The sequence below is a fragment of the Setaria italica genome, chromosome IX (assembly GCF_000263155.2).
Source record: "Setaria italica strain Yugu1 chromosome IX, Setaria_italica_v2.0, whole genome shotgun sequence".
In the NCBI taxonomy this organism is placed as follows: domain Eukaryota; kingdom Viridiplantae; phylum Streptophyta; class Magnoliopsida; order Poales; family Poaceae; genus Setaria; species Setaria italica.
This window is the reverse complement of record NC_028458.1, coordinates 55643310-55711747: the sequence shown is the minus strand read 5'-3', so window position 1 is coordinate 55711747 and position 68438 is coordinate 55643310. Positions and strand designations below refer to the sequence as shown.

The window sequence follows — 68438 nt, the reverse complement described above, 5'->3', positions numbered from 1 at the left end:
GACGAACAGAAATGGCGCGAAAAGTTGACGCATTATTGAAGCGTATCTGGATCGGCATTTCGCAGCCATTCTGAAACAAGTGCAGGTTCACGTCTCCACAGGGGGAGTGGGAAGGAGAATGTGGTGATGTTCAAAGGAACCGAGTCACCGAGACAGCGATTTATCCGCAGGAACCGCTTTCACTTTACGGATCAAAGACGATTGTTGGGCTGCGATTGCGTCGTCTCCCGGCTTTAGTTTGCTGGACGATCATGTGTTCTTGGTGTTGTGTGGCTTTCAAGTTAACTTCAGCAAAAAATTTGCTGGACAAAATGAGATTCTTTCAATCCCCGGCCGTGTTGCGAGTAGGTGTCACTTTCTTTCCAGGTAGAATGAGAATCGTTTGATATGCTGTATATTGTGTGGCAGAAAATATGCAAAGGGAGGAGCAGTTCTGGCTTCCTGAACAAAAGGGAGAATGGAACACTTTCACCCCGGAGATGTACTTTTGCGTGTACGAATTGCTCCTCTCCGTATGCAGACACTAAACTGTTAACGTCACATTAATTTTAGTTGGATGTCTTTTTTGAATTTCTGCTGAAATCGTAGGGCTGAAGAGTACCGGAGGAAGTATCACGACTTGGCTAAATCATTTTCACCATGTGAATTTCATGGCTTACTAGTGGCTACCACATCTTCAGTTTATCTCTGAGAAAAAAACCAGTATGACTCTGAACATTTTATGCAGTTCTACGCATCCATCTTGAGTTCTTGACCAGGTACAACCTACCTCAGACAGATTGTTGTGCAGATAAAATACTTTTAGTAAGGACATGTCATCTCAATTATCCTGATCCATTTAAAGCTGGTCCTTTAATAACATTCTCAAGGTGGATCTGTCCCTGCAAACGAGCCATCAACTAGCCAATGGAGTATTCCGGTATTCTCTCACCCACTACAGGGTTAAATTCTACATCTGTTGGCAATGCATGACTTGAAGAGATAAAGGTTATGCCATTGACCGGGAAAAACTGAGCCCCACCCCTGTGTTGTCCTCCAGGCAACTCGGGGGGCGACGCCCCTCCCGCCCCCCCCCCCCCCCCAAACAAGCCCCGACGGCCGCTGCCGCCGTTTGCTAGGTGGCGGCTTGCGGCTGCGCCACGCCCCCCTCCCTTTCTTTCCTCCTCTCTCCACTCCGCAACCCTAGAGCCCAGTCAACTCTGGTCGCGATTTCCTTGTCGGTCGAGGTCGACGCTGGCCACCGGAGGCTAGATCCGCCTCCCATGGCCGGATCTATACTCTCCACCGCCGGATCTACACGTTGGGCCTGCTGTTGCTGCATCGTCTCTGCCGGAGCGCTGCGCCGTGGCCACACCGCTGGTTGCTGGGGCCATTGCCGCGCTGTGGTGATGCCGCCCCCTCCAACGGGAGCATCTAGGCCTTGGTTGGGGACTTGCCCTCTCCGTCGATGAGGGCGGCTGGAGGACTAGCCCGCCCGGTGCTTCCCCGGGTGCCTGCCTCCGCTTCTGGGAGGGCTCCTTCTGGTGGCTGGCTCTGCGTCCACATGGCTTGCTATGTGGCGGCGGCTTGACTGCAGTTGTCGGCGTGTGGTGCTGCTGCCCATGCCTCTGTTTGTGAGATTGCCATCCCTATCTGTCTTGGGACACCGGGTATCAGCTTGGTGGTGGTGGTGGTGGTTGTCAACTCTTCTATGGGAGATTCTTCTTCTGTGCTTGCCTCGCATCACATTGACCATCGTCATCTTGGTTGCTTGCATTGGGTTGTTGTCGTCTGGCTTTGCCGCCCCCGTCGCATTGGATGATGCTTTCTCCGAGTGGATGCTTTGCCGCTCGGTTTATGCTCTTTGGGTGGATGTTTTGCCACTGTTGTTATATTCGTGCAGATGCTTTGCCGCCGTATGCTTAGACGGATGCTTTGCCATCATGGTTGTGCTACTTGGGTGGATGCTTTGCCACCGTTGATGCTTTGCCACCATGTGCTTAGGTGGATGCTTTGCCGTTTGGTCGTGTTGTTTGGGTGGATGCTTTGCGACCTTTGGGCACCTTTAGGCAACTTTGTCGACGATGTTTCTTTCTTTTGGTTGTAGATCTATTGTTTAGGTTGTTTTTGGTTTTCCTAGGTTGCAGGGTCCCTTCGCCCCCACCCCCACCCCCCTCTTGCTGCTTGCTGCTCTAGTTCATGTTGTGCTGGGTTGCTTGCCACCTTCTTGGTGGTACTTTGTATCTCTGCTCTACGAGGGTTCTCTCGTAGTTGCGGCACTGTAACTCTCTTCCTCTTAATGAGAAACGTGCTAAGTCACGAAAAAAAGGTTATGCCATTGCAAAGTTGAGGTTATGCGGACAAATTAATCCTTCAGACGATACCATCAACTTTACTTGAGCGTTAAAGCGGAAAGCTTGACAGGGAAGTGTGTTGGAGTAGAACTACTGAGTAAGTCAGTATAGCCTTCCCCGGATAAGGTTGCGCGGGCGAGGTTTTCCTTGCCAGGTAAAAAATGAAGGAAAGGAACAAGAGCAGGGACGAAGATATGTTACGATCTTTAGTTAGTTTTTTTTTTTTTTTGGGGGGGGGGGGGAATATGCATAGCACAGAATAGGTGTTTCACAATCACGCAAAAGTTATATTGCTCTGAATATGTTCAGAATGCCAGCACTTGGAAAAAATGTCATACAGTGCTAGCCCATACAAAATACATCAGATAGAAGCTAGCTCTTTTCTTCACTGACTGAAAGTATTTCCAAACATTCTTGATGTTTTTTCAGCTGAAATATGTGCATGCCAATAAGGATTTCAGTTCAGATACGCTGAGCAGCATATCATCAGTGAAGCAACACCCAGTGCCCCCATATTCCGATACGTCTTGGGAATAAATCTCTTTTGGGATGCATTATTGCAGTTGCCTGCAGATCGTGCCACCGAAAGTGGTTTCTAGCGCAGATGACGCATGTTCTCCTATAGGTTCAGTGGCTCACCAGATTACTCAGAGGTCAGCCCCTGTAGGCCGAATAGATCATATCATGCCGTTGCAAAACAGGATCTGGAGACTGGACTCCGGACACAAACAAGCATACCTCGATCGCCTGCAATTGCGTTTGTGGGCTGCATAATTGAACGAGAAATGATGGTTAATCGCTTAGTGGCTACTCCTGTAGCCCCATGCTTCGCGTCAGCACAAGGCAACGGTTCCCTGTTCATCTGGGCCTGAGCACCCTGCACCCTCTGGCGGAGAGATTTGCACCTCTTTTGTCCACCAACAGAATCCCATCACTGTTCATGAGGACGGCCATCATTCTCCATCCACGTCTCTGTGCTGCGAATTGGAGCACCTACCGTGGACTGAAAATGATACGACGACATGTGTGAGAGAGCAGCTGACAGGTCATTTTCGAGGTATAAGCATTGCAATGGAATTTCTCCTTCTGAAATCAAAGTATGTTTTTTCTTCCGAAAGACGAGATCAAAGTATGCTAAACTCGCAATTGTGTCACAGTAATGATGCATCGATCTTGTCCTTGAGATGGACAGTAGTAGGCAAGAGTTACTTTCCACTGCTGACCCTATGGAAAGAGAAAACTCATATAGACTGTTGTCTGATGATGATGCAAAGCAGTAAAATGCAATGCCTTTTTCTCTTCAAATTCAGAATCCCTTCCATTTTTGTCCGGAGTGGTGGGGGGAAGCAGTGGCAGTGAGTTTCCTTGCATTCTAGAAGCAGAAACATATTCTCCTGCATCCACTCCAAGAGCTGTCACGAAAAAGGGCTGGGGCCTCGATCTTCCTCCGCGCCTGGTTCAGGTAGGTTCAGCCGGCTGCTACTGACCTCTCTCCACTTCGGGCTTACCCCATCCACAAGACCACAATCCCACATCTCATCAAAGCCACATGGACGGAGGCGAGGACGACGACGGGCAGCCAGGCAGGCACGTATGTGCAGAATTGCCGACGCCTGGAAAAAAAGTAGAGGCGCGGATGAACATCGTACGCCGAACGCTCCCGGCAAACGACTCTCATCCTGAAAGCTCATGGCAACTGTGACGAGTGTGTTATTGACTTATGCTGTCAGAAGTTAGCATCTCAGATGATATCCACGAAAGGAATCAGATTCAGATATGAGGCTCGGAGAATCTCTCTCGTCATTCCAATGGCGGGTCCGGCAGTGACTGATCATCGATCCCACTAGGGCCTGCATTATTGCCCAAAAGGTGTTCCTCTTCGCCTCAGTTTGTTTTGATTGTTCTCAGTGAAACTGGAGCATGCAGAGTTCGAGGAGGGCTATGCACTGTGCCGTGGTCCTGCTGCACGAAAATGGCCGGATCGGAGGTAATGGCATAATGCGGTTGACTTGGGAAGAAAAGGATGGGTTAGTTAGTGATCGTCGAGTGGCTAATGCCCCATAGTGATGGGAAGCGACATGCTGCCCCTGTTGCTGAAGAATCTTTGCTGGGGTGCAGGTCGAGGACGTATTTGCATGATACATAGGGACGGCGACTTGTTTGTAGTAGAAGAAAAGGTCTCATGTGGATTGTGCTCGACCCAACGCCAAAATTAAGAATGTACACAAGTACTCGCGAAACGATACTAATATACAGATAGCCTGCAGGCGGCACAGGGTACTCTTCTCGTACTTCCGACTGCTTCTCTTCGATCTTGGCCAATATTTTTAAAAATAATTTTATTTAAAAATTATTTAGAAATTAAACTCCTAACAAATAATCGAAATTGTTTACCTACTACTCTATCATTTTTTCAATACTTCAACATAATACTCATATAGATGTGCACTTATCTTTTGTCCAGTTGTGATTGATTTTTATTAGTAATTACTTTATACATTTTTTTCATCCACATTCATCTATGCATTGTGTTTAGCAAAAAAAATCAATATTTTTCATCACTTCCTAACGTACATACATAAATGGTGTACATGGTGACACTCATCATGCGTATGTACGTTAAATTAGTACTTCTATATGAACAATGATATAAATAGATAATTTAGAATCATATATTAGTTTACTTTTTGATATTTCCGTGTGATGCACATGAAGATAATTAGATTAAGATTTTAGATGTTTACTTTAGGTTATTTTTAATAACAACATACATGGATATAATTTTAGAATGACATTTTAAGTTATGCTTTACAATGATATGCATGAGTAAATTGGATGAATATTATGGGGTTACTTTAGATTATTTTTTTATAATAGCAAAGCTTGGTAATTTAGATATAGGTTTAGATTTTATTTTAGAATATTTTCATAATGATAGTGGTGGGAAATGTTTTATAAAATATAATAGACCAATGACTATGATTATTAGAGTTTAAAAGATTGATATTTGATGTTTAGATGTTTCTAATTTTTGTGAGAATTTTTAGAATTGATCTCTTTTTAGCGTGTCTCGTGAGAACTAATGCAGAGTCTCCAATGGAAAAAAATAAGATCACATTGCTACAAAACTATTATCTTGAGCTACCTCTCATTTGTTAAATATTCGAACACAATACTTATATAGATATATACTCATTATCTTCATCTGATTATGATAGATTTTAGTTAGTAATTACTCTATAACGTTTTCATCCACATTTATAATCTGTAACTTTTCACTTTGCATTGTAGGTATACACTTGAATTTGTTTAATGGCTCTAATTTTAACAAAGAAATCTATATTTTCATCACTTTCTCTATATCTTTATAAATGGTTATACACATCATGCGTATAAATCTTAATTATTATATCATATATTAATGTAAGAAATAGACAATTTAGAATCATATATTTGTGTATATTTTAATTAAGGTGATTTGGATTCAAATATAGGGTTAACTCATGTCATTTTTAATAATAGCCTATGCGGGTAATATAGCTTTAAATTATTTTTTAAGTATTAGTGGTGGATAATTTAGTTGCAAATTTAGATGTTATTTAAATATTTTTTTAATGACATAAGTGGGTAATTTTGATGAAGATTAGGGGTTACTTTAGTTTATTTTATATAATGGCATAGGTGGGTAATTTATATATAGATTAGGGGGTTACTTTAGGCTATTTGCATAATGGTATAGGTGGGTAATTTTTTTAGAAAACATAATAGATCCAATGGCTACGATTATTTGAGTCTACTAATCGATGGCTAGATGTTTTGCTTTATTGTGAGAATTTTTTTGATTTCTCTCTTTTTCTAGAGTGTCCACCTAGTAGCCTAGGTGGCTTCACCTGGAGGCTTTAAAAAGAAACCTCCAATTATCTCTTTTTCTAGAGTGTCCACCTAATAGCCTAGGTGACTTCACTTGGAGGCTTTAAAAAAAAGCTCCAATTAATAATAGTAATTAGTAATAGAAAGATACCGCCGTCAGCGGATGATCTAGTAAGATACCGCCATCAGCGGATCATCTGCTTTCTGCAGCGCCATCGCTTCGAGCTTAACTTGGAATCTGGTGTCGTGGGAATGGGTGGGATCCAAGATGATTGGAATCTTAGATCAAGTTCACGGCATGCAAGATGCCGCCACCGCCGCCTAGACCTGATGATCGCCTAAGGACTAAGGTTCGCGCCACCAAAGCCGAAGCTCCCAGATGTACATAGGATCTAAACAAGGAAGATCACATGCATGTACACAGGATCTAAACAAGGAAGATCACTTGCCATTTGTTAGTTATTAGAAGCATCCCAAAAGTGTCCGGATTAAAATATGGCTTCCAAATTAAGTTCCGAATTAGTATTCTGCTAAAGGAGTGGTGGTGCCGTACGCAGAAAGGAAGCGACCCACATAGAATGGCAGAGGCAAATCAGTACAGTAGCCCCTATTGCAGGCCTTCTGGGCCGGCCGATTACTTTACGGCCACCTAAGTTTCGGCTTCCTGGCCCAATCCCCTCGTGTTGGCCCAGTAGCCTGTTTCAGATCCTTCTCTGCAAAGTCTCAACGGCGTCTGCAGGCCCCCGATTGAGTTATTCGGCCCAAACGTGGTAAGTGCGCGAGCGAAATGTCGCGCGCGGACTAGCAGCCTTCTAGCCCATTTCCACCATCGGGCTTCTCTCTCGCCGGCCGTCACCAACCACCACCAGCAGCAGCTGCTGCTGCGTCGTCGGCCGCAAATCGGCAGGGCGATTCATCGCAGACCACGTGCCGACGTGCGCGCAGCCTCGCTCGACACACGCACGGTGCAGTGCGCTCGTCATTCTCGGAACGTGCGATGGCGCCCGGCAGAACACGCCAGCAAGAGACGAGACGACGACGGCAAGCAAATAATCCCCCGTGCAGGTGCGAAACAAACTCACAGTTGAGTGGTGACCGAGGCCCGTTTCTTTGGACTTCGGCTCTTCTTCGCAACCAACCGCCCAATGGCCAAAGGTACGCCGTATGGCCAGGGAGATTCCAGATGACTCTAGCTAGGATTGCTCTACCGCCCATCACTGCTTCATACTGTATCCACACATCGCATGGGCAAGACACGAGGCAAGATTTTAAACATGCTGGCTGTGCTATTTCAGGAAAGGACCTTCGCTTCACGTGGTAGCCAAGCTCATGTTGCATTATTCAAGGGAAGAGCAAACAAAGATCGACAGAGACATGGACACAGCGCTGTCTCTCAGACCCGATCTCGATAAAATCCTTTCAGATTGTCAGCATGTAACTGTACAGCTCCGACAGCATTCTTCAGCACGAAATTAACTAACCAATCCTTTCCGGAATCTGCATGCTACTACGTTTCTCTTGTCAATCCTTGCCGTTTATGTCAAGAACTAGGCACTGATCTCTGATCCGCATCTCAGGCTGCAAATCCAGTGGCGGTGCCACCGCACCCGCTGCTCCCAGCCACACAACCAAAGCAAATTGGCAAATTGCTATTCTTCACCGTCTCAAAATTAGGAATCGGGAAGCGTTCCTTCCGCCCCGGATCCACCACCAAGGGAGGGAGGAGAAGCCTCCGTCACTGCAGTTGCAGGCGACGCTTTCCCAGGCTCGCCACCACCTGCGCTCCCCCGTCGTAAACGTCGCCATCGCCTCCACCCCCTCGCGTCGCCTTCTATCTTCTTCTCTCCTTTTCTTCCTTGGAACAAAAAAATCGCCTTCTATATTTGGGGGAGAAGAGAGCCTTTGCCGCTCTCTCACTCGCGCTGTCTCGTATCTCCTCGGTTGCTCATTCCCTGCTCGTTTGTCGCCATTGTCGCACCTCGTGCGCTGCTCTGTGAAGGTAACCCCTGCGCCCTTCTCTGTTTAACTCTATTCGCGGTGACTGATCTGCTGCCTGTGTGCTGCACGGACAAGCTTGGGTTCTGGGTAGCCTTGGCCATGGCACTAGTTGGATAGGAAGGCCTAGACGATAGCCATATAGGAATGTGGGGAATTTTTTTGGCTCGACGAATCTGGGCAAACCCTTTTTCAATGGATTCCGATTCCTGAATCTTAGCGCACCTTATTTATTATTAGAGAAACGGAAAGGAGCGTGCAGGAAGAAGCATGTATATGTAGGATCTCATATGGTGGAACCACTCATTTTGTGGATTCTTGATTGATCTTTTGGACGAAAATTGATGTGTAGATTGTAGTTGTAGCTTTCTGCTATGTGATTCATTCTTCAGACTTGCGAATCTTACTTCTTTTGTAATGTACGCATACATCAATACATTCAGCCTCCTAATTTTTATCTCTTTCCCCCTGTTTAAAGACATGGCGAGCTCGGGGCCAACGTCTGGAAAGAAATCTCTAAATAAGGTGACTTTGCTGTTCAAATTACCATATTACACACAATGGGGGCAGAGCCTTCTGATTGCTGGCTCGGAACCGGCACTGGGATCGTGGAATGTCAAGCAAGGACTGTCTCTGAGTCCAGTTCATCAGGATAATGAGCTATTCTGGTGTGGAAGAGTGTCTGTTGCTGCTGGCTTCACCTCTGAGTACAAATACTATCTAGTGGATGACAACAAGAATGTCTTGAGATGGGAGGCTGGGGAGAAAAGGAAACTAGTCCTGCCAGAGGGCGTTCAGGATGGAGATGTAATTGAAATCCGTGACTGGTGGCAGGTACTAATCATTTTTACCACTAGTGTATATTTCTGTACTCTACAGTTAGTAGTAGAAATAGCATCAATGCTTGCCTTGACATTTTTAGCCGAATAGGTTGCATCTATCATTGGTGTCTTTGCTATATTAGCAGGCTGATTATGGTAATGATATTTGTCAGGTTCAAGTCATACAAGTTTCTTGTTATTCTTCGTATAGATTTGATGCAAAAAAGCTTTTTTGTTCTGTGCTGTGTTTATAAATAGATTCTGTTTGGATTCAGGATGCTTCTGATGCTCTTTTCCTTAGAAGCGCATTCAAGAATGTCATTTTCAATGATACTGAAGGTGTTAAAAAAGAATTGCAGTCGGTGTCCCTCAACAAAAGTTTGGATTCTGAAGGTATCATTTATATTAAAATCAATTGAGTGTGCAGGATTAGATTGTTCAATCTACAAATATCTAAGGTTTCGTGATAAATACATTGCTGAAAACGAATTGATACAGCGTCATGCCTTCAAATGTTAAATACATCAAAAGAAGCAAGCTGATAGTTTTTTAGAAAATTCTTCATACTTCTCTAGATGTCTAGAGCTCTCTCAGATGATGTCTTTTGCTTGTTCCCAATTATGTTTTTATCCTTGGGGACTGGGGCTTCTGAAACAAAATACATCTTCTTCTGGAAAGTGAAAACATACAAGGGCTATGCATTTACAGTGCATCTCTGGTGAAAATGGGCAAATGATTAAAAACGGTGAAAATTCATCGAACAGCATACATTAGAGTTAAAAAAAATAAAACTCGGCAAATCCATAGTTCATGTCTTGGTATACTTCGTCGCGAAAGTTGATGGTCAAACTCTTTCTAGTTTAATTTATACGAAATGACCAAAATTCAGGTGGATATGCACTAGATGACACAGTTTGTCCTCTAGTGCATATTCAACCGAAAATGTAAAAGCCTAAAAGGGAAATACCAAAAGAAACAAAAGGATGCATCTCTATTTTAAGAGCACCACATGAAGTTATCTTATACAACATTTTTCCTGAGCAGATATCGTTGTCCAGTTCGTAATTAGCTGTCCTCGACTTGTATCTGGCTCTACTGTAAGTACACTTCAAAGATGTCTTACTTTTATTTGCTATGTTAATTGTCTTAATCAATATCATAGTTAATTAATTTTTATCTGCTTGCTGGTGTCCCTAATGGCTGCTGATAATAAATTTTAGGTCGTCGTCACTGGAAGTAATCCTCAATTAGGAAGATGGCAAGCTCAAGATGGTCTCAAGCTGAGCTATGTTGGAGATTCCATATGGAAAGCAAACTGTGTTTTGAGGAAGTCTGAGTTCCCTGTAAAATATCCTTTTGCAAATGATTTTCCCTTTAATTTTTCATTGGATGTACCATACCGTATGAGTATTGTTTTGCCAGTATTACTCAATGCATCATCTTTTTAGATGTTGGCTAATATCTCGTCCATAATTTTTTTAAAAAATTTATTGTCCTTAACATCTTTTCCACATACAAATATTGTCAAATCAGTCAAGCAGGAAACCCTTCATTGGAGCTAGGTCCAAACAGGGAGGTTGATATTGATTTATCATCGCCCAAGCAATCCAGATATGTCGTGTTATCAGATGGTGCCCTCAGGGTAATGTATCCAATTGTGTTATCTGCAAAAGATGCACGGCCTTATTGCTTGAGAACTTTCTAGTAATTTCTTCGCCATTTTAGCTAGAAATCATTGGCCATGCTATGATGCATGGTAGGCAATTAATAGCATTCAGTATACATGAACACACATGCTTGACAAAACCATGGAACCCCATACTTCAGCTAGAAATCTGAGAATCAGTACGCATTATACAGAACCAACAATGCGTACTGATATTTCATCTGCATTCACCAGGATGCACCATGGAGGGGTGCAGGTGTTGCCGTACCTGTGTTTTCAATCAGATCAGATGAGGACCTTGGTGTTGGAGAATTTCTAGATCTTAAACTCCTTGTTGACTGGGCAGTCAATTCAGGCTTCCATCTTGTCCAGCTCCTTCCGATCAATGATACTTCAGTCCATGGGATGTGGTGGGATTCGTATCCATACAGGTGCAGCTAATATTCACTACCAAGATTCCTGTTCATAATGGTGTTTTTTCTTGGAGTATGTAAGGACCATATCGAAACAGTAGCAATGTGCTCATGTGTTTGTTTACAGCTCGCTCTCTGTGTTTGCGTTGCACCCCTTGTACCTAAGAGTACAAGCACTTTCAGATTCAATTCCAGCGGATGTTAAGGTATATCTTTGTCATGCTTCCATATTTATTCATTGTATGTATTGGCTGCGTTGTGTTTACATTTCGCTAAATGTTTGAATGAGTTGTCCCTCACTTCATTCAGTAATCGATCTGAAACTTATTAGGAAGAAATTCAGCAGGCAAAGAAGCATTTGGACAAAAAGGTTAGGGCATTTGCATATTGGCGTTGATTCTTGAAGCTGTCTAAGTAAATCTCTAATATTTAGTTATTTTCCTAACTTGGAAATAACCTGGAATAGGACGTTGACTATGAGGCAACGCTGTCTACAAAAATGTCGATTGCTAAGAAAATATTCAATTTAGAAAAGGACAAAGTGCTAAACTCCAGTTCTTTCAAGCAGTTCTTATCTGAAAACGAGGTACATTCACTGCCATTTTGTTTATCCTGTGTAATCATGGTACTTGATTGCCTTCCAAACTGTGTGTTATAAGCTTCCATACTGTGATCTAATAGGAATGGTTGAAACCATATGCGGCATTTTGCTTTTTGCGGGACTTTTTTGAGACATCTGATCACAGCCAATGGGGTCGGTTTTCTGAGTTTTCCAAGGAGAAGGTATTGAAACTATTATTCTGCATGGGTTCTTGGATTGTTTCAGGCACGATAGCTTGCTAAGAACCGATCATTGCATAGATATTCTGTCATGTGTAACATGAGCACTAAGATGGTTTCCTTCTGTAATGTGTTTCAGCTTGAGAAGCTTATTTCTGAAGGTACTCTGCACCACGACGTTATACGTTTTCATTACTATGTTCAGTACCATCTATATATGCAAGTAAGTAGTGTCTGTTGTTGCTGTCATTCTGAACTGCTGATTGAATTACTCTCATCGATATATTTTGACACTATTTTTATTTGCCTTTTTAGTTATCAGAGGCAGCTGCATATGCAAGAAAGAAAAAGGTTATCCTGAAAGGTGATTTACCTATCGGCGTTGATAGGAATAGTGTGGATACTTGGGTATACCCGACTTTGTTCCGCATGAATACTGCTACCGGAGCACCTCCTGATTATTTTGACAAGAATGGACAAAATTGGGGTTTCCCTACATATAACTGGGAGGAGATGTCAAAGGATAATTATGGGTGGTGGCGAGCTCGTCTGACACAGGTTGTTTAACATACCGATTGCTGTATGTCTGACTGGTCATATTTTTCTTTTATTATTCATATCCTATTAGCATGTTGCAGATGGCAAAGTACTTCACAGCATACAGGATAGACCACATATTGGGTTTCTTTAGGATATGGGAGCTTCCAGATCATGCTGCAACAGGTTTAGTTGGGAAATTTAGACCTTCGATTCCTCTTAGTCAGGTTAGTTTCTGTATCTGCTGAGAAAAACTAAAATGGGACAGAGAATGCGTACGGAATAGTTTGCCTAACTTGTTCTTGACTTCCAGGAGGAGCTTCTAAGTGAAGGCCTATGGGATTTTGATCGAATGAGCCGACCATACATTCGACAGGAATTTCTGGAGGTTGCTGTGTTTAAAATGATCGTGTTTCTGAATTCTTTCGAATGAAATTTTAGGGCACAATTATGAAATCTATTCTCCCCTTTTTTCAGGAGAAGTTTGGATCCTTTTGGACAGTCATTGCAGCCAACTTTCTAACTGAGTATCAGAAGCAGTGTTATGAGGTAGTACTTAAGAGTGCGCTGGAAATCTCAATTTAAATGTCTATTTTGTATTCTCAGTTGTGTGTGCTTTTAACGCAATTTTGTTTCTAAAATATTACTAACTTTGATCTCCTGTGCTTTCTATTCTTTGCTTCACTTGTATAGTTTAAAGAAGATTGCAACACAGAGAAAAAGATTATTGCGAAGATTAAAACAAGTCCTGAAAAGTCACTATGGTTAGAGAAAGAAGACAGTATCCGCCGTGGTCTTTTTGATTTTATACAGGTAATCTGGGTCTTCTGTTATGATTTACTTGCTTTGTTGTTGACACACTTTATTCTCCATGTTACGACTTCTCCTAATATATCCAGCTCCTTTTCAATTTGGATTAAGAACTGTTTGTTCTGCAGAATATTGTCCTTATCAGAGATCCAGAGGACCCCACAAAATTTTATCCCCGTTTCAACCTGGAAGATACTTCAAGTTTTAGGGACCTAGATGAACACAGGTAATATTAATTGTTCTCAACAATAGTTTTTCCATTCTCCATATTCAACAGTAAGTTATGGGGGTTTGATAGACTTGTGATTTAGTCTATAAATTTGCTTTAGTCTACTAAATGTTTATAAAATATAGTGTAACAGTGCAAGTAAATTTCACTATTTTACGTTGTTATCTAGGCAGAAAATGAAATTAGTACATTAGTATCTTTACAGTAGGCAGCTTGTTCTCAAGAAAACAAAATTAGCTCACACCACCCTAGGCTTTGCTATTTGTTCTTGATTTATGCAATGTGTTGTAACCAAATCTGTGTCTGTGGACTATTTCATCCTCTCATCGAACAATGTTTTACAGCAAAAATGTCCTCAGAAGACTGTACTATGACTATTATTTTGCTCGCCAAGAAAATCTCTGGCGTCAAAATGCACTGAAGACTCTGCCTGTCCTGTTGAATTCTTCGGATATGTTGGCGTGTGGAGAAGACCTTGGTCTTATCCCTGCTTGTGTTCACCCTGTATGACCCCTCTTTTGGACATGTTAAGTTGTTGTTAAGTAATTTACTGATTTTACTGACTGCTAATAAATAACAATAAAAACTTCTCTATAGGTTATGCAAGAACTTGGGTTGATTGGATTGCGTATCCAAAGAATGCCCAGTGAACCAAACTTGGAATTTGGTATTCCTTCTCAGTACAGCTATATGACGGTGTGTTTCTGTCCTTTACAGTATTACACTCAGATACAGCTGGAAAAGTATATTCTAACTGAAAATGATATAGAGATTCAGAGAGGATACATAGATTTGATAATTAATTTTTTGCTGCGATGTTTCAGGTTTGTGCTCCCTCATGTCATGATTGCTCTACTTTACGTGCTTGGTGGGAAGAAGATGAAGAAAGAAGAAGTCGTTTCTACAAAACTGTAGTTGGCAGCGATGAAGAACCCCCATCTCGCTGCACCCCAGAAGTAGTGCATTTTATTGTTCAGCAGCATTTTGATGCTCCATCAATGTGGGCAATCTTTCCACTTCAGGTACAGAACTTGAACTGACATCACAGTTCAAAGTCTCAACTGAAATAAGCTGACGAGTATACTTCGGGTTTGGCATTTATCAGGACCTTCTCGCACTGAAAGACAAGTACACCACAAGACCAGCACCAGAGGAAACAATCAATGACCCAACTAACCCAAAGCACTACTGGAGATTCCGTAAGTCAGTTTTTATCATTTTCCTCCTCTTCATCAGATAAGGCATTTCAAATTTTCAATTTTCAAAAATAAGGCTATGCTTGAAATGACGTCTTCTTTTGAGGAAAAGCCTTCCATTCAATTTATTGACATGATGACGATAGACATGTTTTGGTAGTTGCGATGTTAGATGAGTTGCATGATGTATCTGCTGCTTGAAACATAAACAGTTCAGCATATGTGTTTATGCTACTACCTAACCGATTGTCTCAATCAAGAGAGGCAACACAGCAGGTGAATTCAATATTTGGTGGCATGATACGATGCTAGCCTATCAACTTTGAATGACCGATAATACAATACCTTGGAGAGCAAACTTTTAGGATACCATCATTTTCTAAACTAAAGCGACATCTCTCAAGTTCCACATGCGATTCACACTCCCGTTGTAAACTTAATCTGGAAAGACATTTCTTTTCCTTGGTTCTAACTTCTCCCACAACATTTTCAGGTGTCCATGTGACGTTGGAGTCTCTGTTGGATGACAAAGACATCCAAGCAACCATCAAGGACCTTGTCACAAGTAGCGGGAGGTCCTTCCCTGGAAAGGTGGGAGGTGCCGACGAAAGCGGAGAGAAGCTATCTAAGGTGCAGTTGAACGGTAAAGCTTAGGAAAGGATCGCAAGAACAGCTGAATGCGACCACGATTACAAGTAAATAGAATAAGTGACACATTGCATTACCATGTTGGTTGGTTGGGCTTATGTTGTTTCAGCTAGAAATTTCTTACTCTCAAGTTCTTTCAACACTGGAGATAAGAAGTGTCACCCATCAAGTCAGCAAGTGAAATAGTTAATCTCTTGTCAGTTTCCATTCATATCATTGTTCTTATGATTTCTTATTGGTTCATTTCTGATTCAGCCTGATTATTCAAGCCTTGAAATTGCCTCTTTTGCAGTTTGTGTTGTCCTAATCAACCGATATTGGTGTGTCTGGTGCATTGCACACGAATAAATGCCGGTTCCTTTTTCTTTTTCTTTTTTTTCTAGAATAGATTATGTTCTAGATTTGTGTTCTGCTAGAACTCTAGGGGAGATAGTTACATTTCTTTTGGTATGGAGTATAAGAATAGGTCATGGCTCTGGATGGTTCTCCTCCAGCTGCTTTCCATCTTGGCCTCCGCTTTTGGAGCTTGTTTGACCAAATGCTGATTCACAAAAACATAAGCAGTTGCGTTGCTATATTGATGTGGTCCAAAGTTTTGGTTACACCAAACGCCAATTCATAAACACATTATCATGGTATAGAATGAATGTTATGTTATGTTATAGAACCTTTTCTTTTATTCACTCATTCATTCAGCACACCGTCATGTTATGGAATGAATGCTGGTGCAGTAGTTCTCAGGGTTGAAGGTTGAATTAACAGCTTGTAAGTATCCTACCTCACCAGCTACTAGCGTAATCTCTTCACAAGATCGTGCTTCTTTGCATTGGTCAACATACACCAACCCAAAAAATCGCTAAAAATATTTGTGAAATGCCTGTACAAAGAAAACCAAGAGGAAAAAAGAAGCATATGCTTGTTTGTGTGTGCTGGTACGGCGATTTTGGCTTCGCCATCCCCGTGTTGTGATCGTGATGAGGGACTGCCTGGGCCGTCAGAGGGAACGTCGTGCCGCCGGCCACCTCCATCCCACCAGACGCCGCCCCCCCTCCCCGCTTTGTTTCTATCCTCGTCGGCCGCCGCGGGTGCGGCCGGCAGGGGCACGACTCCGCGGCGCTCTCGGTGTCGCCTTCCACATCGGCGTGGGACCTCGGTGCCGCTGGGTAGCTCACGAGACATGGCAGAGCTAGAAGGCGCAGAGGCATGGCTACGGCAAAATCTGGTTGCAGAGGCGATACCAAAATACAAAGACGAAGGAACGCAACGCAATTGCCCGTTTGCTGTTTCTGGTTGCCTTCCTTACGTTAAACTTTACGTTAATTAGTTTTTAATTGCAACATCAGCATGACAGGGCATTTGGTCTAGTGGTATGATTCTCGCTTTGGGTGCGAGAGGTCCCGAGTTCGATTCTCGGAATGCCCCTTTTTTGGTCTTTTTTAGACCCTTTCGTAGCCAATAGGCGGAATGCTCTTGGTCCCCGTTTAGAATGCCCAAGATTTCGGCCCAATTATGACCTCCCGGGAAACAAACCCACCTTCGTCCAACTCAAAGGCCCAAACCGTATCACGCCGCTGCTCTGTCTTTGTCTCTCGCTTGAGAACCATCCCCAAAACCCTCGCCTCGCCCATCCAGTGACTTCTCCGGCGTACCGCAGCGGCCATTTACGGTGATCCTCTCCTTCCTTCCTCTACTTCCTCCCTACGGTATTTCACCGGTTCCTCCTCACTAATCCTGTTAGTTCTATGCCTTGGCGGAGGTTAGGCTGGCATCTGGACGACCTACATCACCCGCGATTCCACCTCGCTCCGCTCGTCTCTTATTCTGTCGGTGAGAGATCCTAACTTCCTGGATGTGCTGTGGATTAGCCCCCTAATTTCTTTGCGTGGATGCGTTCTTTTTTCCGATTTAGAAATCGGTGGAAAAAGGAGGTTTGATCGATTCAGGTTTAGGGTTTAGATCGATTCTGGTGTCGGGTTTAGAAATAAGTGATTTAAGGTCTGATTGCTGTATACCTTGAAGTTTCGCTTTCTTGTATTCGAATTCCATAGTTTTGTTTCCCCGGTGAGAAGCCATTGAGCTGTGAGGGTTGAGCTAATCCATGTCCGGAATAACATCATATGAGCCCAAATTAACTCTCATGTCAATTCTAAAGGTATATCCATGTGCCCACCACTCCATTTTTGGCACATAATGAGCTTGCACTTTAGCTACATGTTCCTAACCAAGTCAATTTGTGGTGCAATGTATGAATGTTTGTAGGTTGTTATCTGTCCTTTCTTTTTTTCTATGTACCTGTCTCTGCACCATCTATCCTAGCTCCAACCTGAAAATTAGTACTTGGTACATGATTTTAAGGAAACTTCTGCTGCCATATTCATTCTGAGTTCATATTCAAGTTTAAAAAGCTAGCCAACAGTGTGCCTTTAAGTGGTCTAATTAACTCTTAACGATGGAATTGCTGGCTTCCAGGATAGCATAAAACGTCAATCAGAGGAGGATCAGGTGAAGGAATATATCAGAGCTAAACAAATATATAATATGGAGAAAGAGTATGAGGAGAGGATTGCTATATTTGAGACATCTCCCATGGATGATTCAGATTTAGGAATATGGCATCAGTATCTTGATTTTGCTGAGAAGGAAGGAGATCATGAAAAGGTATATGCTGCCACTTTCTTCCCCTTTCCTTTGCTGTACCAGATTTTGATTGTGCATGATATTATTTCAGGTTGTGGGATTGTATGAGCGATGTTTGACCCCGTGCGCTGCCCATGCTGATATTTGGATGCACTATGTTGAGTTTTTGGAGGATGCGAACATGATCACAGATGCAAGTGCGGCACTTTCTCGTGCTCTGAAATCGGTGAAGGTATTAGTTGATAGGATCATCCTCCTTTTTACTGTTTGTTTCTTTTTGGCATTACATCATCCAGTCATGTTTGATTGATGGTTATCTGACATATTAGCTTACTACTTATCTTTCTTGTTACATTTAATAGAGGGAAGCATTATTGGAGATATGCCGTTTTAGCGCAATGTATAAAGAGTGTATTGGTGACATTCCTGGAGCACGTCAACAATATCATGAGATTTACTCAGAAATTAGATCCAACCTCACATGAGGCTATAGAAGCACATGCAAATTTTGAACGCAGATTGGTATGTTGAGAAAGAGGGGAGGGGGGTAGGGTGATGATGAAAGGCCTGTTCAGTTTATGAAGATGCTATAGCTGCTGAAAGAAAATTGGGCAAAGTCTCAGATTTGCCTGCTTTACTTTTTCAGTATGCATTCTTTGCATATGTGGTAGGTCTTTATCTTGATTTTGTGTTGTTCGAATTCCAATATCTTTGCATTGCATTACTGTATAAGTTTTAACATTTCGTTTTTCTTTTAAAATGTAGGTTCTCAATAATCCCATCAAATCTAGACAGATTTTAAGTGAACTTCACAGCCATAATTTGACTCATCCTGTTATAAAGGTTAGTGAATATGCAAAGTGCTTTGTAGCTTGAAAATGTATCTTTCCATCTTGTTAAATTTTAATGCCTTGTTCAACTAAAATCAATTTCTATTATCTCCTGTATCCTATTTTGTAGGGCGTCATTGACCTGGTATCATGTTTTCCTGAGAGCAAAGACACGCTGTTCCGAGAGTTTCTAGATCCTTTGGTGCAGAAATATTGTATATTCCACGAGAGTTTGCAATCAAACCTTATTACATTCTGTATCGTGGTATCCGCTTATACCACCCAATACAGTTTGGAATGCGACTATGGGGGTGTTTGGTTAATTCCTGTCACATCGAATGTTTAGATACTAATTAGGAGTATTAAATATAGACTAATTACAAAACCAATTGCATAGATGGAGACTAATTTGCGAGACGAATCTATTAAGCCTAATTAGTTCGTGATTTGACAATGTGATGCTACAGTAAACATGTGCTAATCATAAATTAATTAGGTTTAATAAATTCATCTCGCGAATTAGTCTTCACCAGTGTAATTAGTTTTATAATTAACTCATGTTTAGTCCTTCTAATTAGTCTCCGAAGATTCGATATGACATGGACTAGACTTTAGCTTAAGGGGGTGTTTGGGAAACCCCTGTTAAAGTTTAACACCTGTCACATCGGATGTTTGGATGCTAATTAGGAGTACTAAACATAAGCTAATTACAAAACTAATTGCACAGATGGAGTATAATTCGCGAGACGAATCTATTAAGCCTAATTAGTCCATGATTTGACAATGTGGTGCTACAGTAACCATTTGCTAATGATGGATTAATTAGGCTTAATAGATTCGTCTCGCGAATTAGCACAAGGTTCTGCAATTAGTTTTATAATTAGCTCATATTTAGTCCTCCTAATTAGCATCCGAACATCCGATGTGACACTGTTAAAGTTTAGCACCTCATATCCAAACAGCCCCTAAGGATCCATGTTTGTACTGCTCTGAACCGGCCATGTTGTTCTGTTGTCACATCAATGAGATTAATTGCAAACTAGTCACAAGCATTTGCTTGAAGCTCCCGGCAAGGAATCCTGGATCATCATCAGAACTGAAGCCACCCGTCCTGCCGTCCATGGCATGCCAGCGATATCACTTACAGCCTGCTCGCTGAGCTTGCGCAACCTACGGTGACTCGCAATACTTGCAGTCTCTACCAATAGCAAGGTTGGTTTTTTGTTTTATTTCTTTCACCGAACGCACCTCCCTACAAAAAAAATTATCTCCCCGTTGAGTGTACATGTCTTCCTCAATTATTCTGTGACTTCCAAAGATCTTTCCCCTCAATAGTTAAATCAATCCATATATACCACTAAACATATACTCCAGCACATTACATTAGATCCTGATATTCTCTCACTAGTTCATTTGCTTCCATTTCCTCTCCCGCAGTTCATGTATTGTTACGCATTACATCCTCAACAATGTTTCTTTATTTGTTTTCACTTCCTCCTGCACATTTCATCACGATGTGTAACATTTACCTCTTTTGTTATCAAACTACTAATTCCACAAACAAATTTCATGTTTCAACTATTATAATCTTAGAACTATTTATATTCCCCCTAATAAATTTTATAACTGACCTAGCTATTTTACTTCCCGTTCCCAATACAAATTAGATAAGTACCAAACCCATGTTCATCTACCTTTTATTTTCTATCTGATACTATCTAAATAGGATTAAACAACTCTTTCTCATAACATATACTATAAATAATAGATTTAAGGGCAACACAGCATAGCGTGCCTATCCACCTAGTGATTTTTATGTTCATACACCAACAACATATTTAACACAATTTTTAAGAGAATAAATAAAAATTAAAATCTTAAAGTTAACTTGGTAAACATCAGATGGAAAACATATTCCATACCTCTATAGATTATGTTGGAGTATATTTAGAAGTAATCTCAGAGACTGTTTGGTTGTACGCTACAACTAGCCACAGCACAGTACTGGCGACGCCACATTAATTGAAGTAGTTGTTTGGTTTGTTACAAACCTTTGGCTCGCCACAAGAAATCAGTGCTGTAACAACACTTCTCTAGCCGCAGAGTGTGGGAGATTGTGGCGCCAAATTTTTTCTGCCATAGAGTGTGGTGCCGCCGCAACTTCGGCTTGGCATGTTGTGGCCGTAGACTCATCAACTCAATTACATCAATCTCATCAACTGGGCAATTAGTATTGTTAGAATATGTTCTCCTGTAAGGGCTGAGTATCCCCAGTTTTTCACCTTTAGTATCTGACTGTATAACATAAGATCATCAACTGGTCTTCTTTTCATTAGTGACATTGGCAAAGAACTTCTTGTATTTAAAAAGATTCATGTGATACATCTCAGCTTTCATCAACAAAGATGAATCTCCATATTCACCCACGTACTGCAGACAATTAACAAATTTATCAGTACCTTCCTGATCAAACTAGATAATAAGATGATAATAATAATAATAAAAGTAATCCTCTGCGAAATAAATGTACTAGCATTGCCAAGACAAAAAGGGGTCTAGTCAGAGGTCTTAGTCCACAGAATTTCAAATAAATGTTCTACTCTGTATTTAGGAATGGCGTGATGACCTCCCGACATGGTTTCTTGGTCTTATTCTCGGTGCGGAGATTCGCTCTCCCTGTTCTTGCTAATGGTTGTCAGTTTTATGCATGTAATCCTCTCTCTATTGATGCTGCCCTCATGTATACTATCTCCATATCAAAATGTTTGGCATTTATTAGTTTAAAGATAAATATTTGATATGGAGGTATGTTGACGCTCGTTATTGATACACTTTTAGTACTATTTAAGTAGTGTTTTCATACATTTAAGTTTCACAAGATATGACAAGTTCACTTTAGGATCAAAGATGGAAGCAAAAAAGACTTTGGAAAGATATCAAAATCCATCCTTATCCCGAGGCTATCAACGTGCGATTCCCGCATGCAAGTAAAAGTAAGTTTCCATATCATCAAAGAAGATTTGGCGACGAAGGAGGGCGCGAGAGGCCACAAGGAAGGGCCAAGCCGATTGGCCTGGACCCCCTAGGCCGATCGACCAGAGGCTTTCCTTACTCCTCTCGCCTTCCAATTTTTGCCACGCACTCCCCGAACTATAAGTACCCCAAAAATTCACCGAGCCCCGGCATCCATCCACAAGAACTCGATGAAATGGAGGACATCCACCAGAGGGAGCTGAGGACAGTTGGAAGTCTTCGAAGTTATCTAGGAGATGGCTTAGGCCGACCCTAGCCACCATGACCTCCCTGCGCGGTTGTGTCATGGTGGAGTTCAAGAGCTAGTTATGATCATCAATGGTGTGTACTTGGTGGTGATGATCTAAATGCATCTATTATATGAGCAATGTTCTTCATGTCATCCACTCTATTAGCGACTCGTTGTCTCCTTTTATGCATTCTTCTTATCATGAATATGCTTGTTCCTTAGTCTAATTCGAGGTTAGACTTCATAGCATGCTTTATGTAATCATGGTGATTAGATCTAGTATGTTGATCCTTCATGATATTTAGACTGTCCACTTGTGTTCGTGCCCTTAAACAGCCTGCGCTGATAGAGAGGATCGTGACAGGATCTAGCTTGTGTAAGGTTGGGGTTTTCGGGAGGTTGACCGGAGGTAGTAGTTTTGAGATTGCTTTGATGAGATGCATGTTGTGCTTGCTTGTTCTAGAAGACGATAGGCTCTTACTACCCTTGGTGGTGTTTTATCATATACATATCTGTGGATGTGATCTACATGTTCTCATGATTTACTTTTACACCAAGGTTACCCTCTTCATATGCAATCTATGCTTCACGTTAGGATTAGATCCGTTAGATTAGATGGAAAACCCTAGTTAGTTCGCTGCCGATCCACGGATTACTAAACCTTGGATGGAAGAATCTGAGGGAAAATCTACGATGATCCATGCACTTGTGGTTCACGAACTGGCATGCTAATTGCTATCACCAAGCTTTTCTGGTGCCGTTACCGGGGATCGGCAACTCGAACCCTGGGGCGATCTATCTAATTTTTTGGACTAACTCTAATTATTTTTATTGCATATACCCTATTTTTCTTATTTGCGTCCTTGAAAGCAGGTAAATACTTAATGCTAGTGTGGCGGAACCGCCCAAATTAACTTGGCTAAAGCACACTTAAGTCACTTAACACGCGATCATGTACTTTAAACAAGTCAACTTGGTCGTCCATCGGATTTCATTCGATAAACCACTTACCTCAAGATCGAGAAAGCAAGACTCGCACGAAGGCGAGTGGTTACAGAGATTACAACAGTCCATCTCAATTAAACAAGTGCATTAAATTATTACAACCTTAAGTTCGAAATTCAAGCAAAGTTTGCAGAGTTCTCAAATAACCGAAATAACTGAGCAGAAGTTAAACTTCGTTGCAGGATATCATGACGAAGTCGATCATGACATCAATGATCCCGATCCTCGCCGTCCGAGGAGGGATCCCACTCAATTGTCCAACCAGAAGGAAGTTGGGGAGGCCAAGTGCCACTTGCAGCAAGCTCAGAGGCATCAACATCACCTGAAAAGATGTGCCACAACAAGGCTAAGCGACTACGCTCAACAAGACTTAACCGACCAGTGGTACTACTCCACCAACACCTAGACATGCAAGCTTTTTGGCTAGAGGGGTTTGTTTTTGCCAAAAGCGACTAGTGTAAGTCCTTACTTTCAATATTTTAGCCACAAGTTCTATGTTCAATTACCAATCTAAGTTAGCAGCTATACTAAGCAAGCATAGTTTTTTAAGCAATTAGCATAGGTAACCATATTACATCATCATCATCTTTCATTCTTACTCAGTGTAGCATAGCAATCAAGCAGTTCCAAACTGTGAGAGGCAGACAAATCGATTCGAATTTCTTAACCATGCATGGCGAACCTAATCCCACGACATCCGCGCACTGCGAAGGGTCGCTTCATTTGTCAGCCGTCCCTATCAATTCCCAGACCTGTGTCGGGCCCACTTCCCTTGGTACAAGGCTCCATAGACCCAGCCTCTGCCGTTCCATGACCGCACTTGTCATCACATGCGGCCGCAAGGGAACTCCGTTCCAGAGACAATGGAATGATCCGCTCACGTTCCAGTTCAATCAGGTGCTAGGCTTCCCCATCCCATACTAGGTATGAGATTAGTACTTTTAACACTTGATCACGAACACTATCACATCTCGACCTTAGTCTAGTTTCATGTAGACAGACGGGGCAATCCACCGACCACCAAAATAATTCACAGAGCCCAGCCCCATCCATCGTCCTTATAGTTATAACAAAATGAACGCAAACAACTCCTATAACTCGCGAGTGATAGTCAATCACTCAACTTTTACCGAGTCCTATTAAGCATTGCAACTACTCGGCCTATCATACTAGTGTTCAGATCAAAGGGCACTAATTCATGCATCTACGGTTTCAATCAATTCTAAAAATGTAAATGCACAATCAAGCAACCAAATATATTGCAAGTAGTTAAAGATAGGAATTTATGCTTCGGGGTTTGCCTTCACACGGGGAGTTAGCGAACCGGTCCTCAGCTTGCTCCGGTACGGGCTCGACTCCAACTGGCTGCTACGGCTCCTTCTTCTGGCGTCGGGTGAAGCTCATATGTCCTGTCAGTGAGGTTCAGCTCTACACGAAATGCAAATGCATCAAGTTTAATTTCCAAGCTTTCTCATAGGATGTAAAACATGAATTAGCACTGAAGTAGAAGTTACATTATGACCACATTCATCTAAACAAGGTTCTACACCTTCTTTATCTGCATAACGTAAGGTGGGTTATGGTACAAAACCTGGAGTTGATTTGATGGTGATTGTGTACATATATACAACTTAACTTTATTAAACTTTAGATCAGAAAGTTACCCTATTTTTGAATGTTCTTTTCTACCTCTTCCAAAAATTACCTTCATCATTATTCAAGGTTTCTTTCTTTCACTTAGCTAGGTTCATCTTCCAAATTTTATTTCCATCTTCAAACAGCAAGCTATGAAGCCACAAATTTGATAGAAACTTAACTTTGTCATAGATAAGCTACTGCATAAATTTGAGATCCATTGGAGGTGCATGAAAAGAATTAGAATTACTTTATTACCCTAAGGTAGCATATACTTAAACATTTTTAAAACAGAAACCATAATGAAACTGGCATGAAATTTTAATGGTGAGTTATAGGGGTGATACAGAGCCTTTGGTGAATTTGTCATAATTTTTAGTGAAGGGCATCTTTTTTCATACATTTACCCTATTTATTATTCCCTAAAAAGGAAAGTGATTTTTCTTTCTATTTTTTATCAGGTTCCATATTTTTCCTACAAACTACACTACACCACTAACTTATTGCAATTGGTTTCACATTTTTATCATCTCTGGTTTAATTATTGTGCAAAAAGATAAAAGAAACCTTAGATTTCCATGATAAAACTAAAATAGAGATTTAAACATCTGCGCTAGGCTCCACATCATTTTTATAAGCTTCCATTCTCTAAAACAAACACTTGAGAGTTAGATTTACTAATTTAGGATTTTTCTGCAATTTATGATGATGTAAATGGCTTAAATAAGGATTAAAATATATAACATTAATCCTAGCAGAGACATGTGTCAAAAGTATTTTTATTAGTTTATACTGAGTCTAGCGAAATATGTTTGACATTTTTCTGAATTTTCTATGAGTTCTGGTGAATTTCCAAAGTTAAACATATTTTCTGTCGATTATAAAACAAAAAATGAGGTAAACTTGCGATCTAGCCCTCGCATCTATACTTTATTTGCGTAGGGGTCCCTAGTTTTTGCACTAAAGCCCCTTATTCGATTCTTTCGATCACAATCGGGTCCCCAGGCGGTGCACGGCGGTAGGCGGGCAAAATCCTGGCGAAGCGCCGGCAGGCTTGGGGCGGAATGAGGCCGGGGAGGAGCAGTGGCTCACCTATGACCGATTTGATGCAGTTGCGGGCGTCTGGGAGGTCCGGCGGGAGCGGAACACGACGGTGGACGGCGAGCAATGGGGATGGCGTCGAGCGACAGTGTTCGGCGGCGGCGGCACTCTTAGCGGGCAACGAACGGGCTCTAGAGCTGCGCGAGTGGGAGGCGAAGCTGGTGGTGGTGTCGACGAGGTGCGGGGCAGTGCGGAAGGGGAAGCTCCACGAAGAGGGTGTGCGGCGGAGCTGAGGGTGAGAGCAGGGAAGCGCGGCGAGGTTCGAGGGCGAGCGGGGAAGGGGGCACAGGCGGTGTTGGGCCTCCCTTTATAGGGTCGGGGCGGAGCGGCGAGCGAGGCGGAGGCAGCAGCGCTAGCGGACGGGACCAAAGGGAGTCGGGGCATTGCGGCAACCATTAATGGCGGCGGCGCCATTGGTGGACAGAGGAGGTAGAGTGGCGCGGCAGGCGAGAACACTGCAGGCGAGGCGGTAGGTGCGGGTGAAGCAAAGTGAGCGTGCGCGGCAAAAACCGGCTTTGGACGCGTCACTGGCAAGGCGGGGAGGAGTTGTCACGGTCGGAGCGGCGGTTAGCGGAGGCGGCGGTGCTGAGCAGGGCATCCGCTCGGCAGGGCAGCGGGCAGGGCGTGCAGGGCGAGCGCGAAGCGCAACTGGGTGTTGGGCGCTCCGCGGCTGGAGACCAGGTGAGACGGCTTCGCCGGTGAAGCCGCGCCACGCGGCGTGCGCGCTTTGGCACGCTCTGGGCCGAGGGATTTGCAGGATCTCTTGCCGGGCCGATATCCAAGCGCAGTTACTCCAGATTTTTGAACTGCGCGACCTTAACCCCCTTTACAAAAGTTGTAGTCCTCGTACCCAAGTTCAACTTTTGTAATTGAACCAAGTTCAAATTCGCAGCAGATTTGAAGATACAAAGCTTCAAAGTTTGGAGGAACGCCGGATTTCCAGACTTAGAGAACATTAAGTTGTTTGGCTGTTTTCAAGGTGTTTGGCTGACTTGAGCCCAAATTTTGAAAAGCTTCTTATGCGAATTTAGTAGAGTCCAATTGATAAAATTGTTGTATAAACTTAGTTCTCAAACTCTTATAAAAGGTTTTTCTGATATTCTGTTCAACTTTTGAGAGATAAGCTGACGCCAAGATGCCTTGGGCTGAGTTGACCAATTTGGCTGATTTTGACCTGGGTTTTGAAAGCTTTCTGTGCAGATTTCGACCTTGCTCCCTTATTCAAGGTTGTTAAGGTCTCGAAGCTCTAAAACTTTAGTATAGAGTTCAACTTGAGTTTATATTAGAAATTTCGAAATAAAGAGCCCCAAAGTTGGGACTTCAACTGTTTTTCTTAAATTGACATAGATTCAAATTTCGAGTTTTTGAAGGTCTTCTGCTCAGATTCAGACAAAACACTAAAAATAAAAATTGTTGGGAAAGTTGAGTTCTACAACTCTTAGTTGGACAGATTTTTAAGTTCTTAAGAAAAAATTTTAGTTACATTTTAAACAGCGGTTTAGCTTGTGAGGGGCACAAGTATCTTTTTACTTGGTTTCACAATTGCCACTTGTTCCCTTAGGCTCTAATAACTTTACTTAAGATTAATCATGGTTTAATTTTCTAGATTGTTACAGCCAGATGATCGAACATGAACTTCATCAAGTCTCGACTCACTCCGATAAGATGATAACAATATCAAGCTCAACTATTTAGCAGTAGGTGCTAACTTTGTTAGTGGCCCAACATCTGCTATCGAGTCCACACCGATGAAGATAATACAAATGATGATAAACAAGGTATGCCGCTATGTCAATGAATTTTTTAAAAGTAATGTTTCTTGGAGGTCTGTTTGTTCATGTAATAGGTGTTGGGTCATGCCCAAAGAGTTGCAATTGGATCATCAATATCTTAGGTTGAATGTTGTTGTTGTGATCAATTTTCTGCCTATGATCAGAGATGTACAATAAAGGAAAATTGAATATGCAGAAGTTCTATCAAGTCTTCTTTCCAACGTATCAAGAATTACTAATTTTGGAGATCCGTACAAAGAGTTATGATGAAATCTTTCAACACTTCGCGTTCTGAAATCAGCTCGGGACAGAACGTAGTGCCGGAGTAAAATGGGCATAACTCTTTCATCCAGAATCCGCTTTAGGTGAATGACCACTTGTTGGAAAGAAAATTTGATGCAGTTTGCAATGGAGCAGAAGTTTGGTTCATAATATGTACTCGACGCAGAGGAATTCAATGGAGAAGAGGCAGCAGCGAAGAACGACAAAGAAGGTGAAGATGATGTTAAGCAACCATGTAAGGCAAAGAGGGATGATTGGAGGGCCTCTCTGCACAAAAGGCGATAACTTGAAGTTGATCAAGACTGGAGACAACAAGATTAGTAGCACCATGACACTACCAATCTTCTTCAGTGGGATGGTCAAGAGCTTTTAATTGCGTTGCAATAATAGAGGAAAACTGCTCAGATCATCAACACAAAGCGCACGAGCCTCTTTTGATCCCGGCACCTTGGGTAAAGCAAGAATTATGGAGAAGATGCATCATTGCCATTATGGTACTAGCTGGTGCAGCAATGGTGATAACCTTGAAGCCAAAGTGTGTGTGACATAATGCCCCAAAGACCTTAAGATCAAGATCATCAATATTTCCGGATCAATTCACGAGAAGCTACTGTTGTCATCAAGATTTTGCATGACCTCAGAAGAAAACACATATAATATTTTTGATACTTAGAAGTCCCATGAAGTTTACGTTCCAACGAATCAAGAATTAAGGCGATTGTGGCCGAATCATCAAACGTCGCGCGTCCTGAAATCAATTCTGGACAGCACGCAGTGCTAAAGTAAAATGGGCATAACTCTCTCATTTTAACTCCGTTTTAGATGAATGACCAGTCGTTGGAAAGGTAATTTCATAAACTTTTCAATAGATCTATAGTTTGGTATATATTTTGTTCTAAATGCAAAGAAAAATCCACGAAGAAGAGGCAGCAGCTAGGCGATGAGAGCAAGATAGAGAAGATGAGGATGAAAACAATGAATAGGAGCTTGGCAATGCTTTCATCAAGCGTACATGATCAAATTCAGAGGCTTAGAATAAAATAAAAACCTCCAAGCAGGCTACATTGAATACAAAGAGACGTTAGAAGCAAACCACAAAAGATGACACCAAGCTGCATGGATACTTTGGATTCTCGCGCAAAGAATCATGGCTTCGCATGAACATTATCGAGGTGAGAAGTTTAGCTATATGACTATAACTAAAGTGCTTTTCGGGAGGCAACCCGTCTTTTTATTTATTTTTCTTTATTAAGATCACAGTCTATCTTGAGCTCTTAAATCGAAACCATCAAGTAACATTGTACCATTGCTCTAATGATTTCCGCAACATGTATGCTTTAAATAGGGAGCGTTGGAAAACTTATAGACCCTTTTTATATGCTTTTAGTGTTTCAAATCTTTTTCTTTGTGTCTTTTTAGAGAGAAATATGAAGTATTGTACCATCCTTTGATTTTAAACTTATGGTTAGTTAATTTAGGCTAACTTTTATTTTATTTTAGACCACCTCCATTTCATGTGAGGTCATTTTGTTGTTCCAGCTCATGTTGCATTGCATTTTTATGAAGCTTTCCTACCAGCCCCACCAAAAACCAAAGCGACAGAAATGAATCGTGTAAGCTTGGGCATCTTTGTTACTCAGGTTTCCTTGCCCATCTTCCTTGTCAAGGTTGGCCAAAATGTGATGTATACTGTTTTCTTGAGTAGCTATTGCCTGGCACATCCTGTCCCGTGTTTTCTGCAGTTGGATCGTACAGTACATTTCATAAGCCCCCATTACATTAGTGTAAACTCCTGCTTCGTTCACAGCTAAACAATATTGTATATTCCACGAGGGTTTGCGATCAAACCTTATTACATTCTGTATCGTGGTATCCGCTTATACCACCCAATACCTCGCAAAACATCACAAGTGAGCTACAAAAATATACAGTTTGGAATGCGACTATGTACTGCTCTGAACCGGCCATGTTGCTCTGTTGGCACATCGATGATACTAATGCGAGATGGTCACAAAACATTTGCTTGAAGCTCCCGACGAGGAATCCTGGGTCATCGGAAGAACTGAAGCCACCCATCCAACATCCATGGCATACGCCAGCAGAGACAAGGACTCAGTACAGGCCACGTCGCACCTGGAGCGCGAACAGAGGGAACAAGACTCTGTCAGGATTACATGGCACGATGATGATCTGCACGGGCAGTCGGGCACTAAGAATCTTGCGGTTTTGTTCTCACCTCGAACCCGACGAGCGACCGCGTCCGGCTGTAGACGGTGGCCGCGGTGAGCACGGAGCTGGTGGACCCGCACTCGCTATCCTTGAGCGACGCGCTGGACGCGTCCAGCCTCAGGCCCGCCGGCCACGGCGACGACTGGCCGCCGCCGCCGCGTGGCGCCGCGCCGGCCAGCGACGAGGACCGCTGCATCTTGGCGCCCCTCGGCGGGGTCCCCTTCCTGCGGCTCGGCTGCCGCTCCAGCGCGTCGGTGCGCTGCCGCGGCGCGCTCTGGGACCGCGCCTTGGCGCGGGACGACTCGGTGTTGGCCATGTAGCTCGGGCACGCCTCGGAGGCCGACGACGACGCGTGCTGCGGGCTGCTCCGCGCCGTCGCCACCGAGAACTCGTCGAAGTGGCCGCTGTACGCCCTCGGGCTCAGCTCCGTCATCGCCGACGGCGCCGGGGAGCACCGGCCGTGGTGCTCGACGAGGAGCTGCCTGTCCTTGGCCGCGCCACGCCGCACCGGCTCGCCGATGTCCATCTCCACGATCTTGGCGTTCTCCTCGCAGGACCTGTCCATCTCCTGCGTTCCCGTTCCATCCTCACCGCAGTTAGACATTGCCAGGGACGAGAGTTTGCAGGTGCTGCGCTGCGGGTGAACCCAATGCAACTTACGTAGGACCGGCGGTGCCTCGGGTGCTGCGGTGACTGCCGTGGCCTTGGCGGCGGCGGCGGCGGGTGGTGGTGCTCCTGGAGAACGCGCATGCGCTGCGCCCGCAGGTGGGACTGCGCCGTGAGCAGGGCCTGCATGCAGCGGAGCGTGGCGTTCGCCTGCTTCCTCAACAGCTGGCCTCGCACCAGAGCCTGCAGCTTCACAATGCCCCTCAGCGCGCACAGCGCAGTCCTCGCCTGCCACGCAAGACGAACTGAATCGATACGGTCGTGCTACATGCCTACATTATCCAAAACAAACTCGAGTTGCGAGGCACAGGTGTGTGTGTGTGTGTGTACCAGGTATCCTCTGAAGGTGGCCTGGATCCTGACCGCCGCCGCGTCCTCGGCGAGGCTCGCCGGCGGCAAGTTCGCCCTGCGAGAGGACAGGCGCGCCACCGCCGCCGCCGCGTGCGCCGCAGCCACCGCGGCGTCGGCGGCCGCCGCGGTCGCCACCGCAACCGCCACGGCGTGCTTCTTCTGGTCGAACTCGATGTCCGCCGCCGACAGACCGAGCCCGTCGTCCGTCCCGCCGCGCCCCGCCGCCGGCGTCGCCTCGGCAGCCCTCCCTTCCTGCGCCGCCCGCCTGAAGCTCCACCTCTTGTCCTTGGGCGCCCCCGAAGCAGGAGGCGCCGCCGCCGCCATGGCCATCGCGTCGGCGTGCGGCCTGTCCTTCTTCCCGGACAGGAAGCTCTTGAGCCACCTCCCCGCCTTCCCCATTGCTCGCCCGATCCCTGCAAGCACCGACGACTCCGCCGCCACGTTTACTCCTACATCAGCGAGAGAGACTCGATTATACTACGCACGTCGTATTTCATGGCGTAATCTATGGTAAGTACCAACCGGAGGATGCGAGTGCGACGAGGCAGCAGCCAACCACCCGCGACCGGCTCAACGCTCCGGTCAACCGCGGCCAGGCGATCGAACGGCCGGCCACGTGAAGCGGGTCGCCGCCGCGACCGCGAACATGGCGTGGATCCTAGCAACAGCACCGGCGTCGCGCGCTTTCGCCTGTCAGGATCTTTTTAATACGGGAGCGCATCAGCATTATTGCAACTGTGGGCGGGTCCGTCCATGTCAATCATTCACGGATCAGCTCCGTTCCGTCCCGTCCCCCTGACAATGGCGAAACGTGAGCTGTGCGTGTCCGTTGTCCGAGCGATCCATGGCCCTTCCTGCCTGTCAGCCCGTCCTTTTTATCCATTCATTCAGACTCAGGTCTCCGAACCTGATTACCTGAACTTCAGCTCTCTTCTCGATTCTTTTTGCCACTGGTGCTTTGCTGTGCCATGCAATTTTGACATGCCGGAGACTGTCAGAGACTCCCTGCAAGTGAGCACAAGAAATGATTCCGGAATGATTGACCGTGCCTGGTTTTTCAGATTTGGATGCGTCAGATTCGGATCGGATACGATTACAGCCGCTGGCGCCAAGAACTCACATGCTCAGAAACGCTTTTGGTTTCCACTGCGCTTGGTCGTAACCTGTGGGAATCTGAGATGGGGACAGGGCACCTGTGCGCGGTACGGCCGGGCCCGGTTCCTCCCTGTTCAATTCAAGTCCCGAGCCTTCCTGCCTGCCTGCTGCCCCGTCATCAGTTGCAGTTCATCGACTCCTCATCCATCCACCCCGAGTCCCCGACCATCAGCTTAGCTGTTGGTGCCAGTGACCGTGACGTGGACGTACTGTCCCGTACCGGCGTCCCAGCTGGATGGAGCAGCATGATGTTGCATGGGTCTGCCGCATGTGGCTTGCCCTGCTCGGATTTGAAGGTTCCTCGCACAAGCACCTGGTCCTGACGTCGGTCGGTCGGTGCTCGGAATTACTGACTGGATTTTTTTTTTTCCTAACGAAAGTAATACTGGATCTAGGCTTGTTTGGGCTTGCTCCAATAAAATTTAAAAAGGGCCTTGGTTGGGCTTTGCTCACAAAGGCCCTGTTTGGAGGCATGGGCCGTTATCATTGCCGCATGAACTAGACAGAAAAACGAAAGCAGCAGTCAGTGATTATTCTTATGCTGATCGATAGATGAAGGCGCTTGCCTGTCCTCACGCTGGGGCTGGATCTATGTCACCGGCTTTGCTGATGCAGAACCGCACACTTCCAAGAAGACCAGCTCCACCGTCAAGAGGATTCCGGTGACTGCAACCAACGACGGGCAGACCGTCATCACCAGAATGGCAAGGACAGCAGATAGACCGAAAGAGAGCAAGGGAACTCAGCTGATCGTAATGGAGCCACCGCGGCAGCGTCGCGAACAACGGGACGCGCAGGTGGCAGGCGTAGCCGACCACCACCACGGCGCGCCCGCGGACTCTGGACAGCCGGCGCCCCTGCACCAGCGCCGGCACCCCGTCCCCGTAGAACCAGCCGCGGAACGCGTCCTCGCGGGGGTTGAGGTTGGCGCAGCAGCTTGATCAAGCAAGGGTCGGCGCGTGGGAGCTTGCCGTCGACTGGTCGAGCGAGCGAACCACCAGGAGCCCCGCCCCTGTACTTTCACGGTTCTGACCGCCGGTCCTCATCCGGCGGGCGGCAAAAAGAATCCTGAGAACTTGGTGGCGACGAAGGCGATCGCTGCACCGATTTGGAAAGAAAGAGTTAGGGTGGCAGCGCGTCTTGCAGCGGTCTGGTTTGGCGTTTGCGCGTGGCGAGCGAACCCTACGGCTATTTTTGCCTAGCCTGCTAGTGCTAGCCATTCCATTCGCGGCAAGCTAGCGCAGGCGGCCGTCCTGCAATTTCGCCATGTTCCTTTCGTGATGTACTTGTACATTTATGCTCTTTTCCGCGGGCGCCAGCGGCCATGTCTGATCCTGATGACTGATGGGTCGGTGCTCGCTGGGAATTAAGCAATTGAATTGACGATGACAGCAAAGCGAGTTCCTTTCCTTCTCAGAGCAATTGGATTGAAAAAAAAAACAAAAAGAAGTTCCTGCTCGGAATGAATGTGCTCCGAATATTTAGAAAAGGGCCCTATTTGGGCCAGATATGGTGTCGCAAATGTTGGGCCGTCGTAACAACTTCTTCTCACAGTACGGCCCAACACTATGTATGGTCGTGTGGTGAAATAGCCCAATACAACATATGAGCACTATTCATTCCACCAACGTCATGAAGAAGAGAAATAGAGAGTGCCAAATAGCAGAGCTCTGCTCTGAATTTCTTCCAAGGAGAAAAATGTCTCCTGTGTATCCTGCTCTAGTTTCTCTCAGACTAAATCCTCGTTAAGTTGACTCACCAGCACCAAACTGTACAGTAGTACAGTACTGGGTTAGGTGACGCCTGGCATGTTTCCAGGACATGCCATCTCGTTTCGTAGGGAGAGAGAGGTTCACGATAACCAATCGAAAAACCCCGTGCACAAGCCGTGTGAAAGAGCACGGAGGCTCGCATTATTTGACTTTTTTTTTCTCTCCCAGGTGTCCTTCTCATGGGATGGGGTGGATAAAGGGAGACACATATTCGAGCGTGTTCTCCTTTAATTTTCTGGCAGATGAACACTCACAAAGTTTACTGTTAACGTCCATTTTCAGGGCGTACAGGTGGCGACCTTTGGATCAATCAATCGAACACGCCGCGTTGCTTTCGTGTTTGAATCATGGTGCTTCCGGGACGCGCTTAGCGTTGAGAGGATAAGCATCGCCATCGGCCCATCCCCTCCCCCGTGGATGCATGAATGAATGTTCGAGTCGTCACAGCTTGTCAGAACAGTCTTTGGCTCGTGAACTTGGTTTAGTGGGGGGGGGGGCAAAAGGAAGGAGCTTTTGCTGAACACTTGAGTAGAGAGAAGAAAGCGAGAGGTACGGAATTTGGATCAGAAAGTAGCTCGCGCATGATCAAAAGTTTCAGTCCATGTTTATGAATGGTTTCCAAATATCGTCTTTGCAAATTTAAATGCTACGCGCCCTCCCTCCATCCTCCCAAGTCCTAACCAGTAGCCACTCACAGATCTGTCAGCTCTGCACTAGTAGTTCATGCTCACTGTCACGGTTCTGTCACGGGCGCCATCCGGTAAATACGCTTTGACTTTGCCCGTTGCGCCTCTGTTGTGCTCGGCGCTGAGCGAGTCAATCCTGGAAGGCCCCTCTCCCATAAACGCCCATCGCCGCCTGCCCTGCCAACCAACTGCCTCTCCCACTTAAACGCAACCGCCCACACACGGAAAAGCGACGACGAGCACAACCGCCGCCTCGCGTGCGCAGAGATCGAAGAGCCCGAGGAACCAGCCAGCCGAGATGGTGCTCGCGGCAGGGGTCCAGCGCGCCGCGGCGCTCGTGGCGCTCCTCGCCGTCACCGCCGCCACCGCCGACGACTTCTTCTCCCCGCTCGCCCCGATCTTCGCGCCCGTCATCAGTAAGCCTCCGCTCTCCGACTTGCTCTGTCCGTGTCTTGGCCGTCGTTGGTGCTCCTGCTCCCTGACGATCCGGTCTGATCCCGAGCAGACTCGATCTGCAGCACGGTGGCGTGCGGGAAGGGGAACTGCACGGTGGCGCCGGGGACGCTGGGGTACAGGTGCGAGTGCGACCCGGGCTGGACGCAGCTCCACGTCGGCGACGAACTCAGGTTCCTGCCTTGCGTCATCCCCAACTGTAAGTATGACAGGAACCAGCGTTCCGAGCCATTCGAATCGCTGCTTCTTCTTCTTCTTCTTCAACAAGTAGGGTGCCAATTGAATATGAGTTCTGCTTTCCTTGTGTTCACTGTCGCGTGCTGCGTTGCGTAGTTCGGCAGGCTCACGGGTCGCGAATGGCCAGGCCAGCTAATACCGTCTGCCCATTGCTTGCTTGTCTCGTCAGATTCGGCGCATAACCGCGTGCCAGCTCCTTTAATCTGGGATGATACCACTTGATCAGCACCTTTGTTTTAGTATATGTGAATTCAGTATGGTTGTTAGGATACGATCATTGTGCTCCCTGATGGTCGAAGTGTGTACGGATACTGGGAGTGTGGTAGGCACTGATTCTGTGATTCACTAATCAACAGCTATGCTAAGACCATACTGCCTGCGTATCAAAGTTTGCTCATGTACGGCTTCTGCCAGCTCAAAGGCTGTTCGGAGTGAATATCTGAATTTTAGATAGGAAGACTAAATTCCAGGAAACTAGGCACATCTTAAAAAGCCTGATGTGTGGGACTGTACTTGCACTCTTCATGCATTGTGTCTGTTCCAGATTTATCCCGTGGTAACTCAAGGCTGCTGATGTTCTGCGAGTCTTGTTCTAGTCAAAATTTGACATCATTTTTTGGCAAGTATGCAGGCAAAGTCTAAACGCATACAAACTTAATTGGACCGGCTCTATGCGTGTGGCGTTTCAATTTCGTGCTCCATATACTGTCTCTTTTGAGAATGCAGTTCTTATATTCAGGGCGCGTCTCAATCAGAAAGAAAAAAGGATGGATTTCTTTAGAGTGTTTGGGTCTAGTATCGTTTTCAGAGTTGCTTTATGCTTTTCATACCACAAGTAACACAGCTGAAAATTACATAATGCCTTTATTAGATTACTCCATCTGGATACACTAAAACCAGTTTGTATCTTCATGTGATTTCACAAGGATTTTTCTGCAGCTACCTCTATCTTACTTTACCACATACGTATCTAACCAGATGTCAGCAATATTCATCAATACCCTCCAAGGGACAGTGTTTTTTTTTGTGCTGACAACAACTTTGTTAATGTATGCTCACATCATTTCAAATGATCAAATGATAACATTTCCTTTCAGGTTCCATTGACAGCTCATGTTCCAACGGTTCATCAGCACCAGCACCAACGCCTTTGCCAGCACCTAAAAACTTCTCACTCAACCGTAATTGCCCCATCTCATTAGTCCTGGAATATATGTTTCTGCTGTAAGCCTGTAACCATGATATTTACATGCCATATGAATTATTCAATTAATTCTGCCTCTATCCTTTTGTTCCTACAGCATGTGAATTAGCATACTGTGGCACCGGAGGCACGTGCAGGAACGGCTCTGGTCTCAGCTACCACTGTGAGTGCAAGGAGGGTTACAGCAACCTTCTCAACATGACCACATTGCCTTGCTTTCAGAACTGTAAGATCAAACGCTCCAAGCCATTTACCTTACAAACACAGAGGCTGCCGTAACAAATCCCACAACGGCTAACTCATGGCACTCTTGCAGGTTCCATCGGTGCAGATTGCTCAAGAATAGGGATCCTTCCCTTCTCAAACTCTTCCAACAAATCCCCTGCACCACCCAGCTCGGAGAGCATTTCTAACAATGGCATTGCAGCAGCGCCAGGTACAAAATTCTTTTCAGATGTCAATGAGTGTATGCATGTGTGTTTTCATGCATAGATTCAGACAACTGATCTACTGGCGTTGCCTATAACTATGCAGGATCCATTTCACAGCGAATTTTAATGCCGCTGCTGCTGATAGTCTCACTGGCCGTGAGTCAGGTGATATAGATGGACGATGGAGCATCGCACGGTAGCCCTAGACTATTTTTATCCACGGGACAGCATAGAGTTGATAGCTTGTTAGGATTAAACTTTTGGGATGTGTGCTATACTGCTGCAGGATTGCATTTGATGGTTGATTTCCACTGTAGATGTTAGAGACTTGATCAGTTTATCTGGATGTGGAATAAATGTTTCTGTGAATAATCGAGTAACTTTACTGTTTATGGGATGCCTGCGTTGCTGCACCTAGCCTGGTCCTGAACATCTCGATCAGATTATGATGAGATACTAATCTCTAATCACCTAGCCTGCGACCTCTCAGGTAAATCGTTGTTACAATTAAAAAAAGAGCATTATAAGCATTTAAATTCACTAAGGTTATTTTTCAAAAAAAAAATCTCCGCTAGGATTACTTACTTGCTTGGAACTTCTTGTTAAGATTTTTAAATTCTTTTTTAAATACAATATTTCTCCTTCCCGATGTTCCCTGAAGCGAATTTCGCAAAAAAAAAAAGGATGTTCCCTGAAGCGAAATGCCAAATGGGCCATGGGTAGAGATATTTATGGGCCAAATAGAACTAGGCCTGCCTTATCGTCTGTCATGGGTCCCATTTGTTATGGATTCCCTGCCATGGGCCTTCGTGGCTTTATATAACAATCATTGGGCTGGAAGCGTTCTTTCAGTATGTGTTATGTGTTGATGAACAGAATTCAAGAGGAGATCATGGATGAATGCTGAGTGACAAGTGGCTATTGCAAGTGGCGAGCAAAAGTTAGGCAGCTAAGTTTCAGCGTCTGTAGCAGCTGTTGCTTATATTGTAAGGAAAAAGAAAATCCTAATGAAACTTCGCATATGACTATATGAGGGTGCAGAATAGCCTTGCTTAGTTGCTTCACAAATCTTTTGAAACATTGCCTTTCAGTCTCTCCCAGTTCTGTACAGGTAGAAACTTCTAATGTTTCCGGTCACTCGACAAGCTAAAATGTTAGACACAGTAGTAAAGATTTGACAATGCCAACAAAAAAGGCTGCATATTCACAACCCTACTGTTTGCTTCCATCCAATATGAACTCATTTGTACAGTGAGACTGACAACGCTAACAGCTGAGTTGTTGCTGTCCATCATGCCATCATGGTTCTCCAAACAGCAGTGCACATTGCGCTCCGAGACACGAAGATCACTCGCCTTGTTTCCAAGCTACAGAAGCTCGCCTGTATCACACTCCCCTTCTTGGACAAAGAAAGATGCTCGATTCTGTGTCACCACCACTTGGTTTCTTCAGATTGTTACTGCTCCGTGTTCTTGTTCCTCTTGGTTCTGCGTGGAGGGAATCAGGGAAGTGGTTGCACTACTCACCAACAGCGCGAGAGCGTGTTGCAGTGAGAGCAAGCAACCTCACTCCCAAGAATACTGTTAGAAAGCCAACAGGTGAAGCTTTGGCAGCTGCGCCGGCGCAAACTGCGAAGGTGCCCACGCCCTTTTCTTTTTGAGAGAAAAACTTGGGGCCTGGCTATAGAAGCTCTTCCAAGAACCCTATTTTTCAGGGGAGCATTACCGACTGCACAAGCACACAGATTTTGCTCTCCTACTGTATTGTACTTTACTTACTTCTCAGCATAGCATCTTCATTTTTACTTATCTTTGTAAAAGAGCAGCAGTTTTTAGTAAATTACCACCATCCAGCAGCAGCTGTACCCTAGCTACGAAATGAGAGTGACGCATTATTACTTGAGGGAGCTGTAAGCTTTTCAGCGTCGTAAGCTGTAACCCTTTTTAGGACCTCTTGTACCATCTCCGGCCAGCTTCACAGTAGGCTTTTAAAAATGCCCACGGACAAGCCTCAGTGTCAATCACTGACACAGGAGTAACCATGCCCAGAAAATTTTCTTATCTGCTTTTCGATCGCAGCCCCAAGAATTGTTTAATGTATGTTTCCAAATTTGAAGCGTCCAAGGCGAGAGGAATGACCAGATGTTCAAGGCGAGGAGAAAAGCCACCATTTTCGCAAAGCTGCAGCTGCTGGCCTCATGGTGCGTGCCTGAATGACACAAAATGCAGCCTAGCCTGCGACGGGAAGGATTATAATGCAGCGATGATTGAACTAGCTTGCCCTAGGCCTGCAGATCATAACCCTAGCTCATGTAAACAAATGCGTATTCAGTATGCAGCAAAAACAAAAGCATTGGCATCTGGAATACTGACTCCATTTTCTCTCGGGCCAGGCCAGGGCCTCTCTAGGGAACTTATGCTGATTTGACGTGAGTAAAGCAGAACCAGCAGTGGCAGTAACATAAATTAGTGCCACTGCCAGAGAGGAGGAAAAGACCAGCGTAGCTCACTGTTCCTTGACATTGTATATGCACACAGGCTCGCTTCCCTTCCCCTTTATTTCTAGCTTCTGTAAAAGCTGGGTTCCAGTACTGTACGCCTACAACCTCCTGTTATCCGAGCCACTGTTTCCATTCTCTTCTTTGAGGGGGTTGGCTCGAGCTGCTTTTCTGTGGTTTTCTGCGCACTCAGATGCTACCTCAAGTCGTCAATCGATCTGTGCTGCAAACCAAATACTCTGTCACGCATCTGCTCCAAACTTTAGGTTGTTCATTCGATGGGGAATTTTGATGAAATAAAGTTGAAGTGAGGAAAAAAATGGTTCATTTGAGTGCTGCCTAACTGCATGGATGCACCTCCCACAAGAACACGGCAAGAACCTGAAGGGAAGTAGTTTCAGGTCTCATCCGATCATCCCTCCATCCAGAGCAAACAGATTTTTTTTTTTGGAAAACAAACCAGGCAGGATCCGGATCAAAGAGGTGACAAAATTTAGGAAATTTTACGAGTACAAGATGATCAACGTTATGTCCGGGGTATCAAGAAGTTCACAGCACAGATCATAATCGCAGGGAAATCCCCAGAACCGAAAGGGAGTCTGGAACAAACAGCAGGAAGCGAAAAGACAGAAAAAGAAGAACAAAAATGGCGACATCGGCATCTCTCTTTGTACACACAACAGACAACCGGTTACTTACAACGGATTACATTCGTATCAATCTCCAAGAACTCAGCCCAGCAATGTTCGTTCAATCCCTAGCTGATAGAATCGAAGCCTCCATCCATGGCTAGCTTAGTTTCTCGGGCAAATCTCCTCACCCTCGTCTCCTCTTCCAATCAAATCGCTTCTTCCTTGCCGTGCTCTCTTCCACGTCTCTCATAGTCTCACAGTCTCCACCAGTAGTAGTAGTACACCTAGCCGGCTAACCCCCTGCGTGCAGTGCAGCCACCAGCAGCCATGGCGACGCAGCTGCTGCCTTGAGGAGTGTCTAGCTAGCTTCAGTGAGTGAGCGAAGCGTCAGCGTCAGCATGAACAGCTTGCGGTGGGTCAGGGCATGAAGAGCTTGTTGCCGCACTTGCAGCGCCAGGCCTCCGGGTAGTACTCGAGAGGGAAGCTCCGGCCGGGCTGGATGGCCACGTGCACTGGCCGGCACGGGTGGCAGCCCCCGCACCGGCTGCGGCACGTCGGCGGCGACGACCCGGGCCCCACCAGCCCCCGCCGCGCCGCCGTCGTCCCGGGATCCCACGAGTACCCCTCCTCCGGCGCCACCCGACCGGCTCTCCCCCTCGCCGACGTGCACGTCCCTGCAGAGCGCGAGAAAAGACACGCATGTGAGCTGGTAATAATGCAAGTGAACTGCCATAGACTCGGCATGTGCTGTATGAGTGACAGTACCGGGAGCGGAGGAGCTGAGGAGGAGGAGCACCACCAGCAGCAGCGCGGCGGAGAGGGTCCGACGCCGGCTCCGGCCGCTGCGGCTCGGCCAGCCCATGGACGCGCGCGCGCCCGTGATAGCTCGACCAGGACCAGATCTCGCCGGCGCTGCCGCGGCGCCCGCAGCGCCGGGCTCGGGGACGAAGCGAGGCACTGTACCTGACAAGAAGCTGAGCGCCGAGCGAGCTAATGATGAAGAAGAGAGAGCGATGGAGTGAGTGAATGGCGTGTGTGCGCGAGTCAATTCGCACGCATGGACCGTGCGTGCACTCGCTGAGGCAAGGGAGCGAGGGATCCAGACTTCAGAGAGAGACGGGAGGCTGTCTGCGGTTGGGGGTGGTGGTAGTCTGGGGGCGCGGCGGGCGGGTGGGCGGGATGGCTCCTCTCCGTTTGCTATTTGGAGCAGCTAGCGCGAGCTGAGCGGAGCGGCGGAGCAGGAGGAGGTGGTGGTGGCCTCTGGCCTGGGCCCTGCGGGGAAGGTTTCCTTTGGTTTTGGTGGCGCTCGGGCGTCGCGGCGTGCGGGCGGGTGGGCAGGGCTCCCTCGGCGCCCCCTCGTGCGCCTGGCCCTTGGGGGCAGGGGGGCGCAGCAATTCGGCTCGCAGTCTGGATGGGCGGGGTGGGGTCGAGCGCGGCGCGGCGCTCCGCCTCGCGATTCGTGACGGGCCGGGGCCTGGCACGGCGTGTGCTGGCTGGCCGGTGGCGTTGCCGTGCCGTGTGCACCGCCTGATCGGTACGTGCGTGCTCTGACTCCATGGACGGCCGCCCGCCGGCTTTTTTCAGAACGATGCGGCAGGTCTCGTGTTTTTACCAGCAAGACCCTGCGCTTTGCAGACAGTCGAAGATAAGATTATGCAAGTACACACGTTATTGGTTTTTACAGGTTATCTCATGATGCACGAACGATGTTTATAATGTGGAGAAGAGACATGAGTGAGAGAATGTGGAGCATTTGGCAAGAAAGAAATGGTCCTATCTTCCAACAACATCATCCCAGCCCAAATTTAGCTACGAGTACCTTTAGGCATGAATTCGCTATAGTTATCCATCAAGGGAGGAAGAAATACCTCATCTACGTAGTAAAATAGCTAAACTCCTTTTGTAACTTTAATTCTTTCGGCCTTCACTTTAGCTTCTTGTAGCTGTTTGGCTACGGCTGTAGCTATACAACACTACAACCGATCGGCTGCACAGCCTGATTATATTTTGTCAAAAAGAAAAGAAATCCCAAATCATATATTCTAACCAATGTTGCTCAAAACTGACTATTGACTGGCTGGCTACTGCATCTGCATTTGCAGTCGAGCCGCAGCTGGCTCAACCGAATCAGTAGGGGTGCGAACCTTCCTGATTCATGAAAAATAAGGTCGGTATTTAGTGAAACAAAACCATATATCTTTTAGGCGCCATGCTGCGCTGACGAGCCACGGAGGTTGTCTTCATCAAGCACATTCTCTGCTGCCTGTAGCAACGACCAGCACAGGATGAAGATGATGGTCGACGAGTTAGAGTTTGCTAGCATTTTCGTTCATGTACGTTGCTTTTTTCGTTCTTGGGTTAAGGGCCCCCCCCCCCCCCCCCCCCCGCCCCAGTTCTTAACTTGTGCATTCTTGGGAGATGTTGTTCTTCATGAAACGGCTACCTTTTTTAATTGATTGTTTATGGTGGAACATGTGTCTCTTTTCTTGTTGAGCTTGCTAATGAGTCCGCTCCAACACTCCTCCGCTGAACGCCGTCGTAGCCTGCTGCGGATGGGTACGCACTGCCTTGTTAAAAACTATCCCGAGTGAGATCCATCCGGGATGATTACTATGTAGGGAGTTATATCTCAATAAAAGGAATAAGAATAGCAACAAAGAAATTAAAGTTACAAATAGTGAGTCTAGCCATTTTACTAGGGAGGTATTTCTTTTTCACTAAAGTTACACGTAGCTAGGATCTAAGGCCCTGTTCGGATTTGGGCGGATTCTCAGAATTCAGAAGCTACAATCTAAGAAGCCTCCAAACGGGGGCAGCTTTTGGGGAAGCCAAAATTCTAGATTTTGAGAACCCTAGAAGTTGCTCACGGTTACTTCCATCAGATTTTGCACATGAAATTTACCATTTTGCCCATCTTCCTTCCATGTAATTATTTAATGCTCCCAAGTTGAGCAACAAATAGTAGCGAGGGCATAAAAATCATCTATCCAACAAACAACCATAAAATCAGAACTCAGGGATCCAAACAAAACCATTCAGATTTTGCCTAGATTTTGAAAATCCATCTAAAATCCAATTTTTTTAAAATCTACTAACCGGAAGGCATTTTAAAATCTACTAACCGGACGGCTGCGTGCGTCGATGTGCACATTTCACACTTGGCACTGCCAACCTGAATCGCAAAACCGGAAGGCTGCGTGCGTCGATGTGCACATTTCACACTTGGCACCGCAGAGCAGAGCGCGCGCACACGATCGATCAGTCTGGATCGATCGGATGCAGCGGGCGTCCTACACTCCTATGCTGGCGGCACGCCGTACGTGCCCCGAGAAGGGAGCCGTCAAATCAACTGGCCGTGACATTTCCTAACAACTCCGCCCAGATCGCAATGTTTTAGGTGAGCCAATCAATGCGCGCGCGCGGCTTGGAAAGGCCAGGCCGGCACGCTGGAGCACGAAAGGCGAAGCCGACGTGAGAGGCCGATCGACCGAGAGGGTACACGCGCGAGGACGGCGGGGTCGTCGCTTGCCCGGCCGGTCGGTTGTTCGATCGTCGATCCAACAAGCCCGGCAACGAGTAGCTTCGGTGGTGGTCAAATAGGACTTGTAGCTAATCGCAGGTGCCCCGGTCTACCCCCATAAGCGAAAGGCGTATATGAGACATCACGTCTGTCGCCACGACCACCTACGGAAAAGCACAATAAACTATCAAGATTGGTTCAACTTGATAGGTGGGTGTGCCAACAACTTGTAAAATGTTCAATTTAATGCAATAACTTGATAACTTAGCGCATCTGCAGTCAAAATGTTAAAACGAGGAACATATTTTTAGGAAACTAATGTTATGTCTTCATATTAATTATTTTATACAATAATTTAATTTTGATTAGGAATATTAAATTCCATATTCAGTATTAATAAGTTCACATCTTTGATTTTACGTATTGCTCAGCTAAAAAACTAATATATTAATATGTACTAACAATACCTTTTAGAAATTTAGCATAAATATTTTTAAAGCCTCATGTAGTTATTTATAAAGGGAAAATAAGCTAAAAGACAGAGACAAACATGCTTGTATACAAATATTGAATACATAAGCAAAAGTATAGAGGTCCTAGGGTCCCTATTTTGCTTAATACGTTTTTGTTGTAATGTCGGACTGTAAGTGCACTGATTTGCAAAGTTATTGTACTAAATTAGCTATTTTACAACTTGTTGACTAATCCGTACCTACATGTCAAGTTATTGTACTAAATTGAGCATTTTACAAGCTAACAAGTTATTGTATGGAGGGTGCAATTTACTTATAAATAAAAATGTAGTGAATTGCAACAGGCACAGATTCAACATTCATGGTACAGCAGCACTGCATTGTAATCTTTCTCGAAGAAAAAAAAAGGCTGCATTGTAAGCCGGTCACCTTCACACACACCTTTCTTTAACAACACAGAGCACAACCCTGCTGTGATAATCCCAGAAGGCCATTGACCCTTAATGTTTAACACTGACTGGTTCTGGCGAAAGCTATCCGTCACGCCCTTTTTATCTTGTTTGTTTCACTAGATGATAAACTCCTATAGTCCTATGCATGGACGTGCTGGAATTTTGTATGAAACTTACGCAGCTAAACCTGTTCGGGTCAAAAGTTTTTCTATAAACATAGTAGAGCCTTTGAAAGATTGCACGGAGAGATCTTGGTAACGACCCAAATACCATATGCGACACAATTAACCCGGCCTAGTACGCACGTACCTGAATGAAACATGATTTATTGGATCCCCGCAAATGGGTTCCCGTCGGGCGGGGGCAATCGGTCACATCGAAACGATCAAAGCAACCCTGCATGTCGCTGGATCAAATGAAACAGCGGCACATGCATGGATCGATCGGCCTAGCTCTTAGCTCAGCTATTGCATCGGGCCAGAAAAGGGTCAAGCGACCCGCGGCCACCGATCCCACACGTTGGAAGATCCCGCCCTCCCCACCCGGCCAGCTGCACGTACGAGAGCCGGCTGGACGTGCACCGGAGGGGCCAGTGAGCCATGCATGATGCATGGCGAGCAGTAGGGCTAGGGCTCTAGCAGCTAGCCCAGTGGTAGGCTTCATTAGAAATAGTACTCCTACGACGTGGGACGAGGCTGACTCTGGGACCCGCGCCTGCATGTAGACGCACCCACGTACTGGCGCATGGACCCCGCCAATGCATGGAACGATCGAGAGTGGCTGGGCCGTGGCTTTGGTGTGATGGACGACGAGACTCGCTGTACGTGCGTGCCACTACGCCAGAAGCTACGGTAGCTGCGTGGCTTCTCTCTCCTTCCGGCCGTGGTCACGTGAGACGGGTATGGAAGCAGCTGGTGCGCGCCATACCTGTCCGTTCCCTTCACTTTTTCAGTCTGTGATTTTTTTGTTCGGGTGCTGCACGCACGCTGCCGTGGCCCAGCGCAGCTACCTCTCACTGACGTTTTTGGCCGAAATCACAATCGGACCTGCATGTCAGTGGGACAAGCTCCTCTCAGAGGAGGCTCATCCGCGCAGCGCTGGGACCTGGCCACCTGGGCGGCTGGGAGCCTGGGACGGGGAAAAAAAATGGAGTGCTCGCGCACCGGAGCGGAGAGCCAGCCAGCCTACCTACTGTACGGTGGGCCCGGTCCAACGGGCGTGCAGTGGACCGGTCAACGGTGAACGGCGTGGGAGCCACACCGCCAATCTCTCAACACTCCCCGGCCCCACCAGAGAGCCTACCCGCGGGCCAGGCCCACGTGCGGCACTCCCACACAGGCCACTGCAGCTGGGAAGCGAGAGCTTGGTGCTTGACCGTGGTTGACCATTCTCGAACGAGAGAGAGGCTCGTGGACCGGGTCTACGGATGTGCAGCAGGGGGTAAGAAGGCTCCCGGCCCAGTGCGAATAGGGGCCCTGGAACGGTCTTGACCGGGCCGAGCGTGCGGTCGCAAGCGGGTCCACCACCAGCAAGGCCTGCCCGCCCAGGGGGGACCACACCCACCAGCTGCTCTGCGCGCGAGCGTGGAACGTCCCCGACACGTGGGCCTTCCATGTGCCTGCCCGGGTCGTTTCTGTCACTTCGGCATGGGACGCACGAGGGGCGCGGCATCCTGTGCCCCTGCCGCGCCGTGGGCCCTCTCCTCCGCTCGCCAACCAGTGGACTCATGGACCTTGTGCAACCGTGCTCGGTGCACCGCCGCCCAATGGACGGACTCGGGGACTCGAGTCGCGCGGTGTCGCACGCTCCCGTCCCGGGCGCGCGCCAATCAACATGGCGGCGGGTTGATCGAGCGCGTCGGTCGGGGGACGGATGGATCATGGATTCATGGATGGCTCGGGTTCCACGAGTAGAGTCATGGGCGCCTTTCGTCGGAGGTGACAAGTTCATGGCCCGATTTTGGGCGAGTGGTAGCTAGGTCTGCTGTATGTGTGGCTCACGCATCAACTCAGCGCAACAGTGCAGGGAGCACGAGGGGTACAACGATTAGCACTGGTTTTTGCCACGCCCACACACAGTGGAAAACCTATTTGGAACCACGCAAAAAACATCGCCGGCCAGGACCCATATTCATGCACTCATGCTCGCTTGGTTTTGGTGGACTGGTGAGCTCGTCGTCGTCGTCGTATGCACGGCAAAAACATCATGATGAGCTGCAGCTGCTACGTACGACGTGCATAGTTCTGCAAAAGTATACGGCAGCTACGAGAGGCTACGACCTGCCTACATATACATACACGTACGGAACACAGCGCACAGTGCGCGAGGGCACGTGCGTCGTACGCGCGCACGTACATGCCGCAATGTTTGAGATGACGCGACGGTATAAGTTTGGCGTTTGGGTTTGGCCGGCCGCACGTATAGTGGTGGACACTGTTCGTGCTAGTACGTATACTCTGCACTCCACGCGCGGCTACCATTACCAAGCTCTTGTTCACTCGATCTCACAGCCTGCTCGCGTGCATGGCTGTAGCATACATCGACTCGGACACGCCACGCTGGGACTCGAATCCATCGCCAGGGTCAAGTCGCGAAGCATCCACCTCCATCGAATCGTCGATCGATCTTGACCAGTCTTCTCTCTTCTCCCCAGCCAAAGGGCCAACACGTACCAGATCGTGGACACTGTTGGAGTATTCCGGTGGCATCATCATCGCCGGCTTGACATGCCAGTACTACAGCCTCACCCTTCTACCCCTCCATCTTGCTGCCGCTTCGTCCAACCAATGAATGCACGCGAGCCTCCGATCCCAGCTGCTACAATTACTGACCTGCAACCACCCCCACGGCCTGCCGTGGCCGTGCGTTCCTTAATTTCCTCTTCTTTGCCTGATGCAGGTCCGGCCAGAGCCCCGATGGTCCACACCGCCGGCGGCCCGGCGCCGAGGATGAAACAAGAAGGGCAAGGGTCCTTGAATCCTGATCGAGTCCTGACGCACGGGCGCTGCGTGCATGCTGGCTACTCAGCTCGGAGTGGCTCGAATTCATGAGGCTATCGGCGATGCAACAAAGCTTTATACGAACACATGCAAATCAATGTGCACGCACGCATGCCATTGCCTGCGCCACATCACTACTTGCGTGTGCGCGTGGCGCGTGTCCGTGTCGTCCCAAGCAGGCAAGCACGTGCACGTACCGCGCGCACTGTTCGTGAACATGGCGAGAATGTCCGTGCGTACAAAAGGTCCAGGACCCGGGAGGGCCTACGTGGCTACGTGCAATACACATACACCGTCCGGCCTTTCTTCTTCTTCTTCTTTAATTAATTAATTAATTCACGATGAGATTGATTTCTTTACTCATCAATCTTGGTTTCCTCGCAACAGTAATTATTGTGTCTTCAGCTGCTCATCACATTCACAACGATGCACTGCACTGGCCGGCCTGCTTTACAGGTAGCGCGCACGAGATCTTATCGGAGATCACCTTGTCAGCGGACAGCGGCAGTAGTGAACCGCCGCCTGCACGTCCTCTGGGAAGCAGATACGCATGGCACAGTCCCAGGCTCGCAGGCACGCATCGAGAGCTCGAGACGGAACACATCGCTTCGACGACGGGGACTGGTCACGCACGCGCGCCCTGCCGGTGCCGTGCGGCGACCAGGAGACCCGCGGCGAGGGTGCGCCTGCCTGTACCTGGCGTGCCCGTTCCCGAACTGGGCGCTGGCAGCTTCGGCGACGCACGTCGGCGTCGCTTGCCGTCCTCGTGTAAGTAAGGGTGGCTGTCAGCTAGCCAGCGGTGAATATCGCGAGAGACATGACGTCGCGGCTGCAGCTGCGGCCTGCATGTCTGCGGCCACAGAGAGGCAGGCAGCCATGGCGGCCCAGCTTGAGTCTCTGCGGCATGCGGGGACTGCGAGCGAAGGGTTGCCGCGTTCAGCGCGCAGCGGCTGCTGTGCCCTGCGTTCCATTCCATTCACGGATCGGGCACGCACGCGTAGCCAGTTGTCATGCGTGTCGATGAGCCGATTCCGGAAAGAACAAGGGCGCCTGAACCGTGAAGCGCAGGTAGCCTGACTTGGCAAGAAGAAAAAATTTCGAGCAGGGGTTATCAGGGATTGGCATCGGATCTCCTTGAGATGAATGTTCTCGTCCGTCGTTTTTTTCCCTGTTCTCTGCTGGAAAAAAAAATAGTAGCAGCAGCTAAAGCCAGCAATCAACCACAACTGACTGATTTCCTCAAAAGAAAAACACAACTGGTTGATTCTGGAACAAAGAAACACTTGGGGCCAAAACTTTATTTGGGCCTAGTAGCAGCATGGGCCGCGCGACGTCGCAGGAGGCCCTTGCAGAGGACCAGTAGCAGGCCTTCTACAGAAAGGCCCATTAAAAGCCTGCGGTACCGCATAGGTTTGGGCTTTTCATCTGGCAGGGAACGTGACACCCCGTTCTCTTCCCCATTTTGCTAGTTCAAATCTACTCCTCTCAAAAAAAATATTGCTAGTTCAAATCTACTAAAACCTATCAAAACATAAGTTAAGAATTTTTAACTCTTCTGGAGGAAACATTTGGACCTTATGGCAGCGAGCCATTGTGTATTGCGTTTAGCCGTTTACGGCGAGGTTTGATTGCTCAAGCTAAAATTTAATCCTTATCACATTGAACACATTGAATATTTGAAAGTTAATTAGGATGACTAAATATGAGTTAATTATAAAATTAATTGCACAAATGGAGGCTAAACGGCGAGACGAATCTGTTAAGCCTAATTAATCATCATTAACACAATGGTTACTGTAGCAGCACATTGTCAAATCATGAACTAATTAAGTTTAACAATGTGCTGCTACATTAACTATTTGCTAACGATGGGTTAATTAGGCTTAACAGATTCATCTCGCCGTTTAGCCTCCATCTGTGTAATGGATTTTTGCAAATAGTTTACATTTAATACTTCTAATTAATAAGTTTTGTAACTAATCTATGTTTAATATTTCTAATTAGTATCTAAACATTCAGTACTAAAAATAAATATAAATAAACTGGAACCGAACGCCGCCGGGAAGGCATCGCACGACTTCGTGAATCATGATGACTCGTGACCGTCCGGAGAGAGGCGCAGCGGATTTCATGCGGCCATCAGGCGAGCACACCTGCACCCGTTTTTGTCTTTTCTATGGTCTGACTGCCCTTGGCCTTATCTTCTTTGTTCAATGTTAGAAAACTTTTGTCTTTACGTGTTCAACGCGACAATGTTGCCAGCACATCGTCATGGTATTTTTTGTGCCATCATGGTTCATGCTGCTAATTAGAATTAGACACATTTCTGTCACAGCCCTTGATACAACAACAATTGCAACCGTACCCTCTCAGAACCATTTTACTCGAATTTGCAGTGATGGACCATTTGGGAGCGTGTAGCAATAGAAATCAATAAAAATTTCAAGTGAAAACTTATTGTAGGAGTCGGGGAATTTCATACCTTGATGCCGCCATGACAAATTGACAATATTGACGACTTAGGCCATAGTCTAAACGTACGTAAAGAAACTAGAAGTCGAATGTGTTTCTAATCAAATAACATAAGTAAATATAAATATATTACGGATCCAAATATATTACCACAAATTTCTGCAAGATTCAACATGTACCGAATCCTCATTTCAAAGCTGAAGACAAGCTACTGTTGTAAATTAAAAGGTGGATCTATCTAAACTGAAGAACTGCGGGGGGCAATCTACAAAAGTGCCGATTTGCGTTCAGTCCAAGCAGTTCATAAGAAACGCAGGCCCCTTGTTTCAGATTCCAGGCTTTCGGGAGGATTCGAGAAAGACGAAGGCAGGCAAAGAGCAAGCGATACCGCACACAAACTGCCGATATGGAGGACCAGTTCCAGGTACCGCGAGCTCTCTGTTCGAATCCTTTTCCACGTTCTTGTTCCTGAACTGAGACGTTGATGAATTTGGCGTCAGGAAATATATATTCTGTTCCGCTCATGTTTCCTCAGGGTTTTTGTCGATTCGATTGCCCCGGTTCGTGATTTGGTTGTTAATAGCAGAAATACGCCTGTTTTAATCGAAGCCCGGATAGATGGGACTTGGAATTCCTCCCAAATTATTCGAGGTGGTTTCTAACTTTCTATAGAGTTGGGGATGGAGAGACTATCCATGTGAAATTAGGTTTGGATTTGATATATCCATTTCGGTTAACTTCTTCGCTGATTAGGGCTTTGAGGCATGCTAAAGTGGGATCTTGGAATAAGATTAGCCTGGACACGATGGTCACACAGTCTGACTGTCTGAGTAATCGTAAAGCAACCCTAAACTTTAATATATAGAAGTTGCAGTAGTATCCTAGTAAATTAAACGGTTGGAGTAATTAAGATCGTGACAAGTTGTAATTTGTCCACCAGACAAAGCTTTGCACTGTCATCATCATACCGACACAAGTCCTATTTCAGGTACTTCAGTAGCATCTCCCATTTCTTCGGTAGAGTAAAGAGCCCCCTCAAGTGTGTTGTTGGCCCCTCAAGTCTTATAGTATAACTTAAAAGTAGTAGCTGGGTGCTGGTTCTATTTTTTTTCCTTTTTGCATCCAGTTGTAGAACTACATTTGCTGGGTCCAATTCGTACTAGGTTTGTCAAGATCATAACCATAAATAATGGACATCAATCCTAAAAGCTTAATGTCCTCTGACCTCACCTCTTGAGCAATAAGTTTTAGTGGGGCCTTTCTTGAACCTGTGAGAATATGAGATGACCATTTGGGTTTTAGCATACAGCGACTGTTAAGTTAAATTAGTAGAGTACCTGTGGTACCGTGCATTGATGATGGTTAGTTCGTGTTGTCACTATGGTGCATATCATATTTTTCTTTTATAATTCATCTATTTCTGCATTGATTTGAATTATGGTGCAAACACAAAGCCAGAAAGATAGTACGGTGATTGGATATTGCTACATCATGGCTCTTTTTAGTTTTTACTTCTACTTGTTGCACAACTTGTTGTTGAGTCCGATGCAGAATAAGTTAGTACAGATCGTAGAAATTAATCACTGATATTAATCCTAAGAGCTTATGGTCCTAAGGACCTGCCTTGGTTGAACACTGTAAATTTTTAGTCTTGAGCAATGCAACATGCACAGTTCAATATATTCTTTAAACTCCTGAGAATGTTAGACACCATACGAGTCTTAGCACACAGTATGAACTGCATTAGGTGTTTGGTTAATTCATAATTGCATTAAGCTTGCCAAAGCCTCATATTTGCTTATATACACAAGTCACAATTCTGCACTGGTTATGAATTATGATTCATATATTTTGTAACATGGCGATTGGGTAATCTAGGTCATGGTTCCTTTCTCCGAACATGCTTGTGCTTGTCAGAATGCATCCTAACTATGTGATCTTGTTTTAATGGTTATTATCAACATAGGATGGCAAGGAGGAGGTCATCCAAGCTTGGTACATGGATGAGAGTGAAGAGGACCAGAGGCTTCCACATCATCGTGAGCCCAAAGAGTTCATCCCTCTTGACAAACTCTCAGGTTTGTGCATGTCCTGCTCTAATCTTGAATCCATATGACATATTGATAGACTTACTGATGCTGAAATGTTACCATCTTGGACCCCCAGAGCTAGGAATATTAAGCTGGCGTCTAAATGCTGATGACTGGGAGAATGATGAAAACCTCAAGCAAATTCGTGAAGCCAGGGGTTACTCTTACGTGGTTCGCCAATAAGTTTTTCTCTGGCTACTTATTTCGTTAGATTCTATCTAGAGTGGCAAGGTCAATTCCTATTCAAACTAGTATGATAAACATTTTCCTTATGCAGGACATTTGTGATGTGTGTCCAGAGAAGTTGCCAAACTATGAGGCTAAGATAAAGAATTTCTTTGAAGAACACTTGCATACTGATGAAGAGATACGCTATTGTCTTGAGGGTAGCGGTAGGTGCCTTTTGTTTGCATTTAGAGCAGTAACAATCAAGATATTTCCTTTTTATCTAATTTACATACACAACTGCTTCTCTTATGTGTTTTAAAGGCTACTTTGACGTGAGGGACCAAAATGATCAGTGGATCCGCATAGCAGTGAAGAAAGGAGGCATGATTGTTCTGCCTGCAGGAATGTATCACCGCTTTACATTGGATACGGACAACTACATCAAGGTATCTTTGACTTGTTTCCCTGTTCCCACTACGGCTTTTTGTCTTCTTAATCTGGTGTTGTCTAAATTGATTAAACAATGATGTTTCTGCATGTAGCTATATATGTTATTCACTCTTGAAGTATTCACTAGGCTACAATTATTTTAAGTGGAAGAAAACGCCTATGTAATTCCAGAGGGACAATTTTCTTGTTTATGATATGAATTATGTGTTATGCCACTCCTGCAAATTTCCTGATCACATCTTAAATCTTCCATAATAAGCTATATAGAATAACGAACATTAGTGAATCAAGGTGTTGAATGGGATTTTTCTTATTATGTTTGTGGCTTGTGCAGGCAATGCGTCTCTTTGTTGGAGAGCCTGTTTGGACGCCATACAATCGCCCCCATGACCATCTCCCGGCTAGGTACCTATGTCTGAACTCTGAAAATTCAGCATTATTATGTTCCATACGTTCTTTCTTGGATTCTCGTTTCCCCTTTCATCGCCCACTTTATCCTCTGTTCGCTTTGACTTAATGAAACTTTCTCATGATTTCAGGAAGGAGTATGTCGATAGAATCATCAACCGAGGTGGAAACCAAGCTGTTGAAGCTCGTTGAATGTGCACTAGCATATCGGCATGTTTGCTATCGAGTCTGCTTGTTGTGCTACACCTTACAAGTGTTGCCGAATAAGATGTGCTACCGCAATCTGCTCATACCACAATCATGCTCGTGTGCCATTCAGTAGTTTGCACAAAACCTGCTTCAAATCTTTCGTAGATATTTTGTAAAATGGTATGAATGATGTGGTCTTTGATGAATGATGAAGATTCAAACCCTCTGCTCGTCTCAAATCTGTGAAAAGCTTGCGCGCAATAATTGGCTTGCCGAAAGGGATGCTTGAAAGTTCCTCATACCAACTCTCAGCCTGATTGACTGGCGTGGTTCAATTGCTTTGCTGTCCAACATTTTTTTGTCTGCACCCGGTCAAGAGGAGTAACTCAAGTCCTTCTCAGAGTAGCACGACCAGATCTTCGTAATGATGTAGTCACAGTACAGTCCTACTGCTGATTAACGAAAAGTTCGCGCAGAGTGAAATGAGTGATGGAACTGGCTGGCTCCTGGAATGATTACCAGGTTCGTCCTAGGTCTCTTCCAGCCGAGAAAGTGTGTGCTCATGAAGATGAACACGTTTTACGGCTGCCGTCTAGTCGCTTTGCGAGCATTGGTCGGCAGAGATGATCACCTGCGAAGAACACTTGTGATGCCGGTGAATTACTTATGTGTGCGACTACATTGCCACACAAAATCTTCAAATTTCCTGAGCATGCCAAATTTTTCGACTAAAAACTAGGAGAATGGATCATGAGATGATCAACTGATCATGATTGCTGCTCACAGGTACGTACTACCAAACATCTTCAGATACATTTCGTAGTGGCGACAACTGACATGTGAGTAGAGTGATGAGGAACACTTTTCGCGAGGCCAAAAAGATCTCAAAAGTTTGTGGGGGAAGAAAAAAAAAACTCGGAGAAGAAAAAAGGGACGTCCCTTTCGCGGCGAACGCGGCGTATCTCGCCGGCGGATCGGCGCGGCAAGTTGCAGCCAATCACGAGCTCGGCAGCCAATCACGCGCAGTGCCTACAGGCGAGGCGATCAGGAAAAATGGCCACGAGTTGTCGCCGTCGTCGTCCTCCTGTCGGCGGTCGATTCTGGGGAGGTGGATCTCGCCACTTGCGCCGGGCGCGCCAACCTCAGCTACACCCCGCGACGTCCAGAACCTTCCGAGCTCCACCCCGCCACGAACGCGCCCCGCGGTCTAGAACGTTCCATTCCCCTCCTGACCAGTCGCGTACAAAGGTCAAGCTGGTATTTATCGCCGCCGCACCGCCACTCTCGTAGCACAGAGGCCTTCTCTTCCCGTGCGCGCCGCGCCACGCCACGCCACGCCACGAGTGGCTCAGAGCACTGTAGCACGAGCGACGACTGTTAATTCTTGGTTCTCGGGATCGCCAGCGCTGGATTCGACGATCGCAGCGGAATTCGCCTGGGGATCGTTGCTTGGCTGCGGCTCATCCGGGGGCAGAAAAGGCTCGGCGTCTGGGTTGGTTGGTGGGTGGCGGTGGCACGATGGACCACCCACTGCTGCCGGGGATGGTGACGGTGAAGGAGGAGTGGCCGCCGGGCTCACCGCCGCCGGAGGAGGAGGTGGAGGACATGGACGCGGAGGGGGCGCCGCGGCCGATGGAGGGGCTGCACGAGGTTGGGCCGCCGCCGTTCCTGACCAAGACGTTCGACCTGGTGGCGGACCCGGCCACCGACCAGGTCGTCTCGTGGGGGCGCGCCGGCAACAGCTTCGTCGTGTGGGATCCTCACGTGTTCGCCGCCGTGCTGCTCCCCAGGTTCTTCAAGCACAACAACTTCTCCAGCTTCGTCCGCCAGCTCAACACCTATGTGAGTCTCCTGTCCTGGCTTGCCAATTTAGTTTCTCTTGGGTGTGTTCACTTGCTCTCGAGTAGTGTGCATTTGTGCTTGTGAGGTGATGTTTTTTGCAGTAAGTTCCTTGCATTGTGGAGTGCAGTAGCATGAGTGATCAATCGAGTCGAGTCTACTACTAAACATTGCGATCTGTGTCAATATACAGTATGAATTTCCTGAGCAAGATCACATTTCCTGGTGATGTAATTTTTTTTTTGAAATGGTGGTGACGTTAGATGAATTTTCTGCACAATCTGGATTTCTAGTTGAACTGATGGAATCGTTTGCCAATATCCGTAATTTTGTAGTGACAAATGTGGCGTATAAAACCGAAAAGAATGATTCAGACGCACAGGATGATGACGGGAGATGGCAGAACCTGCATGCATCTCCATGGCAAGCTGTTAAATTTCTGACACGTTCTTTGTTCAACTTGTTACTGCGTAGCTAGATGGATCAAGACATCGGATGACGCTACAAGAAAGAAACTATGTGAAACCTACAGTTTTACATACTTTGTGAAACATACAGATAATCTGCCTTCTTCGTTCACCTTTCACCTCCATCTGCGCTTTTTTTCTGGACAACTTTGAACTAACTATATATTGCTCTGTTCGTTGTCTTGCGATCACTGCAGGGTTTCAGAAAGATCGATCCGGACAGATGGGAGTTCGCGAACGAAGGTTTCCTGAGGGGGCAGAGGCAGCTCCTGAGGCTGATCAAGCGGCGGCGGCCGCCGTCCTACCTCCCCGGATCACAGCAGCAGCAGCAGCAGCAGGCGGCCCAGCTGGGGACATGCCTGGAGGTGGGCCAGTTCGGCGGCCTGGACGAGGAGATCGACCGGCTCAAGCGCGACAAGAACATCCTGCTGGCGGAGGTGGTGAAGCTGCGGCAGGAGCAGCAGAGCACGCGGGCGGACATGGCGGCCATGGAGGCGCGGCTGCAGCACGCGGAGCACAAGCAGGTGCAGATGATGGGGTTCCTGGCGCGGGCGATGCAGAGCCCGGACTTCTTCCAGCAGCTGCTCCAGCACCAGGACCGGAGGAAGGAGCTCGAGGACGCCGTCTCGAGGAAGCGGCGGCGGCCCATCGACGCCGCGCCGTCGCTCGCCGGTGGCGAGGCCAGTGGGTGCCCGCGTCATCAGGACGAGCTGCTGTTCCGGCCGGGCGGGTTCGAGGTGCTGGGGAGCGGCGAGCCGGGGACCTCGGAGCTGGAGAACCTGGCGCTCAACATCCAGGGCCTCGGGAAGCGGAAGCAGGACGAGAAGGAGGCCCAGGGCGGCTTGGCAGCGGAGCTGACCGACGACTTCTGGGAGGAGCTGCTGAGCGAAGGGATGAGGGGCGGGCATGCCTGGACGGCGGTGCCGCTCGTGCCGACAGATATGGAGAGGAGGCAACGGCCGCCGGGCCGGTACGTGGACGCGCTGGCGCAGAGGATTAGCTCCATGAGCAATAGCACCGCGAAGTAGGCAGAGGCGGCGGGTGGCGCTCGCGTCGTGGCCGTAGTTCGTGAATCAAATTGACCCTCCGATTCGTCGAGAGCCAACGTTAGTGGCAGCTCCATTGCTGTGGCAGTGTTCTTGCACACTGTACGTACAGTGCCGTGCTGTAGGCTTGTAGCGATGGATGGCCGGCGGCGTAGTATTTCGGAGTCGCCGGATCCTTGGTTGTAGTAGTGCATATATGAGCCACGATTCTTAATTGTGATCATTAGTTGCATTCTTTTAGCTCTCGTTGCATCTGTCTAGAACTCTTCATGCATCGGTGGTGATCTCTGGTTTGGGTTTGTAAGTTAGTGACTTTGTTGGTGCTCGTGAGCTCGTCCTGTTCTCTGCAATCCGTCGGTGTCCGTAGCTGATAGCCGGCGCCGGCGTCATGAAGGCAGGGATTGCGCGTGGAGCACCCCAACGGACGCCTCTGCCGAACGGTTGGTTGGTTCCAAAAGAGCCGCCGGGTCGCCCCACCCCGATGACGCAGGCTAGGCAAAGGGACCAAGATGTTTCTGTCGTCGGCTTATTGGGCCGTGCGACGTGAGGAGTTTCTTCTGTGGGCTGTCGTCGGCTTATCGAGCCGTTCGATTACATAGGGCTGTAGTCTCCTTGTGGCCCACAGCACGGCACGGCCTGGTCCGGGTGGACTGGGCCGTGGCGCTCGGCGCAAGCTGGATTACACACTGTTAACGGCCCACGTGTGGTACCGGCAGGCGAAAGCGACTCGATCGGGCTTAGACATGATGATTCCCCTAAAAAAACAGAGAGAAAAACATGATGATCGGCGCTTGCATTAGCTGCAGTGCAATGATATATTTATGGTGGGGGAGAGAACGTGGTATCAACATTTTCAGTGCCCTACAATATTTTAAATATACTACTTTAATATTTTTATTGTAATATTACGATAAAGTATTGAACTAGACCACTTGATTTAGGTTTGAGAAAACGTTGAATCTAGTTTAAAAATGTTAAATCTACCACCCTTATTTTTACTGGACCGTGTTTAGAGCTTGTTTTGATCATCTTATGTCTTAAAATTACGTACTTCAACCAACATTCATAGATCATAAGGTATATAGGCATAGCAACTCCTTCCTTAACCAGCTACCAGAAGCTACACATAGGAGCTCTTATGATACCGTTTATGTGAATACAGGGGCATATCTAACATGGGGCCATGTATAGATGAAGAGGAGGAAGAAGACTAGTTTTCCACCGCTGTCTCATGACTAAGTGTTATCTCAACTTAGTGGTAATGGATCATGACCCTCGTGCTTTCTTTACCATCCAACTCAACCCTATCTATTTTTAGCTCAAAATCGTATAGTATATGACCCGATCATTATTAAGCACGATATTTAAATTTGTTAGTCTAAATTACAGAGCTTTTACCACACTTTTCATCCGACCGTTGATTCTCTTAGCTATCCCTAGTTCATTCAACGTTATTTTCGAAAATGAAATCTTATCCATGCTGGACATGCTTTGAGCCCCTGCCAATCGAAGCACAACACAAGTCGACGCGTTCGATGGACGGAGTGATGGTAGCCGCTGGGAAGAGCGACACGCGTACCTCGGGCGCACGCGAACTTCACGCCTAAAGAGCTAAGCAGAATGAGCTCCACATTTAGGTATGGAGATGCATGCTCGAAAGGGCCTCCTCAAGTGCAGTGCAGGCTTGTCTTTTCGGGAGCCCCACCATAGCATAGCTTGCATTGGTTAATCAAAGGGAAGAAAAGCTCAGGCATGCCAAGTTCTACTTTCCTTGCATCTTCCTTGTCCATCGGGACCACGTACTGCACTCATCTCTCCCCTCGCCTTTGCATTATTCTTCTTCCCCTGCGCATCAGCTTTTGGAGATAGTACAAACAAACAAAAGATTACACCGAAAAGGACTCCATAAAAAGTCCTACATAATCTCCAACAGCCCCCACACCATCAAGCCGCACGCCAATGCTAATTGCTAATCTCTCTCTCTCTCTCTCTCTCTCTCTCTCTCCCCCCCCCCCCCCCCCTAAGTATGGCCGGGAGGTGAGAGGGGCACGGTGAGGTGTGCTTCAGTCAGTTTAGTCTGTGCAGCACAAGAAGATGAAGCTGCCAGCATGATCTGAAAGCGGACGCGTTCTTCGTGATCATGTCTGGGCAAGGACAACACGGGAAATAGGCGAGGCGACCAGATCATCTAGCAGTTTCATTCTCTTGTGGCAGCACACACCTATACTTGTGCTGAAACCCTAGAGTTAGGCAACGTGTATCTTCTTCCACGCAGCGAGATCTACACCAACGACGGTAAGTTCAAGCTAAAGCCAAGGATTCACGCATACATGTAAATTCTATCCTACCAATTGATACGCAGCTTTTAATTTGCTCCTTGATGGAACAGCAGGTAGGGTTTTCAGGTGAAGAAGCCTTGCATCTGCATGTAGAGGACAATTGATCTCGATGCATGTTCCTAGCTTCCAGCGTTATTAATTCTTGGCCAATTCGTTTCTGCAAGAGTTGCGTCTACGATGTTACCTTTGTAATTTTGTAGTACCGAATTAATAACTGCAGTAGTTTCTTTAAGGCATTTGGATCCAGGATAATGGCATGTTTCATCATTTTGAAATTACAAGTAACAGACACTCTGAAGAAACTGTAGATCATCTATTCATCTTCTGCTAGATCAAGCTACGATCAAAGTAGGATAGGATCAAGGTATTATGAATACATAGTGGGAACACCATCTGACCAAACTGCAATCTTGCTACATCAATATGTAATGTATGCCCCCACAACCTAACAACATCTATATGTGGCTTAATCTCAAAATGGAAAATAACACTAGTTTTCAGGGCAACTATGAGTCACAAAAATAGAGTTACCGAACAGATCTATTTCAACAGTTGCATTTGATTAATTTAAATGTTGTAGCAAATCACCCACTGTCAGTAAACTCATTTGATAAACCATGATTATTCTGAATATCTGATGCAGTTCCTCTTATGTTAAGTCAATATCTGACACTACATGATGCTAGTATATACAGTATCACTGAGCATGGACCTGGCAGTACTTGAAGTTCCATCTAGAAAGGACACGTGCATTAATTTACACGAAGTTTGAATCAACATGATAGTCTCCGGGATATTTTTGCCCTCCAAATAATTCCAAGGATATTGAATTCTGGCACACAATTTAGAGTACAGCAAAGTTTTGCTCTCGCTTTTACATATCTGTCTTCTACTTAACATTTGTCAGATTGCTCACCATTTATATGCCTATCAAGTCTCAATTATGTATTTCCTTGTTCAACCTATGAGTCAACAGGGATTGTTTTCATCATGAATATACTACCATTTTGTTTTCTAAATCAACTTGTGATATATACATACGCATCCCGGTCTGCGACTGAATGTCTGAATATTCTTATCTGCATATCATACTGCATCAGGAATTCAGAACACAAGGTGTCTGAAATTTATGCATATAAGCGCAACTTCTTACAGCTCACCGCTCAGGCGTCAGCCGCCCTCACTGCGTGACCGAGCCCGTTTGCTCCCTCTCTGTTGTAATCCTCCATGGACCAGCCTAATCGAAAACATTTTGGTTTGGAACGTTCGCGGGTTGAATGCTCGCTGCCGTAGAGACGCACTGCGAACGATGGTAGGAGACGCAAACATAACAGTGGAGTGTCTCCAAGAGACCAAGCTGCAAGACCTCTCGCGTTTTCTTGTCTGCGAGATGCTTGGCCAGCGTTTCACAAGCTTCGCGCAGCTCCCGTCTACGGGTGCAAGTGGTGGCATCCTCGTCGCGTGTAGAGGCCCTGAGGTTTCATGCTACACCGTTCACACTGGCCGGTTTTCCATCACCGTGAACATCGCCCTGGGCACGTCAGATGATCAATGGAGTCTCACCACTGTGTACGGGCCACAGCTTGAAGCAGAGAAGCTTGAGTGCGCCTCCAGGACCAAACATTTAGCGGCAGTAGGCTGGCCGGCACCGACAGGAGCTCCGGATCTCCAACTCTGATTTTTGTCATCAATGCTCCCTTTTTGCATCTTTTGCGTAATAATGTAACCTAAACGATGAACGAAAACCGTGTGCGTGCGTCCGGATAGGCTCGCGTTGTAAACATTTTTCTTCTTAATACAAAGATACGCAGCTCTCCTGCGTATTCACGAAAAAAATAAGCGCAACTTCTCAGCAGCTCCTCTCTTTATTATTTCCTTGCTTCATATTTCTGCACCAAATTACTTCTTACTCAGGCTAATTCAGGAACGATACTAATCAACCTTGAGCGTAAGACGTCTTGTTTCGAAACACAGGAGCGCTGACGCAGCTCAGTTGACTTGATCAAGTCGAGACGTCGCTGCTACTTGCAGCTAGCATTTCTGTTCCAATTCCACCGAATAAACCTTTTGCTGCTTTACATTGCATTGCAACAAGTACACAAAGACAAAAGGACTTTGCAAGCATAGCCGCGGCGAAGTGGACTTCCAACAATTTGCATGGAACGGCTGACCTTGGAATAGGTGCACTACACCATCCTGCGGTACCGTGCATCGGCTCTAGCTGCCTAATGTAAAATGGAGAGGGGTAAAATGGTTCCTTCTTCGTCGGCGATGGCGGCGGCGGCGGCAGCGCAGGGGGTCGGTGCTGGCCCGGCGACGGACGAGGAGGGGGTGGCGGGGGAGAGCCAGAAGCGGCATCCCGTCAGGCACGTAGGAGGGCGAGCTGCGGGAGCACTTCGCCCGCTTCGGGGAGGTGCGCTCCGTCATCATGATGCGGGACAGGGAGATGGGCCACGACCGCGGCTTTGGTTTCGTCGTGTTCAAGGATGAGGCTGACGCGGTGGCCGCGCTCAGCGACGGGGACAAGCCCAGGCACTTCATCTGCGGCCGGATGGTGGGTGTTAAGAGGGCCAGAGACTCGAGAGCGCTCAGAGCGAGCTCGGCGGCGCCCTCCTCCGGCGAGCGGGCGACCCCGACGAGACACCCCGGCCTCGACGGAGTCTCCCCCTAAGACCGCGTGAACCGAGGTGAGTCCCATGGTGGTTTCTGCTCCGCACCACACGATCGAAGGGGGGGAACAGAGTTTTTTCCTTAATCAGAGGGGGAGATCGGAGGTTGCAAGCAGGACACCCGTGGACGATTCGCAACAGAAGGAGTTCCTACCTCGGATTGGGATCGTGAGATTGAGAGGGAACGACGTGGCGGAACCGCTCGGATTAACTTGGCTAAAGCACAATTAAGTCACCTAACATGCGATCATATGCTTTAATCAAGTTAACTCGGCAGTCCGTCGGATTTCATCCGATAAAACCACTATACAGGATCGAGTTAGCATAGCTCACACGAAGATAAGTGGTTCCAGATAACACAATAGATCATCCACCTAAACAAGTTCAAATTTTATTACAACACAGGTTCGAAAATCAGAGTTTTACAAAGATCATGAGCAGCGGAAAAATAAAACAGAACAACGGAAGCTAGCGCCGGGTCGGATGTCCCTGATGAGGCCGATCAGGACATCAGTGGTCCCTATCCTCGCCGTCCGAGGAGGGATCCCACTCAACCATCCACCCAGGAGGAAGCTGGGGAGGCCAAGTGCCAACAACAGCACACTCAGAAACTTCAACATCACCTGAAAGATGTGCCACAAGCAAGGCTGAGCTGCTAAGCTCAACAAGACTTAACCGACCGGTGGGAAAACTACTCCACCAACTTCTAGACATGCAAAGCTCTTTGGCTGAGGGGTTTGTTTTGTCAAAAGCAACTACAGTAGGTCCTTACCTTCAATATTTTAGCTCAGATTCTAAGTTCATTAACCAGTCTATATTAGCAACTTATGCTAAGCAAACAAAGTTTCCAAACAATTTAAAGAGCAAGCATTAAGGTTCACATTATCATCGTGTTCCATCTTTACTCAGTGTAACATAGCGATCAAGCAGTCCCAAGCTGTGAGAGGCAGACGAATCGATTCGAATTTCTTAACCATGCATGGAGAACCTAATCTCACGACATCCGCACACCACAGAGGGTCGCTTCCTGTGTCAGCCGTCCCCATCAATTCCCAGGCACGTGTCAGGTCCAAACTTCCCTTGGCATGCAATGCTCCACAGTCCCGGCCTATCGCTGCACTGTGACCGCACTTGCACCCACATGATGCACCATGGGAACCTCGTTCCAGGGACAGCAGAGGTATAAGCCACGCCTAGTTCAATCAGGTACTAGGCTTCCCCATCCCATACTAGGTATGAGATTAGTACTTTCAAACACTTGATCACGAACACCAACACTTTCTGACCTTAACCAATTTCAAGTAGACAGACAGGACAATCCACCTACCACCAAAATAGTTCACAAGGCCCTACCCCGTCCACCGTCCTTATAGTTGTAACCAGAAGGAGAACAAGCAACTCCTATAACTCGCGAGTGACAGGGAATCACTCGACTTTTACCGAGTCCTATTAAGCACTGCAACTACTCGGACTTATTATGCTAGTGTTCAGATCAAGGGAACTGAGGCATGCAGCTATGGTTTCAAACAACTCCTATAACGTAAATGCACATACATACAAATGAAGGCATGCGCAAGTTTAGAAAGAATGGGTTATGCTCCGGGGCTTGCCTTCGAGCGGGGTGGAAGCAAACTGATCTTCTGGGTGCTCTGCTTCAGCTCCTGCAGTCGGCAGCTCGGCTACCGCTCCGTCTTCTGGCACCGGGTGCAGCTCGTACGTGCCGTCGGCGAGGTTTAGCTCTACACAGAATGCAAATGCAGGGGTTAAAACACTTAGATGGTTATTTCAACAACACTTGCAAGCTTTAGCTCAGAAACTTGTAGCAAAACTACAAGAAAGGTGTGGAAAACCAAGCTTCTGCTGATAGAAAACAAGATAAAAGAGTCAGATCGGGAAAACTTATGATCTGACTCTCAGACCTAAGGAATAACTGTACTGGGGTCCTCAGACTTAACACAGAGAAGTCCCCGAAATTTTACGCAGATACCCTTGGTCAAAAGAAAAAGGATACAGCTGAACCCTCGGGCGAGGCGGACAAGGGTCGGGCGAAGCAGATAGGGGTCGGGCGAAACGGAGAGGGGTTGGGCGAGACGGACAGGGGTCGACAGCTTACCTCTGTGCCTACTGGTGAAGTCTTGGGGTCGGGATGGAGCAAGCTCAGGCGGAACGACGAACGATGCTAAGTTTCTGGCGGCGGCGGTGCTTCTTGTGGACAACAAATAAGCTTCTAGCTCGACGTGGAGGAAGCAAGCGGCTGGTGGGTGTGGGAAGGCGAGTGTTGAGCGGAGAGGGGGAGTTCCTCAATGAGCTTATGCGGCAGCGCTTTAGCACGAAACAGAGGAAGGTGCGGCAAAGCAACGATGGCGAAGGGAACTTCGGTAGAGGCTTTGGTACTCCCTTTTATAGCTGCGCGGAAGAGAAAGAGTTCGGACAGCGCGAGGATAAGGTCGAAGAGGATGGAGTGCTCTGCTGTGGTAGCAATTGGTTGATGCCTCCATTGGCCGGCGAAGCGGAGCTCCGGGGACAGGGTCTTACGGTATTAGGCACTGAAGACAGCGCTATGCAGGCGCAGTTTTACCGGAGGGAAGGATTGGCGAGGTCGAGCGCGGGGTCTGGTCGCGTCAAGCATCGGATTGGGTGTGGCGACTCGGCCAGTGTGCGGCAGGAAGGAAGGAAGGGGCACTGCAGGCGAGGTGACCGGGCGAGCGGCGACGCTAGCAAGCGCAGAACCGGCGGCTTTGCCGTGGCACGCTACTGGCGAGGTGGGGGAAAAGAGTTGTCACTGCCGGCACAGTGGTTGGCGGAGGCGGCATCATCGCGGGGCGCGCGCGTGGGCAGCTCGACTGAGGGGCAACGGAAAAGCCGGAAGATGTTGGGGTGCGCGACCAGGGATCCTGGTGAGGAGATGTGCGCGAGAGGCGAGGCGGACTGGCGCAGCAGTGGCTAATCCTTGGTCGCAGCGGCAACAGGCGCCTGGCGTGGCCGGCGAGGTTGCGGGCGAGACGAGACGAGGCGGAAAAGGGCTGCAGGGCGCTTCTGTGCGCGATTGGAGAGGAGGCGCGCTGATCCATCTTGTCGTGACCGGCGACTGGGCGAGGCGGCGCTCGTCGGGAAGGTTAAGCCACGCGGCGACGAGGCTCTGAGACAGGGCGCACGCTTGCTCTGACGTGCTTGACCCGAGAGATCCGTGGGATTCGTTTTTGGGTCCATCTTCCAGTCTCTGGTTCTCCCAGTTTCCAAATTGCACCACTTCTACTGCCTTAACAAATGTTGTAGAATTCAGGCCAAGGTCCAACTCTTGCAATTGGACTGAGTCCAAAAACGCAGTGGATTTGGGGATCCACGGCTCCAAAGTTTGGAGGAACACTGGTTTCGGGACTTAGAGAAAAACTGCGGTCTGTCGGTTTCAGGGGTCGGGGCTGATTTGAGCTGCAGATTTGGGAATCTTCGGAGATGAAAAGGATTAAGGTCCAACTAACAAGGTTGTAGCAGGGACTTCGTTCTCCAACTTTCTTAAAGGAATTTCTTGGCGTCCTGCTCAACGCTCCAAAGATAAACCCTCCTTAAGGCGCTAGGTTGGGCTGAAAACCGGACTTTAGCCGATATAGCTCAAGATAAGCTGAGTCAACCAGATTATAGGCTTGTCTTAAGATTATCTCAGCTGATTTAAACCTAAGTCATTACAAATGAATTGCCCGCGAGCTAAAGCTCTGCTTATTTGGGGGGGGGGGACTCAAAATCAATCTCAGGATCAGCTGCTGCGAGCGATTGCTCACATGATATTTGGGGGGATGTGGATTTGAAGCTATCCATGCTGCAATTGGAGGCGACGATCAATAGGATTCCGAGGTGTTCTCAGTTCATAGGGGAGGACCCGCAATTGGGTGCGAGGAAGGAGACGAAGTCAGAACGGGTCAGGCCCTATAGAAACAGGGATGGCCCCCATTTGGCCGTAGCATTGAGGACCTCTACGCTCACTCTTGGAGAGATGAGCCCATATCCATCTGGATTTAGATACCCAAACTTGCACTGTTGGGGGAATCGGGATACCCAGCCAGAAAAGAGGAAATTCGCAGGGATTGTCTAGCTAGGGTTCATCCACCGCCACCACTTGCCGCCTTCTTCGCAGACGCCCTTCGATTTGGGGAGATGAGAGGAGATCAACAGAGACCTCCAAGATGGACAGATCAGGGAGGGGTTCCCAAGCGCAACTTTGAGGAAGATCTCCGAGGGGGTGGTCGATTTGATCGGGAACGCAGGGAGGACCGGTCCAACGATGGATTCCACAAAGAAGCTCAACTCCGGGAAAGGTTGCACGGCACGCGTGAAGCTCCCAGAAGCTGGTCAACTCACTCCGGCTCTCGTCAGGATTCTGGAGGTGATGAGACATACACGAAGAGAAGAGCAATTGACCCAAGGGGGGCAGACCTCAGAAAGATGAACCTGGATGATCTGAAGAACATACCCTAGCAAAATCAAGGCAACAAAATCCCCACCCCAATACATGAGACTTGGAAATCCTTGGTTCGAGATGGGTCCAAGAGGGACATGGGGTGATTTTTGTGAGAAGGGAGGTAATCTGACTGGTGGATTTCGCTCCCAAGAGATGGGATCCTACCAATGGTGCAGTCAGGCTGCACTAATGACCCACTATGTGTTCGTTGCAAGACCTCTGGTCATGTGGCATCTAGACAAAAGGGAATTAATGGAAATGATAAACAACTTCTACAGGGGGGAATTAGACATGACAAGACTGAATTACGGGGTTATCACGTTAATACCAAAATGAGGGAATGCTAACAATGTCAAGCAGTACGGGCCCATTTTTATCCTCAATGTCAGCTTCAAAATCTTTACACGACTGATAATGTCAAGATTATCCAAGGTGGTTGGCAAGTGCCAGTCAACATTCATCAAGGGGAGATACATCTTCGACAAAAGGGGGTGATTAAGAAGATCGACTTCGAGAAGTCTTATGATAGCGTAAGTTGGGTTTTTATGGAACAGGTTCTAAAGAGGAAAGGCTTTGATCCTCTCATCATCCAGTGGATCATGAGCATAGTCCAGGGTGGGAAAGTATGTATTAACATCAACAGCGAAAACAGGCCATACTTTAAGACACGCAACGGGCTGCGGCAGGGGGACCCACTGTCACCTTTGCTTTTTAACCTAACTGCAGATGCCTTAGACAACATCCTGAACAAAGCTAAAAGAAAGGTCACATTAGAGGGGTGGTTCCCAACCTTGTTCCCAGGGGCCTCACTCATGTTCAGTACACAGATGATACGGTCATTATGATGGACTGCGATGACAAGACTATAATCAACATGAAATTCCTATTGTACTGTTTTGAATGGATGTCAGGCCTTAAAATCAACTATCACCAGAGCGAGGTTCTGTCCTTCGGAATCTCGAAAGAGGAACAGTCCAGAATTGCAGATATGCTAAACTGTAAAGTGGGAGGGGGGGCATCCAATGTCTTACCTAGGCATTCCTATGAGTGATGGAAATGATCTTGATATCGCCTAGAGGGGGGGTGTGAATAGGCGTACCCTGAAATTATCGCAAATTAAAAATAAGTTTATCAGCGACTTCTGGTATTTTTGGAGATGTTTCCAGAAATTCCGTAACCTATAGAATTTCTGAAGCAATCTACGGAAATTTTCAAAGCTAAGAGACTAAGCACATTTGTAGTGGAATAAAACTCTCTTTGCCAGAAACCGAAACCTTCGGTTTTAGCTCGAGTAGAGAGAACCCCCAACGCACAGAGTGGCAAATGAGCTCAAGGTCAAACTAGACTTGGTGTAGAGGCTCAGTAGGTGTTTCTCATCAGGCTCACAAAGTTCCTGCACTTCACAAACACAAACACCTGAGTAGATCAACCAAATTCACAAGTTCAACAATGAATGCAAATGAGAGCAAATCAGCGAGGAGACACGATGATTTGTTTCACCGAAGTTCAGATTCACCACTATGAATCCTACATCTCCGTTGAGGAGCCCATTGGAATACGAGTCTACTCAACTCCCTTCCAATGTGCTGGGTCTCTTTCAACCACTTTCCTCGTTCCCACTAGATGACCTTTTTTCTTGCGGAGGCAATATTGCAGCCTTCACAAACTTGCCGCTGCTCACCACACCTTTGGGAGCTAGCCGGCGACACCTAGTCATCTAGGAGTCACACTTCCAAGAGTAACAAATGCTTCACTTGAAACTTGACGAGGCAAACCGGTGCTCAAGTAACTGAGTGCTCTACTATACTCATGAATGGCTCCTCTTTACTACCCAACTCACAAGAACTAACAAAGATCACACAACCTTACAAAGAGGGGTTGGGAAGAGCTATTTTGGCTTTAGTTTAGCTTAGAACAGGCAAGAAGTACACAAGCAACCTCAGAAGCAGCAGCAAGCAACTGGAGAGGGCGTGGGGTATAAATACACCACCCCTCAAAAACTAGCCATTAGGGTGTCAGACCAAAACTAGAACTACCGGTTTCCCAAAACTGGAACATCCGGTTTTTCAAACCAACTAGCTGTTAGTGACACGTGGCATCCAAAACCGGAACTTCCTATTTCTAAAATCGGAGCTTTTGATTTTACCACTGCCTGAATTGACAGAGTGTGTACGTGTGGCTTTTGTGTCTCTCATCAATTCACATAGGAAACTTGAGCACTGAAACTTTGTCAAATAACCATGTGATGCACCCCTCTTGGTAGTACGGC

General features: G+C 46.8%; 6 protein-coding genes, 2 long non-coding RNA genes and 1 other non-coding gene across 11 annotated transcripts; 7 read left to right on the top strand and 2 right to left on the bottom strand.

Moving 5' to 3' along the window:
• The first annotated feature begins 7878 nt into the window (after window positions 1-7878).
• LOC101760963 (4-alpha-glucanotransferase DPE2) lies at window positions 7879-15575 on the top strand. Its single transcript, XM_004985555.4, has 23 exons — window positions 7879-8202; window positions 8677-9032; window positions 9295-9412; window positions 10064-10116; window positions 10240-10367; window positions 10532-10661; window positions 10920-11116; window positions 11226-11304; window positions 11430-11468; window positions 11565-11684; window positions 11780-11881; window positions 12018-12101; window positions 12194-12436; window positions 12517-12642; window positions 12729-12803; window positions 12893-12964; window positions 13109-13228; window positions 13354-13451; window positions 13799-13958; window positions 14052-14150; window positions 14279-14476; window positions 14560-14653; window positions 15144-15575. Exons 2-23 carry the CDS (start codon window positions 8679-8681, stop codon window positions 15302-15304), a joined length of 2850 nt encoding a protein of 949 aa, XP_004985612.1. The 5' UTR covers window positions 7879-8202; window positions 8677-8678; the 3' UTR covers window positions 15305-15575.
• Window positions 15576-16648: 1073 nt separating this feature from the next.
• Window positions 16649-16720, top strand: TRNAP-UGG. The gene has a single exon. It is a non-coding gene; the product is annotated as a tRNA-Pro (tRNA).
• A 144-nt stretch (window positions 16721-16864) lies between these two features.
• LOC105915072 lies at window positions 16865-19088 on the top strand. Its single transcript, XR_001164863.3, has 7 exons — window positions 16865-16964; window positions 17060-17125; window positions 17768-17956; window positions 18027-18167; window positions 18298-18602; window positions 18701-18778; window positions 18896-19088. It is a non-coding gene; the product is annotated as an uncharacterized LOC105915072 (long non-coding RNA).
• Window positions 19089-29581: 10493 nt separating this feature from the next.
• LOC101759731 (cilia- and flagella-associated protein 91) lies at window positions 29582-31802 on the bottom strand. 2 transcript variants are annotated; one of them, XM_004985553.4, is made up of 5 exons: window positions 31591-31802; window positions 31048-31481; window positions 30712-30945; window positions 30059-30619; window positions 29582-29955 (listed from the first exon to the last, which is right to left on the bottom strand). In XM_004985553.4, exons 2-5 carry the CDS (start codon window positions 31465-31467, stop codon window positions 29935-29937), a joined length of 1236 nt encoding a protein of 411 aa, XP_004985610.2. In that variant the 5' UTR covers window positions 31468-31481; window positions 31591-31802; the 3' UTR covers window positions 29582-29934. The 2 variants fall into 2 exon arrangements, with proteins under 2 accessions (XP_004985610.2, XP_004985611.1); XM_004985554.4 differs by having other exon boundaries at window positions 31048-31517; window positions 31591-31796.
• A 3050-nt stretch (window positions 31803-34852) lies between these two features.
• On the top strand, window positions 34853-37419 carry LOC101759326 (neurogenic locus notch homolog protein 3). The gene is made up of 6 exons (XM_004985551.4): window positions 34853-35097; window positions 35187-35333; window positions 36469-36552; window positions 36673-36801; window positions 36892-37011; window positions 37110-37419. Exons 1-6 carry the CDS (start codon window positions 34980-34982, stop codon window positions 37178-37180), a joined length of 669 nt encoding a protein of 222 aa, XP_004985608.1. The 5' UTR covers window positions 34853-34979; the 3' UTR covers window positions 37181-37419.
• Window positions 37420-40034: 2615 nt separating this feature from the next.
• On the bottom strand, window positions 40035-41354 carry LOC101758927 (EPIDERMAL PATTERNING FACTOR-like protein 4). The gene is made up of 2 exons (XM_004985550.3): window positions 40901-41354; window positions 40035-40809 (listed from the first exon to the last, which is right to left on the bottom strand). The coding sequence occupies exons 1-2, from the start codon at window positions 40995-40997 to the stop codon at window positions 40553-40555; spliced, it is 354 nt and encodes a 117-aa protein (XP_004985607.1). The 5' UTR covers window positions 40998-41354; the 3' UTR covers window positions 40035-40552.
• Window positions 41355-50323: 8969 nt separating this feature from the next.
• LOC101758523 (1,2-dihydroxy-3-keto-5-methylthiopentene dioxygenase homolog 2) lies at window positions 50324-53599 on the top strand. The gene is made up of 7 exons (XM_004985549.4): window positions 50324-50475; window positions 52018-52129; window positions 52218-52312; window positions 52419-52533; window positions 52631-52755; window positions 53094-53164; window positions 53299-53599. The coding sequence occupies exons 1-7, from the start codon at window positions 50458-50460 to the stop codon at window positions 53357-53359; spliced, it is 597 nt and encodes a 198-aa protein (XP_004985606.1). The 5' UTR covers window positions 50324-50457; the 3' UTR covers window positions 53360-53599.
• A 904-nt stretch (window positions 53600-54503) lies between these two features.
• On the top strand, window positions 54504-57012 carry LOC101758111 (heat stress transcription factor A-2d). The gene is made up of 2 exons (XM_004985548.3): window positions 54504-55198; window positions 55860-57012. Exons 1-2 carry the CDS (start codon window positions 54875-54877, stop codon window positions 56688-56690), a joined length of 1155 nt encoding a protein of 384 aa, XP_004985605.1. The 5' UTR covers window positions 54504-54874; the 3' UTR covers window positions 56691-57012.
• Window positions 57013-58723: 1711 nt separating this feature from the next.
• LOC111255803 lies at window positions 58724-60066 on the top strand. Of its 2 annotated transcripts, none has more exons than XR_002675771.1 (2): window positions 58724-59003; window positions 59101-60066. It is a non-coding gene; the product is annotated as an uncharacterized LOC111255803 (long non-coding RNA). The 2 variants fall into 2 exon arrangements; XR_002675770.1 differs by having other exon boundaries at window positions 59098-60066.
• Window positions 60067-68438: the final 8372 nt, after the last annotated feature.

What these genes read in the sequence shown, in the direction of transcription:
- LOC101760963 (XM_004985555.4), top strand. Translation starts at nt 8,679, where the DNA reads ATGGCGAGCTCGGGGCCAACGTCTGGAAAGAAATCTCTAAATAAGGTG. An exon ending in CAAAAGTTTGGATTCTGAAG is followed by an intron (nt 9,413 to 10,063) that starts GTATCATTTATA and finishes TTTCCTGAGCAG; the next exon opens with ATATCGTTGTCCAGTTCGTA. An exon ending in CTGAGTTTTCCAAGGAGAAG is followed by an intron (nt 11,882 to 12,017) that starts GTATTGAAACTA and finishes AATGTGTTTCAG; the next exon opens with CTTGAGAAGCTTATTTCTGA.
- LOC101759731 (XM_004985553.4), bottom strand. Translation starts at nt 31,467, where the DNA reads ATGGGGAAGGCGGGGAGGTGGCTCAAGAGCTTCCTGTCCGGGAAGAAG. An exon ending in CGAGGCACCGCCGGTCCTAC is followed by an intron (nt 30,620 to 30,711) that starts GTAAGTTGCATT and finishes ACGGGAACGCAG; the next exon opens with GAGATGGACAGGTCCTGCGA. An exon ending in GGTCGCTCGTCGGGTTCGAG is followed by an intron (nt 29,956 to 30,058) that starts GTGAGAACAAAA and finishes TTCGCGCTCCAG; the next exon opens with GTGCGACGTGGCCTGTACTG.
- LOC101759326 (XM_004985551.4), top strand. Translation starts at nt 34,980, where the DNA reads ATGGTGCTCGCGGCAGGGGTCCAGCGCGCCGCGGCGCTCGTGGCGCTC. An exon ending in TAAAAACTTCTCACTCAACC is followed by an intron (nt 36,553 to 36,672) that starts GTAATTGCCCCA and finishes TTGTTCCTACAG; the next exon opens with CATGTGAATTAGCATACTGT. An exon ending in TGGCATTGCAGCAGCGCCAG is followed by an intron (nt 37,012 to 37,109) that starts GTACAAAATTCT and finishes ATAACTATGCAG; the next exon opens with GATCCATTTCACAGCGAATT.
- LOC101758927 (XM_004985550.3), bottom strand. Translation starts at nt 40,997, where the DNA reads ATGGGCTGGCCGAGCCGCAGCGGCCGGAGCCGGCGTCGGACCCTCTCC. An exon ending in CCTCAGCTCCTCCGCTCCCG is followed by an intron (nt 40,810 to 40,900) that starts GTACTGTCACTC and finishes CGCGCTCTGCAG; the next exon opens with GGACGTGCACGTCGGCGAGG.
- LOC101758523 (XM_004985549.4), top strand. An exon ending in CCCTCTTGACAAACTCTCAG is followed by an intron (nt 52,130 to 52,217) that starts GTTTGTGCATGT and finishes TTGGACCCCCAG; the next exon opens with AGCTAGGAATATTAAGCTGG. An exon ending in CATGACCATCTCCCGGCTAG is followed by an intron (nt 53,165 to 53,298) that starts GTACCTATGTCT and finishes TCATGATTTCAG; the next exon opens with GAAGGAGTATGTCGATAGAA.
- LOC101758111 (XM_004985548.3), top strand. Translation starts at nt 54,875, where the DNA reads ATGGACCACCCACTGCTGCCGGGGATGGTGACGGTGAAGGAGGAGTGG. An exon ending in TCCGCCAGCTCAACACCTAT is followed by an intron (nt 55,199 to 55,859) that starts GTGAGTCTCCTG and finishes CGATCACTGCAG; the next exon opens with GGTTTCAGAAAGATCGATCC.